At 32.6% G+C, this 70,315-nt stretch overlaps 9 protein-coding genes across 13 annotated transcripts in view; 4 read left to right on the top strand and 5 right to left on the bottom strand.

Annotated features, from left to right (window-relative positions):
- The window catches only part of LOC108456775 (alcohol dehydrogenase class-3), a 3,024-nt gene extending 2,037 nt beyond the window's left edge, over positions 1 to 987 (top strand). Inside the window, exons 7-9 of the mRNA XM_017755437.2 lie at positions 151 to 308; positions 389 to 550; positions 631 to 987. Of these exons, the coding sequence (XP_017610926.1) occupies positions 151 to 308; positions 389 to 550; positions 631 to 747 (437 nt within the window). The 3' untranslated portion in view covers positions 748 to 987. The remainder of the gene's footprint in view (positions 1 to 150; positions 309 to 388; positions 551 to 630) is intronic.
- A 3,773-nt stretch (positions 988 to 4,760) lies between these two features.
- Positions 4,761 to 5,607, bottom strand: LOC128295630 (uncharacterized). Its single transcript, XM_053031354.1, has 2 exons — positions 5,117 to 5,607; positions 4,761 to 5,012 (listed from the first exon to the last, which is right to left on the bottom strand). The coding sequence occupies exons 1-2, from the start codon at positions 5,425 to 5,427 to the stop codon at positions 4,943 to 4,945; spliced, it is 381 nt and encodes a 126-aa protein (XP_052887314.1). The 5' UTR covers positions 5,428 to 5,607; the 3' UTR covers positions 4,761 to 4,942.
- Positions 5,608 to 6,862: 1,255 nt separating this feature from the next.
- LOC128295591 (uncharacterized) lies at positions 6,863 to 7,757 on the bottom strand. Its single transcript, XM_053031276.1, has 2 exons — positions 7,257 to 7,757; positions 6,863 to 7,140 (listed from the first exon to the last, which is right to left on the bottom strand). The coding sequence occupies exons 1-2, from the start codon at positions 7,535 to 7,537 to the stop codon at positions 7,086 to 7,088; spliced, it is 336 nt and encodes a 111-aa protein (XP_052887236.1). The 5' UTR covers positions 7,538 to 7,757; the 3' UTR covers positions 6,863 to 7,085.
- A 22,441-nt stretch (positions 7,758 to 30,198) lies between these two features.
- Positions 30,199 to 31,115, bottom strand: LOC128295570 (uncharacterized). The gene is made up of 2 exons (XM_053031248.1): positions 30,610 to 31,115; positions 30,199 to 30,504 (listed from the first exon to the last, which is right to left on the bottom strand). Exons 1-2 carry the CDS (start codon positions 30,918 to 30,920, stop codon positions 30,450 to 30,452), a joined length of 366 nt encoding a protein of 121 aa, XP_052887208.1. The 5' UTR covers positions 30,921 to 31,115; the 3' UTR covers positions 30,199 to 30,449.
- Positions 31,116 to 38,892: 7,777 nt separating this feature from the next.
- LOC128295085 (uncharacterized) lies at positions 38,893 to 39,774 on the bottom strand. Its single transcript, XM_053030302.1, has 2 exons — positions 39,297 to 39,774; positions 38,893 to 39,209 (listed from the first exon to the last, which is right to left on the bottom strand). The coding sequence occupies exons 1-2, from the start codon at positions 39,701 to 39,703 to the stop codon at positions 39,143 to 39,145; spliced, it is 474 nt and encodes a 157-aa protein (XP_052886262.1). The 5' UTR covers positions 39,704 to 39,774; the 3' UTR covers positions 38,893 to 39,142.
- A 3,022-nt stretch (positions 39,775 to 42,796) lies between these two features.
- Positions 42,797 to 50,514, top strand: LOC108452528 (uncharacterized). Of its 2 annotated transcripts, XM_017750344.2 has the most exons (20): positions 42,934 to 43,264; positions 43,788 to 44,451; positions 44,987 to 45,187; positions 45,372 to 45,455; positions 46,060 to 46,119; positions 46,270 to 46,314; positions 46,466 to 46,665; positions 46,786 to 47,277; positions 47,438 to 47,540; positions 47,731 to 47,910; positions 47,996 to 48,085; positions 48,182 to 48,244; positions 48,348 to 48,422; positions 48,564 to 48,614; positions 48,767 to 48,847; positions 48,959 to 49,093; positions 49,297 to 49,404; positions 49,527 to 49,592; positions 49,766 to 49,857; positions 50,032 to 50,514. In XM_017750344.2, the coding sequence occupies exons 2-19, from the start codon at positions 44,083 to 44,085 to the stop codon at positions 49,835 to 49,837; spliced, it is 2,475 nt and encodes an 824-aa protein (XP_017605833.1). In that variant the 5' UTR covers positions 42,934 to 43,264; positions 43,788 to 44,082; the 3' UTR covers positions 49,838 to 49,857; positions 50,032 to 50,514. The 2 variants fall into 2 exon arrangements, with proteins under 2 accessions (XP_052886527.1, XP_017605833.1); XM_053030567.1 differs by lacking the exons at positions 42,934 to 43,264; positions 49,766 to 49,857; positions 50,032 to 50,514 and adding an exon at positions 42,797 to 42,920 and having other exon boundaries at positions 49,297 to 49,573.
- On the bottom strand, positions 49,559 to 54,255 carry LOC108452552 (uncharacterized). 3 transcript variants are annotated; one of them, XM_053030568.1, is made up of 11 exons: positions 53,473 to 54,255; positions 53,164 to 53,376; positions 52,869 to 53,069; positions 52,679 to 52,786; positions 52,418 to 52,555; positions 52,054 to 52,305; positions 51,611 to 51,931; positions 51,323 to 51,500; positions 51,118 to 51,195; positions 50,453 to 50,529; positions 49,559 to 49,905 (listed from the first exon to the last, which is right to left on the bottom strand). In XM_053030568.1, the coding sequence occupies exons 1-8, from the start codon at positions 53,962 to 53,964 to the stop codon at positions 51,333 to 51,335; spliced, it is 1,893 nt and encodes a 630-aa protein (XP_052886528.1). In that variant the 5' UTR covers positions 53,965 to 54,255; the 3' UTR covers positions 49,559 to 49,905; positions 50,453 to 50,529; positions 51,118 to 51,195; positions 51,323 to 51,332. The 3 variants fall into 3 exon arrangements, with proteins under 3 accessions (XP_052886528.1, XP_052886529.1, XP_017605841.1); XM_053030569.1 differs by having other exon boundaries at positions 49,559 to 49,882; XM_017750352.2 differs by lacking the exon at positions 49,559 to 49,905 and having other exon boundaries at positions 50,254 to 50,529.
- A 1,219-nt stretch (positions 54,256 to 55,474) lies between these two features.
- On the top strand, positions 55,475 to 56,075 carry LOC128295541 (uncharacterized). The gene has a single exon (XM_053031219.1). It carries the CDS (start codon positions 55,626 to 55,628, stop codon positions 56,010 to 56,012), a length of 387 nt encoding a protein of 128 aa, XP_052887179.1. The 5' UTR covers positions 55,475 to 55,625; the 3' UTR covers positions 56,013 to 56,075.
- A 4,761-nt stretch (positions 56,076 to 60,836) lies between these two features.
- LOC108471891 (MDIS1-interacting receptor like kinase 1-like) lies at positions 60,837 to 64,545 on the top strand. 2 transcript variants are annotated; one of them, XM_053031060.1, is made up of 3 exons: positions 60,843 to 61,977; positions 62,122 to 63,786; positions 63,878 to 64,545. In XM_053031060.1, exons 1-3 carry the CDS (start codon positions 61,107 to 61,109, stop codon positions 64,282 to 64,284), a joined length of 2,943 nt encoding a protein of 980 aa, XP_052887020.1. In that variant the 5' UTR covers positions 60,843 to 61,106; the 3' UTR covers positions 64,285 to 64,545. The 2 variants fall into 2 exon arrangements, with proteins under 2 accessions (XP_017628927.1, XP_052887020.1); XM_017773438.2 differs by having other exon boundaries at positions 60,837 to 63,786.
- Positions 64,546 to 70,315: the final 5,770 nt, after the last annotated feature.

Genomic DNA, 70,315 nt, shown 5'->3' with positions numbered 1-70,315 from the left:
GTAATGTGAATAATGAAATAAATTGTAAGAAAATGGGTGGATATTGTTTTTCTTTTCTTATTTTTTGTAATAAATCTAAACCATTCATTATTTCTATTTCTATATTCTGATTTCTTTCTTTCTTTCTTTTTGGTGAAATGCAACTTGCAGCAAAGAATTTTGGAGTTACAGAGTTTGTGAATCCAAAGGACTATGATAAACCAATTCAGCAGGTCCTTGTTGATCTCACAGATGGTGGTGTTGATTACAGTTTCGAGTGTATCGGAAATGTCTCTGTCATGAGGGCTGCTTTGGAATGCTGTCACAAGGTATGTGGTGCCTGAATTTGATGAGCACTAATGACTGCATAACCGGAAGACCACTGCTAAAGTGCCCGAGAAATTTTCAGGGCTGGGGAACATCAGTTATCATAGGTGTTGCCGCATCAGGTCAGGAGATATCTACACGACCTTTCCAATTGGTGACTGGCCGTGTTTGGAAAGGGACAGCTTTTGGTGGTTTCAAGAGTCGTTCACAAGTGCCTTGGCTTGTGGAAAAATACATGAAGAAGGTAAATGTAGTTTGTAGGCGAATCTATATTTAAGCCTGTAGAATGATCAGGATATTATTATACTCTACTTATCATTGCAGGAAATCAAAATAGATGAGTACATCACCCACAATTTGACCCTTGGAGATATTAACAAGGCATTTGATCTGATGCATGAAGGGGGTTGCCTCCGATGTGTGCTTAAGATGAATGAATGAGGCTAATATGGGTGAACTAAAGGGGTGATCTGTGAAGAACTACGTGCCTATCTTCTACAACCGGGTTTGTACTTCCACTGCCAACTTATGAGTATAAAGTAGTCTGTTGGAACAAACTTTTTCTATGAAGCCTAGTAGTTTAACCTTGTGAAAAATGTTTGATTTATGATGTTAAAAGAGAACCAACGATGGAGGTGTGTGCATGAATGAATAAAATAATTAAGCTCCAAATTATCTGAATTATGGAGATGATGAGTATTGGACATATTTTGGTTGTTCCCTCGTGCAAGAATTTCTGGTGTCTATTCCTTTTTTCTCCTTTGAAAGAATTGCATAATTTCCATTTCCATCAAATTCCAGTTGCTGTTTTCGGGAAATATGGACTGATTGTGTCCTTTCGGTGGAGAGAGTGAATGAGATCAGTCTCAGATCAACGCTCTCTTGTTCGTGGTTAAAATTTCTGTTGTTGGTTTTGCTTGATCCGATTCCTCTCAACTAGAAAGAATAGCACTTTGGAATTCTAATTTCCTGCGAATCTTGACTGTCTAGGGGGACCTTGCAGATAATTTTACATTTTCAATAGTCTTAAAATTTGGTACAATTAATCTCATTGCATCATTTTAGGTAATCGTAAAATTCTTAAGGTAATGTTGATTTTATGATAATTTTACCCTTTGGTTTTATAATTTTGGTCCATTGCAATTTATTCTCCCAACTTTTTATTTTTACTTTATTTTTCTATCATTTGTGACAATTAACTATTTCTAAACTAGATGAAATTAAGGAGCCAGCTTAATTAAATTAAAGAATACCTTTTTTTCCCCAAAAGGACATAAATTATACGAAACGTCATCAAGACTTTACATTTTAATAGGTTTATTTTACGCTTGAATTAAGAATAAGTATATTTATCATTTAAAAAAAATCAAATGTATAATTAATTATTTAAAACAAATAAAATTTTAATTACATTTCAAGAGATATATGAAATTTAAAAAGATAGGTAATATTTAAAATCATTTCAACTTTAATTAAATTTTTTTCAAATAATATTTCGTTCTGTCAATCAAATAGCCAAATAAACTAAACAAGGTAATATAATTACTCAATAAATTTTATATTCTAAGTTTTATGTTTGAAGAAAAATTTTAAATTATTAAAGTGAATTTTAATGGTAAAATAAACTTAATGTTACATTTGGTATACTTGATGTAAAAGTAGTTTCAAAATGATGGATAAAAGATAAATGTTACTACGTCAATATGTTTAGTTGTTGAAGATTATGATATATGTTACTTTTCTTAAGTGTTATTTGTTAATGTACTGTTGTTCTCTTAAAATCTTTATATGTTTATGTTTATAATTTTTAAAAATAAAATAAAATATTAAAATAGGATGAATATTACTATTTAAAAATATTTATATTAAAATAAAAAATATTACAGTATTTAATTTTATATTAATATTAAAACAATCAAATAAATATATTGTTTAATAATATATTTATATTATTACTTTTAGAATTATAAAATAATAAAAATATTTATATATAAATATAAAATAACAAAATATGAAATTGTATAATATTAATATTAATATAAATTTATTTTATATCAATATATATTGTAATTAAATTTAAATAAAAATATCTTAGAAAATTATTGGATTTAAGTTCAAGTTAGGCTGGGTTGACCAGAAGACAAGGAATCCTTGTTTAAGTCTAATCGAAGATAGGCTGGGCGGCCCACCGACTCTACTTGTAATATGTGATTATTGAGTGAAGTTAAAAAATTTAAGTGTGAGTGTATAAAAATGATATTTATTATATATATATATATATATATCATTTTATGCAATTATTATTTATATTATTTAATATATTTATAGTGAAAATTTTAAATATTAATTTTATTATCTAATAGTGTAAATACTTTTAATTTTACAGTTAAAATTTTACAATTAATATATCAAATAAATTGTCTTTTTTTTCATTTTAATTCCAAAGAATTTTTTTTCGAAAATATTTTTATATCTATTTCAATAAAATCGATATTATATATATATAATTTTAGTACAGAATCTATCTTCTCAAATCTCACTGCAATAATTATTTTTAAAAATTAAAAGATTTAAATATTATTTAAAATATAAAATATAAAATTATTTTGAAATTATAAAAATATATAATTATTAAAAAATCACTTTCAAAATGACCCTAAATAAATGAATGTCTAAATTCAAACATATTGTGACATATGTTTGTCTAGGTTGATTATTAACCTCATCTTTCAGTAATTTTAATATTTCTTTTACAAATTTCTATATTTTTATAATTTTTATCATATATATTTTGAATTATTTAGATTCTATCATATGCATTTTAGAAAATAGTGTTAAAAATAGTTAATTCAGAGATTAATGTGGATAAAAAAATACAAAAATTAAATTACAAAATATATTAAATTCAAGGATTAAATTATTATCTCAAATGATATACACATAAGATTATTTATCAAAATAACAAGTTTGCAATAATTACCATAGGCAGTGCCACCACCGCTTTTTTCCTTTCACAATCATCCTTCCATCATGAGGCTATAACAGGGTTTAAAAAAAATAATTTTTAATAGGCTATAATTGGTGGTGCCTAGTATATGCCAAAATATGGGTTTGAATCGGGTTGGAGGGGTGGAGGGTGTCTATCAAGTGACATCTGTTTTTTTTTTTTACTCTTTTCATTTTTTTATCTCAAATAACAAAATTTTTATTACCATATATATATATATATATATATATATATATATGCATTTACATAACAAATATTCAACATATATAGATTGTAAAAATTGGTAAAGCTAAATAAGTTCAATTAATCAGTATTCAATCAATTAATTTAGTGTATACTTACGGGGTCATACACAACTTCTTTTCTAATGCATTCAGTCAAATAAATAATAATTACAAAAAATTAAATATATAGGAACACATCAACTATTATAAAATCTAATGTCAACTCAACAGCTACATCCAACTAATAAATAACACGACTTGAAGCTTAAACCCGCAGGTACAAGCTTGAAATACGTAAATAAAGTGGTAGACAATGCTGTGGGTATAACACCAAAACCCAGGGGCGAAGCCAAAACAATTTTTTAGGGGGGTCGGATGAAATTTTAATTTTTTATACCCTATATCTTTATAATTTTTAAAGGATTAAATTAAATTTTTATAATTTTAGGGGACCAAAGTGTAATTTTACCTTTACTAATTTAAAATATTTAAAAAATCTCAAGGGCCTAAATAGAAATTTTACATTTTAGGGGGGCCGGGGCCCCTGCCAGCCCCCCTAGATTCGCCACTGCCAAAACCTACGGCTTTCTTTCATTGTCTAGGCTCCGACTACACCCTCCAATGAACACGTTGTTTAAAAAAAAGTTAAAAATTAAATCGTTTTATTTTTGTAAGTTAGAAATTTTCAATCCGATAGTTAAGTTAGAAATTGTTAGTATTTTTTATTAAAATTTATTAATTAAGTATGTTAAATAGATTACCTAATTACAAACATGTTTAGTTAATGAATTTTAATAGAAATTACAAATAATGATAATTATTGAATTAAAATTTTAAATTGAAAAGATAAAGGATTGAAATTTTAATTTTTAAAGTACATAGATTAAATTTTAAATTCTGAATAAATATAGGGACTAATAACTATTTTAACCTAGATTAATCTCAGCAGGTTAAGACAACTTGGTTACCAACAAGGAAGCTCTCTCAAGCTTTTATGTAATATGAATTTTCATCTCCCTCATTTTGCCTCCTTTGAACGGCTCTTTTCTCAAGTTTTCGCAACACAATCTGATGTAGCTTAATGGTATCGATATTATTATCAGTGTAAGAAAATGTGAGTTCGAGTGTGTTAAAGTGTATCATCCTCTTATTTAAAGGTTAGAAAATAGTTATAAATAATTTTAAATATTGTATAAAAAATAAACACAATTAATAGAACAATATTTAATTTATAAATCACGTACATGTTTGAAATATTATTGAAAGTGACAACTACGTAGTAATACTCAAAATTTTATTATAATTATTTATATTAGCCACTAAGACATATCAATAAAAATGCGATTTATACATGCAGTGTGTACATTCAATTTTATTTTTGGCTCCCTTGTGATTGGGGTGTTGTCTATGGTTCATCTTCTTCATCTTTGACTTGAGCCAAGATTGCATTTGCTTTCTCCATGGCAACAATTTCTCTGCAAATTAAATACACAAGTCAAGGCATGCATCTTAATTAATCAAATGATAATAAGTATTTTTATAAGATGATAAGAAAGTTTGAATTGCAGGATCAAATTACCGAAGGAAACGAGTCAGGTTAGCAGCTTGAACCAAATCTCCTCCCTCACGAGCTTTCAAGATTCCCAACATGAGTTCCAGCTTGAGTCGAGTCATGGCTGATTGCTTGGCCATCATTTGAGCTTCTTGTTTCAGCTCATTGCATTGCCTCTCAATCTCTCCGAACCTTGTCACTAATTTTGACTGCTCCTCTATTAAGCATAGTTGATCTTCCCTTACCTTTCCCATCTCGGTTTTCAGTCGTTTGGCTTTGGTCCGCACTTTCAAATGCTTCTTCGCCATGTCTGGGTTATCAGTCCTGCTGGGTGCCATGGATGTTTATAAGTGTTGTAGGCTTGTAGTAGCTGATCAAGTTCTGAAGTAAACCGATTGAGATATGATGTTGATGACTGAAACTGTGCCCAGACATGGTTTAAAATAGCTGAAAAATTCGGTAAGCTCCTAGGAACAACAGCGAACTTAGATGGAAATGATTGAACAGAAGGACGACAGAAACTTACAATCAGAGTATATATAGTTGTCAGCGTCGTCTTGGAGTAGAGACTGTGCCTTTAGGTATCGCGCGCTCCTTCGACAGTAATCACGCGATATCTGCATCTTCTTCCTGAAAGTGATACGTACGCTTTTTATAATATTTAAAAACTTTAGAATATGCTTTCTACTCTTTGTAATTTTGTTTAAAGAAATTTCATCCTTCTATTTTCCAAATTTAGAAATTTTATTAAATTAAGATTTATTACAACGATACGTCTTATTGTATTAAAATAATATTTATATCAATCGAGTTAAGACTCAATCGAAATCTATTTAAAAATCTATTTTTATATTTATATTCAAATAATTTTTTATTATCAATATGAATTTACATCAAAACAGGGTCTAAAACTTATATATGAACCCTAAAAATAACTAGAAGTGAATGTGAAGTAATAGAAGTCTCTGTATTATATCTTAAACTGTATTTTGGTTTTTATTGAAAATTGAGTAAATTAATTATTATATGTTAAATAAAGAAGTATAGTAGTCCCTTCTTTAAAATTGTGTTATATTATTGTTATATAAATATAAGGTATAATATGAAATTTGACCCTTGACTTTTATACATTTATTTTAATTTGACTTCTACTCTTTTATTTAAGAGCAAATTGACCCTTGACTTGGTATTATTTTATCTTATATATATTATGCTAGCAAATAATTTCTAAATTATAAAAAATTAAAAAAGTTCATAAATAAAAGTTATAATTCCAAAATTATGAAAATGGCTCTTCAAAATTGAGAAAAAAATAAAAATTTCAAATACAATTTAAAAGATTATAAAATAATTTCAAATTTTCTATAAAATAAAAAATAAAAATAATTTTAAAAATTTTAAAAGATTATGAAAAATTTAAAAAAAACCTTCAAAAATGCAAATATTTTTCTTTTTATAATTGAGAGAGTTAATTACATCCAAATATACATACTTCTTTTTCCTTCTAAAAGAGTGATCATCCAGAACAATCATCTCTCTTAACGCTGAATAAAAGAATAAATTTAATTTAATTGTATTTTTTAAAAAATAATTTTTATTTTTACTTTAAAGAGTTTTTTAATAATTTTTGGAATTATATTTTTATTTATGATCTTTTTGAACCTTTAATTTTTTTTGAAAATTTTAAATTATTTGTTGAGGTGAAATGTAAAATAAAATAAAATTTAATTAGCATTGAAATGTTGAAGGGTATTTAAAAGAGTAAAGATTAAATTGAATAAATGTATAAAAGAAAAGGATTAAATTTATTATTATATTTTATATAACATCAAAATAAATATTCAAACGACATAGTTTACACGTAAAAAACAAAGCACCCTTCAAACTTCTGGGTAAGCACCACAACAGTACTGCAGCATGCATTAGATTCCATAAAAAAAATCACCAAAATTCTGCTCCAACGATCTCCGTTGCAATTGCTTTCTATGTATCTTCTTCATCTTTGTGCGTCAGCTAAGATTGCTTTTGCTTTTTCCACGGAAACAATTTCACTGCAAATTAAATGCAGAATCATAGTTAAAATAAACCCATGCATCTTAAGTAATCAAATCATCATAACTACTTTTATAAGATGATAAGAAAGTTTTTAATTGCAGAAACAAATTACCCAAGGAAGCGAGTGAGATCAGCGGCTTGAACCAAATCTCCACCCTCACGAGCTTTCAGAATTCCCAACATCAGACTCAGCTTGATTCCAGTCATGGCTGATTGCTTGGCTATCATTTCAGCTTCTTGCTGCAGTTCATTGCATTGCCTCTCAATCTCTCCAAACCTTGTTATTAGTTTTGTCTGCTCCTCTCTTAAGCATAATTGGTCTTCCCGTACCTTTCCCATCTCGGCTTTCAGTCGTTTGGCTTCGATCCTCACTTTCAAATGCTTCTTCGCCATTTCTGGGTGATCAGTCCTTCTTCTGGGTGCCTTGGGATATTAATTTATAAGTGTTGTAGGCTTGTAGTAGCTCAAGTTCTGAACTAAAAAGCCGATTGAGAAATGATGTTGATGACTGAAAATAGCCATCATCAACACGGTTTTAAAGAGCTGAAATTCAGTATGAATAATCGGCGAAGAGGGATAGAACTTAGGAGGAAACCACTAGAGAGAAGAAAGTGCGAGAAAATTCCATTAAAGTGCAGTATATATAGTGCATCATCATGGAAGGGAGACTCCGTCGTAGTATCGCACGAAGAACTTTAACATATACTGTATTTTTCATATTTAAAATTAAATATTTTTTTTTATTATTAATACGAATTTAGATCAAAACTTGATCTTGGGAAAATTGATGGAAATTCAACGAAAGGCAGGGATATGGTAGAAGAAGAATTTTCACTGTTGTGGGGTAAATGTTTATGTCCCTTGTTGTGTTGTCTTTGTTATTTCCTTCAAGTGGACAAAGACTCGCTGATCAATATGAAATTCATCCTAAGATGCTTCGAGGTCTTTTTGGTCTCAACATATATTCTCAGAAGTCAAATTTGATTGCTATTGGACCAGATGAGGAGTTTGTCCCATGCCAAATCGATCTGATCCCCTTTTTCGTCATTATCGTCGTTGTTTTTCATCTGATGGTGGGGCTGCATTGGGAGAGACCAATTGATTTTCACTCTTTCATGTCTTATTGCTTTTCGAGGCCTCTATCTGCATCGGATGTAGTCACAACAATCTTGGCCATGAAGACTGCATTGAGCATTTTGTTTCGACGAAACGGTGGAAGAATGCCAGTCTGGTTGATTGAACCGGACTCAGTTATGCCTATTTGTTGGAGTCTCCTAAAGAGATCAATTGCAGGAAGTTGGAAATCGGCGATGTTGTATTTGTTTCATCGGGTGGGGGTTGTAGTCATTGCTGGTGCCAATGATGGAGGAAGCTGATGAACTTAAAATGTTGTCCATGCTGCAATTTTTTATAATGGCTGGTGTGTCATGGTGTCTAGGCATCTTTGGTTCGTTTAAGGTGTGCGGTTGTGTGTTGGTAGCATTGTAGTTGGTACTTCTAAAGGTGTATGTTTTGTATCTCTTCGGAACCTTTCGGTTTGCAACAACTCAGGAATTATTTTATGGATTCTTCCCATCACATCATTTATTATATCTTCTCAATTATATAATGACATTTCAATAATTTTTTCCATATTATTGATACATAATTTTGATAAATTTTTTTTACCATGAACCATATAATCCTAAACTTCGAACTCCGAATATAGAACCCTAAACTCCAAACCATGAACAACAAACCTTGAACCCGAATCCTGAACTTGAAACCATAAACCTTGAACACCAAACACTAGATCTAAATCTTGAACTTGAAACCCTAAACCTCAAATCGAGAATCTTGAACCCTGAACATGTTTGAGGTTCAAGTTCAAGTTTAGGGTTTAAAGTTCGAGATTTAGGGTTTGAGTTTGGGGTTTAAGGTTTATTGTTTTGGATTCGGGGTAAAATAATTACGAAAATTATGTGTCAATGATATGAAAAAATTATTGAGATGTCATGTAATTAAAAAGAGACCATGGATGATGTGGTGGAAAGAGTCCATCAAATAATTTCTCGCACCAAACAAACTCATTCCGATTAGATTACATATCCACATAATATAAATGGCATATCTAGTTTATACACAATCAGACAATTTGACTATTCTTCGCAAACATTAAAATAATGAAACAGTTACATATTTACCAATAATAATTTACAAGTTATATATTTATTATATTTAACAAACTTAAATATCTATAAATATAAAATAATTTCAAAAAAATTGATTAAATCTTGCAAACTTGAAAAATCAAAACCCTAATATTCTTTCGACTAAAAAAAAAAGTTTGAGCAACGCATGAGTGAAAAGCATAAGAATTACTTGTTTTTTTCTTTCTAAGATGGTGTTTGGTATGGTAAAAAGTAATCATTTTCTTGATCATTTAATTGGTGGGAGAATAACTCTAGTGTTTGATTTATTAAAAATGATTAACTTTATTGAGAATGTAATATTCCTTTGAGAATTATTTTCCAACAATCATGAGAATATGATTCCAAAATAATGGTGGGAATGTAACTTCCCCGTATACTTGGAAAGTTAATTTTTATCTTTGAGTCGAAAATACAAGAAAATGACTCAAATAATATAAATAAGATAATCATTAACTAGAATGATATGGGTGTAAAATTAATTGCTGAAATAATATGTTTTCTACAGTAAAAGAATGCCTTGACGGGCTCAAATCAAAATTGGCGGTGTTGATTTGGGCCTTAAATTTCAGGTGTTTCACTCATGAGAAGATTAATTCATGTCAGGGTTAGGCATAGGGGAGGCCCAAATCAGAATTGGTGGTGTAGATCTGGGCATCATGAGAAAATATAGTGCCGAATTAGGCCTCCCTTAGGCCTATCCCTTGACACGAATTAGACTTCTCATGAGTCAATAGTTTCATAAAAAATCTTAGCACAGGTTGGAAAAATTATTTTCGACTTGGTTAGGAATCTCTGCCAAATTGGCACTATAATTTTTGATTTGGACAAAGATTCTCTGCTCAACATGACAACTTAAGCATGGGTGAAAAATTAAATACCTGATCCCCACTATATAAACCCCCCGAAAACAATTCACAACACAGTTGAAAAAAAATTTGAGCACATCCTGTTGACCAAAACACGTTAGCAAACAAATATAAATATAAATAATTGTATATATAAATAAAAAAATTAATATAAGCAAATATTTATATAAAAAAATTATATTTATGTAAAAAAAAACTAGATTTAAATAAAAAATAAATAAATATTTAACATTAGATCTAAAAACAATTAAATAAACAAAATTTTAGAAAACCAAAAATCGAATAAAGGGAATCGAGTTTTACTAGATGTCGAAGTCTGTTTTCACAGTTTCCTTAAGACTGATTCGACCGCTCCTATGGTACTTTGAGAAACTTTGGTCGACTGCCTCTCAAGATACAACAAAAAATGATTTCGACAGTAGTACCTTTGCAGTGATCAACGAACAAACCTTGCCTTCTTCAATTACTGAAATGTTTGAAAATTTGGAGAGGAAAACGAAAAGAATTTTTTAGAGTGAAAAAAAATTGTTATTTCTCTGTGTCTATGACTAAAGAATTCTGCAGTCTTCTTTAGGCTTTTATAGGCAATCAATATGGAGGAATTTTAGAAATTTCCATGAATAAATAAGCAAATTTTTTTATTAAATGAGCCTTTAAATCAATTTGAATAAAACCAAATCAAATTGAAAATCAATCTAATTGGAATAAAATGAAATCAAGATATTTTTCCTTTTAATACAAATTCTGTATAATATCTGCTAAGAAAAAATAAAATACGTATTGGGCTAAAATATCTACATGGCCTTTTTGGGCCCGACCGATTTGGACATTTCATGTCACCCACATCGTGTGGGTGCGCCCCCAACCTCAGCGGATTTGGACCTGCACCCCCTCGCGCGCGAGGCAGGGTTTCAAGCTTAGTCATTCAATAATACCTCAAGTGGGTTCTCAAATATATACATATCTCACACTTGGCATTTAACCAATATGAGATCTAAGCTTTTCTTTTCCTCAACAAATATTCACAAGTGGCTTACTTTGAGCATCAATTTCTCATTCATCACTCAACCATTTTGAGCATAAGATCTACCGTTGTAAAGGTCTCATGGAGTAGAATATAAAACCATAATTTATGATTTAACTCTCCATCTTTACCAATCGAGAATATGCCTTAAAGTTTTTTTTAAAAGAATTACATATTTTCCAATAATCCCCCACATGAATGACAATTGATAGTTTTAACAAAAAACATTGACTCGATGTGGTGATAGAATCTATGATCGATAGTTGCATAGGATAGGTAGGCATCCACCCTTGAACCTTCCCTTGTGAAAGTATATTTACTTTACTAACTGACTAGTCGACGTGATGTCCTTGAACTATTCTGCCTTCTGTGTAAAAGATGATATACCTTACACAACTACCTTATTGGCAAGGTTTTAGTTCATATGGGTATGTTCATATAGCCATAAAAATCTCTTGGTTTTACAGGAGTTTGAGAGAACTATGCTCCAATATTCTCCTTGAAGCAACCCCACTTCATTCTCACATTGGTGACTTATGTTGCTCGACTCACTGAAACACATAATGATCATTAAAAGCATTGCTTAACCTATCTCATATTTAGTCACAATTTACATCATAGGAATGGACTTGGGATAATAACCCCCATAGTGACCTCACAGGTCTATGCAAGTAGGTTGTCCCTTTGAACCTAGATATTGAGATCTCTAGTCAGTTAGGTAGGCTTTTCCTTGACATAGTGCATTTTATATTCATGGGCTTTAGTTTCATTCCTTTCGATGTTTTATCAACATGATCTCGATTTAAGCTTTTAGTTAGCGGATCCACAATATTATCTTTTAATTTTACAAAATCAATAGAGATAACCCTATTTGAGATCAATTGTTTAACGGTATTATGTCGACGATGCATATGTCTCAACTTACTATTATACATTACGTTAGCAAGACACCCCTACATTTTCAAGTGGTTGTAGGATGGTTTTTTACCTTTCCATAACTCATATACTGTCTTGTCTCTTTTCTTGCGATGCACCTTATTTAAAAGGTAATTAGTTTAAAGAAAATCTTACCCCACATTTCCTATGATAACTTAGAGCTTTCTAGCAAGGTTTTCATCATTTCCTTTAGAGTTCATTTTATTTATATTCGTTCGACTACTCCATTTGATTGAGGAGATAATGGTGGTGTTACTTCATGAATAATGTTATGTTGTGTATAGTATTCAAATGGTTCAACATATTCACCACCATGATTACTTCTCACCATCTTAATCTTTTTATTAAGTTGGTTTTCAACTCCTACTTATAGGGAATATATTTCTCTATAGCTTCGTCTTTGCTCTTAAGCAAATATACGTAGCAATATTTTGTGCTATCATCAATGAAGGTAATAAAATATTTTTTCCCTCTTCTTGTTTGAACAAATTTTAAATCACAACCATTGCTATGTATTAGGTCAAGTGGTTTTGTGCTTCTTTGAATAGTTTGAAATGAAGACCTTGTTAATTTTGCCTTAACACATATTTCAAATTTATGATTATAATTAATGTGAAACGAAGGAATGTGCTCTAAGTTAATTTATGTTCGTAAAGTATCTTAATTAACATGTCTGAGCCTACCATGCCATAAATTAAATGACTTAAGCATATAAATAGAAGAAGAAACAACATTTTTATTAATAGTTTTACTTTTATAGAGATTGCATTAAGTTTCCACATGTCATTTAATACATATTCCCTTCCCACAAACATTCCCTCCTTAAAAAAATTTAGCTTTTGGGATTCAAACACCATCCTAAAACTATGTACACTTAGGAGTGTTAAAGAAAAATGGTTCTTGCGTATGTTAGGCACATAAGTCCATATCAGATACTTCCTTGGAAATTTCTTCCACAGCATTGGCCTCGTTAGCTTTAACCTTATTTGGAATCCTACAACCAGATGACATGTGCCCCATCTTGTTGCAATTGAAGCATTTCCCTTGAAATTTTTGCTTCTTGGAAACACCACCTTTTGGTCCCAGTTTAGACCCATTCTGAGGTTGTTTTCCTTTCTTGAAGTCCTTCTTGACTTCTATGACATTTTCCCTAGCACTATTTACTACTTTGTTGAGCCTTTTTCTTCGTACCTCTATTGTCTTCTTTAATCCGAAGTCTGACAATTAAATTTTCCACTGACATTTCCTTTGTTTTATGTTTTAGGTAATTCTTGAAGTCATTCCAAGTAGGAGACAACTTCTCAATAATGGTTGCCACTTGAAAGGATTCACTTATCACCATCCCTTCAGCAAGAATTCCATGAATGATCAGCTGAAGTTCCTACACTTGATTCACAACTAATTTAGAATCAATCATTACAAAATTCAAGAATTTAACAACTAAAAGCTTTTTAGCTCCAACATCTTCGATTTTGTATTTATAGTCCAATGATGTCTATAATTCCTTAGTTGTTTTCTTAACATTATACACTTCGTACAGTGCATCCGAAAATTCATTCAGAATGTAGTTTCGGTATAGGAAATCAGAATTAAAATACATAGTCTGAAAAAGAGGTGGTGCACTTGGCATGCTTAAATACAAAGTCTTTCAAAGAACCAATCCTAGACATGCACTCTTATATTGTCTTTTTAATTCACCGTTGATAAATTTCTTTTTTCTTTGATGTCACAACTTGAAGATACAATTTAAGCTTTCACAATTTAAAGCCATAATTAAGGCTACAATAAATAGAAATTTAATTTCTTATTTATATTACCCTTTGATTTTGTTAAACGACAAAATTAAAATTCTGAAACAAAATCAAAATCAATTCTGTTGACCGTCAGGATTAAATCCTGAAAATTATTTAATTAAATTTTGTTTGGAAACAAAATCAAAATCGAATAAAATCTATTAAATAGAGAGAATAAATCTCGAAATAGATTATTCAATTTTAATTTTTATTCTCAAACAGATTACATTATTATTTTTTTCTTTTCTTCGCCTTGGTGTCTCGTTCGACTCAGATTAGAGAATTATAAAATAATAAATGTCTTAACGAAATTCTTCAGCTTTACATGCTCGCTCAACGAGCACTACTATTTCTTTAATTTCCAAAATTCCAACTAACAGACGGATATCCTCGTTTAATCCATCTTCAAACCTTTTGCACATTATTGCTTCATTTGATACATATTCCCGAGCATACTGGCTTAATCTCACAAATTCCCGCTCGTATTCAGTAACGGACATACGACCCTGTTTAAGCTCAAGAAACTCTTTACGTTTCTGATCAATAAATTTCTGACTAATGTATTTCTTCCGAAATTCAGCTTGGAAGATATTTCAAGTAACCCGTTCGCTCGGAACCACAGATATTAAAGTTTTCCACCAATGATATGTCGTATCTCTCAGAAGTGAAACGACACATTTAACACATTCTTCTGGATTTAGAGACATTTCATCAAATACCTGTATTGTATTTTCTAACCAGAATTCGGCTCTTTCAGTATCATCATTCGTTGTAGCTCGGAATTCTTCAGCCCCATACTTTCTAATCTTATCAACCGGTGGTCTAATTAGCTGAACTGGATTCACAGAAGTCACAACAGGAATTTGAGAAGGATTAACCGGGGGTGGAGGTTGTTGTACAGTCGGATCGGTTCTAATGTATTGGGTGAACCATTCATTCATCATCTGATAGAAGGCTTGCTTAGCCTCACTATCACGGCTACTCATTGCTGGTCGTGAATCATCTTGCACTGCCCCTTGCGTGGGAGCAGGCGCATTGCTTTCAACATCGTCAGCTACAGCTCTGTCGGGATCCATTTGCTATATAAAAGCACATCTCAAAGTCAGGAGTCATCACACTATCACAGATTCAAATATATGGCATGTATAGCTAGACTCATATACACTATGGTAGTCCTAGAACCGACTAAACTATAGCTCTGATACCAATAAAATGTAACACCACTATCCTGAAACCGTCGCCGAAATAGGAAATGGGAGTCACCGGATAGACAGAGCATTTCAGAGTAACACAGATTCACCGATATCATATAATATCAATACATAAATATTCATCCATAATTCATCCATTAATATGGTCTATGAGACCTAAAACGTACATTTAAGGAAGGTCGGAACTAAACCGAACCCATTCAGAAATTTCAGAACTTAATCAATATTTTCAAAATTGACCAAGTCACACGCCCATGTGACTAGGCCGTGTGACTCACACGGGCACAAGACACGCCCATGTGGTCCAACCGTGCCAAAAAGAGGCCCTATACTGACTTTTTAACACGGCCAACAGACATGGTTGTGCTCCATGACCATGTAAAATTTAGCTAGCTACTAACTTTCTCACACGGCACAAGGCACGCCCGTGTTCCCTGGCTGTATGGCACAATACAGGCTTGTTTTAAGCCAATTTGCCACCCTTTAAGGGTCCAATCCTACCAGCATTAATAAGCAACATTTCTAACCAATTCCATGCTTAAAGATGACCATTTCATATTAGGGTATAACACATTTCAAAACATGCATCAAAACTATGCACAAAACTTAACATTTTCTAGCCAATTGACATGGCACAACATATATATACAATTCAAAACTTAATATATAGACATTCAAGCCTATACATGCCATACTTAGCAATATTTACACTTTTAAAGGTACCAAAAAGAACTTGATAGTGTGGTGACAATCCTCGACTATCCCGAGCCTTCAGTAGCTACGATAACTGTAAAACAAACAGAAATCACAGAGAGTAAGCTACGAAGGGCTTAGTAAGTCAAATACAAATTTCCAACTATTATAGCATAAAAATAATAGTAAATGGCCAGATTTTACAATCGTCTCATAGAATATTTCCTTACTTCACAGAAACATAGTCCTTTTCTATTCAGAAATCTAGTACGTTACAAACGTACCTGTATGAATTATACATTTCATATATCATACTTTATCATCGAACAATCCAGAAACGGAATAAATATTCACAGACAAATACAATGCCGACGTCCCAGACGTGGTCTTACATGTAATTCAGTATCGATGCCTCTGTCCCAGACAGGGTCTTATACGAAAACAGATACGATGCCAATGTCCCAAACATGGTTTTACACGTAAATTTCAAATTGATACCTGTGTCCCAGACACGGTCTGACACGATAATTCAGGTCAATACCAACGTTCTTTTATCAGGCTCTCAAGGCCGTCCAATGCAGATAACAGTTTATAAACACAGAATTTAATCAACTTAACACATAAGTGTAGTTTGACTTACCTCGTTAGGATTTCAAACGAAAATGAGTCGACTATTCGACTACTTTGGACTTCCCTCGATCTAAATCCGATTTTCTTTGTTCTTGATCTAATTAAATCCAAATTCAACCATTCAATCATTTATTTCATTAAAAAATAATCCATGAACACGTATTTAGAGTATTTTGCATTTTATCCCTTTAATTTCAAACTTTGACAATTTAGTCCATTTTTTACCAAATCACAAATATGCAAAAAATCACCAAAACTATAGCTTGGCCAAATATACATGGCTTCTATACAAGCCCAATTAACACATTTAATTCACAATTTAGTCCTTCAAAACCTAATTTTCACAATTTAGCTTAAATAGCTCATTTCATTAAAAATTCAAGAACAAAACATATAACTCATCTAACAAACCTTCATAATTCATCCAAAAACATCACAAAACTCATGATATCAACAATGACATGTCATGAAATTTTTAACAGAAACAGAAATTCAGACATGGGCTTTGAAGAACACAAAGCAACGATCACAAAAACGTAGAAATTATCAAAAACGGAACAAAACGAACCTTGAATCAAGCTTGAATCATGGACGAATGCTTCAAACACCCAAAACCTCTCTTTTCTTTTTATTTTTGGTGGAAAATGGATGAAATAAATGGATTTTAACCTTTGTTTTATTTAATATAACATAAATTCACCTTTTACCATTTTGCCCTTCATTAATATACCTTAAAACTTACCTGTAATATCCCGAATTAGGGCCTAATCGGAATAGTGGTTTCGTGACCACAAATCCGAGATAGAAATAATTATTTTATAATTATTTTGATGATTATGATATGATTGCATGATTGTGTGAAAATTTCGTGATGAAATTCTATGCCTAAAGTGCTTAAATTGAAAGTAGGGACTAAATCGAATAAGTTGCAAAACTTGCATTCTAGAATTTTTTAGTATGAAATTGTTTTGGAATATTAATGAGGAGGTCTTAAATAGCAATTTGACCAATTTTAAGTTCATGGACAAAATTAGGACATGGAAGGAATTTTTGGAAAGTTTAGTAGTAAGGGTATTTTGGTCATTTAGTTATTAAAACGAATTAAAAACAAAATTAAAAGCCAATTTTTGTCCATCTTCTTCATTAGGCCGAAATTTCAAGGGTTCTCCATAGCTAGGGTTTGTTTCAAGCTTCCAAGCTCCATAATCAAGAAAGATGTGGAATCGACCTCAATCGAGGAAAAGAAAAGATTGTGGACTAAATTGCAAAATCTTTGTATTTTGGTACCAAGATAAGTTCGTGTGTAAATAATGTAGCATAATTGTTATTTTTAAGTTATTGATATTAATTATGTGTTATGCTGAATTTCATTATGAAATGTATGCTTTGTGGTTAATTTCAAATAATATGTAAATTATGTGAGCTACTTGTTAAATATAATTATTACCGAGTATTGATTTCGGCATTCTACGGAAGACGGCAAGGATAAGTGTTCGAGAAAAATCCCGTTTGAACCTTAGGAATAGATTAGGATACAAGTGACATGTCACTAGGATGGTTGAGCATCCGAACTCGTTGAGTTGAGTCCGAGTTCACTTATGGATGCGAATGTCCGAACTCGTTGAGTTGAGTCCGAGTTCACTTATGGATGCGAATGTCCGAACTCGTTGAGTTGAGTCCGAGTTCGTGAGATGTAACTAGGCATCCGAACTCGTTGAGTTGAGTCCGAGTTCACTTATGGATGCGAACGCCTGAGCTCGTTGAGTTGAGTCCGAGTTCGCTTATGGGCGGGTTACATGATTGCTTGATTGAATATGTGGCACTTATATGCAAATTATCCATGTATCCAATTATATTCCGATGTGTTCAACGGGTAAAGTTTTACTCAAATGGAGGAATACTCGAGATGAAAAGAGACGTATTGGTAAGTGATGAGAAATGGATATTTTGGACGGTATGTATTTAACCCTCGGGTTGAGTGTTGATTACAACCACGATAAGGTAATAAGATGATGAAAATGATTAAAAATGTGATAAGTGTGTTGATGATATATGCTAATGTTGATTAGTTTGATTGTTTGTTATGTTATTTATTATTTACATATGAACTTACTAAGCATTTATGCTTACTCCTCCTTATTACTCATTGTAGTTTTGGACAAGCCGGTTAGAGTCGGGATAGGTCAAGGCTCACCACACTATCGGGAAGATTTTTGGTAAATGGCTTGTAAATTTAAGTATGGCATGTATAGCAATATACTTATTTTGTGTAAATGATTTTATGATATGGTGACAGAATGGTTGAGAAAATATTTGATAATGATAAATTATGAAAATGGTAAGTTTAGATTATGTTTGATGTTAAGGAAAATTATTAAGATACTTAGTGCATAAAAACTCATAAGAGGGATGAAATTTGCCATAAACAGAATACTGCAGCAACATTAACGTAAGTTTGAAAATTTACTAAAAATCATAGCAATTGAATTTGGTGATGGACTACATATAAAATTGAAGCTTATTATGTCTAGTTTCACATGAAACAAATGAAACAGGTAAAGGAATTATATGTTAGAAGATATTTGAATTTTAGTGAAACAGGTTCATAGCAGTTTCTGAATCCCCTGTTCCTACTTTAGAAATTCACCATAAATTGTAAAGATATAATTATGTAGTGTATTTTATATCCTCAGAATTCTTATTGAGTCTAGTTTTAGGAGAAACAAACCTCATAGTCATATGAATTTTGTACAGAGAGAAATGTGGTTCGTAGTAAACAGAGGTCAGACCAGCCAAGTCCTGAAACAGGGGTAACTTTAACTAATAAACTGTACTAATTGGCACAACCAAAAATTTTATAAAAAATTATTAGATAGGTATATGAGTCTAGATTCAGGGAAAATTTATGGATCTTGATTTCGATTTTCGTAACTCGAGATATGATTTTTCTTGTGACTGTGATGCAAGTAGCTTAAAAGCTGTGAATGTAGAAACAAATAATCCAAAGTTCTAAAAATGTTAAACTAAGCTTAGTAACACCTCATACTCGACTCCGGTGATAGTCTCGGGCGTGGGGGCGTTACATTTAGTGGTATCAGAGTAGGTTTAGTCGGTTCTCGGACTACGTGTTGTATGTACGGATTTTGCTATACATGCCATATGTATAAATTGTGATAGTGTGACGACTTCTGACCTTTTTAAATGATTTTTTTTATAGTAAATGGATCCCGATCCAGCTGTGGCAGATGAAGTAGAGAGTAATGCGCCAGCTCCGGCTGAAGGAGCAGCGCCGATTGAAAATCCACCTCCTACTGTTGGTCAGGGAGGAGGAGAAAGGGGTCGGGATGCCTTTCTCCAAATAATGAGTGCATGGTACACTGAGTTCGTTCGTACGAACCCAAATGTACAACCTCCCCCACCTCCCCCAATTCCTCAACCTGTACCCCCGATGCCTCAAGGTATGGATCTGATGAAATTTTACAGAACTCCAGTTGATAGAATTCGCAAGCAAGGGGCCGAAGAATTTAAAGCAAATATTGATGATGATGCCGAGAGAACAGAGTTCTGGCTTGAAAATTCAATCCGGGTATTTGACGAATTATCTTGTACGCCTGAAGAATGTTTGAAATGCGCTATATCTTTGTTGAGGGATTCAGCTTATAATTGGTGGAAGACTTTGATTTCGGTGGTACCGAAAGAGAAAATAACTTGGGAATTCTTTCAAGAAGAGTTTGGAAGAAATATATTAGTGAAAGATTTATTGATCGAACCAGTAAAGAATTTCTTGAGCTGAAGCAAGGTAATATGACGGTTACAGAATATGAAAGAGAGTTTGTTCGATTAAGTAAGTATGCTAGAGAGTATGTTCCTACAGAGGCCAAGATGTGCCGATGATTTGAAGACGGGCTCAACGAAGACATCAAGGTATTTGTTGGAATTCTTGAATTAAAAGAAATGGTAGTATTGGTTGATCGAGCTTGTAAGGCCGAAGAATTACTTAAAGAAAAGAAAAAGGTAGAGGCTGAGACTAGAAATTGGAAGAGAAGACCGATGAGCGGTTCATTTTCACAGCAACCTGGAAAGTCAAGGAATATGAATCCTCGTTCCCAAGCTTCAGCTGGGCAATCATATGGGAATTATAAGAAGCAAAATGTGGGTCCTAAATCCCAGACTACTTCAGCAGCCAGTGTAGGGAACTCGAGATTTGTTAAACCTGAGTGCCAGCGGTGTGGTAGAAATCATTTTGGTCCATGTAGAGCAAATGAATGTTTTCGATGTGGTTCTTGAATCATTTTATTAGAGGCCCTTGAGAGAGTGAAAAGAAAAATTTCAAAATACAAAAACAAGTGGGGCGGATTCGAGAGGAAGATATCCAAGAAAAGTGGAGCGAAGCAAGCAAGAAGAATGAAGCCGAGGATGCACCAGTTAGACTGAAGGAAGGGCTCGGCTAGAACTTATGCTATTAAAAAGCGTGAAGATGCTTCCTCACCGATGTGATTACTGGTACATTTTCCTCTATAATGTTAATGTTATTGCTTTGATTGATCCGGTTCTACTCATTCATATGTGTGCATGAAATTGGTGTCTAGTATGAATATACTGTTGAGAACACATAATTTATGATTAGAGTGTCGAATTCGTTAGGCAAATGCGTAACTGTCGATAAAGTATGTAAGAAATGTCCTTTAATGATTCGGGATCATTACTTTTCGGCCGACTTGATGTTGTTGCCGTTTGATGAGTTTGATGTTATTTTGGGTATGGATTGGTTGACATTGCATGATGCTAAAATAAATTGCAAAGAAAAGATTATAGAATTAAAGTGTGGAAATGGTGAAACTCTGCGGGTTGAATCAGATAAATCAGAGGCATTGCCTAGTGTGATTTCTTCAATATCGGCTCAAAGATATCGAGAAAGGGTTATGAAGCTTATTTGGCGTATGTAATTAATACAAAAGAAGTTGAAAAGAAAGTTGAATCAAGTCTTGGGTTGTGTGTGAATTTGCGGACGTATTTCGGAAGAATTGCGGGTTTGCCTCGGTCGTGGAAGTAGAATTTGGTATTGATTTGATAAGGAACAACTCCGATTTTGATTGCTCCGTATAGAATGGCACCAGCAGAGTTGAAGGAATTAAAGTCGCAGCTTGCAAGAGTTGGTGATAAAGGTTTTGTGAGACCGAAGTTTTTCACCTTGGGGTGCTCCGTGTTATTTGTGAAAAGAAGGATGGTTCTATGAGGTTGTGTGTTAATTATCGGCAGTTAAACAAGGTGACAATCAAAAACAAGTATCCGTTGCCAAGAATTGATGATTTTTTGATAAGCTAAAAGGAGCGACATGGTTTTCAAAGATTGACTTGAGATCCGGTATTACCAACTGCGGGTAAAAAGTCGGATGTGCCTAAAAGCGCTTTTAGAACAAGGTATGGTCATTATGAATTTTAGTTATGCCATTCGGATTGACAAATACTCTGCTGTGTTTATGGATTTAATGAATCGCATATTTCGCCATACTTGGACAAATTTGTTGTGGTGTTTATAGATGATATTTTAATTTATTCAAAAGATGATCTGAGCATGTTGAGCATTTGAGGATAGTTTTGCAAACTTTGAGAAATAAGCAGCTGTATGCTAAGTTTAGTAAAAGTGAATTTTGGCTTTGAGAAGTTGGATTTTTGGGTCATATTGTTTCAGGTGATGGTATTCGGGTTGATCCTAGTAAAATTTCAGCCATTGTTGATTGGAAACCACCGAAAAACGTAACCGAAGTTAGAAGTTTCTTGGGGCTAGTTGGGTATTATCGGTGGTTTGTAAATGGATTTTCTATAATTGCTGCTCCTATAACTAGATTTCTCGAAAGGATGTTAAATTTGAATGGACGGAAGAATGTCAATGAGTTTTGAAGAATTGAAAAGTTATTAACAGAGGCACCGGTGTTAGTACAACCCGAATCGTAAAGAATTTGTGGTGTATAGTGATGCTTCTCTAAATGGTTTGGGGTGTGTGCTCATGCAAGAAGGAAAAGTGGTGGCATATGCTTGAGGCGATTAAAACCTCATGAGAGGAATTATCCTACTCACGATTTGGAATTGGCTGCGATGGTGTTTGCTTTGAAAATTTGGCGACATTATTTGTATGGTGAAAAGTGCCGGGTATATACCGACCATAAAAGTCTTAAGTACTTGATGTCACAAAAAGACTTGAATTTAAGACAGCGAAGATGGTTGGAATTATTGAAAGATTATGAGCTTGTTATTGATTATCATCCGAGAAAAGCGAATGTGGTTGCTGATGCTTTGAGCAAAAAGTTATTGTTTGCTTTGAGAGTTATGAACACTCAGTTGAAAGTGTCAGATGATGGTTCGATTCTAGCGAGTTAAGAGCAAAACCAATGTTTTTGCAAGAGATTTCAAGCTCGGAAAGATGATCAAGATTTGCAAGCCAAGAGAAAACAAATTGTGAAGTTGATACTGAGTCGATTTCAAAATTGGTTCGATGGGTGCTTAATGTTTAAAGATCGGATTTGTGTACGAAGAATGAGGAATTGATTCAAAAGATCCTACAGGAAGCACATAGTGGTTATTTCTCGATTCATCCGGTAGTACGAAAATGTATAATGACTTGAAGAAAATGTATTGGTGGAATGGAATAAAAGAGATATATCGAGTTTGTGTCCAAATGCTTAATTTGTCAACAGTGAAAGTTGAACACAAAGTGCCTTCGGGATTACTTCACCTATTATGGTTCCCGAATGGAAATGGGATCGGATTACTATGGATTTTGTTTCGAGATTGCCATTGACTCCAGGAAAGAAAGATGCCATCTGGGTAATAGTTGACAAATTAACTAAGTCAGCTCATTTTATCCCGGTACGTACGGATTATTCTCTTAACAAGTTGGCTGAACTGTATATTAGAGAAATTGTTAGATTACACAGAATACCATTGTTGATTATTTCAGATAGAGATCCAAGGTTTACCTCGCGGTTTTGGCAAAAGTAGCAAGACGCGTTAGGTACAAAGTTAAATTTCAGTACTGCTTTTCATCCACAAACTGATGGAAAATCAGAGAGAGTAATTCAGATCCTTGAAGATATGCTTAGATGTTGTGTATTGGAATTTCAAGGAAGTTGGGAAAGATATTTGCCGCTGGTAGAATTTGCTTACAACAATAGTTATCAGACGAGCTTGAAAATGGCACCTTATGAAGCATTATATGGTCGTAAGTGTAGAACGCCATTGTATTGGACTGAACTCAAGGAAAATCAGATTTATGGAGTTGATCTAATAAAAGAAACTGAAGAAAAAGTGAAAGTAATTTGAGATTGTTTGAAAGCTGCTTCAGATAGACAAAAATCTTATGCAGATCTAAAACGAAAGGACATTGAATTTCAAGTTGGTGATAAAGTATTTTTAAAGGTGTCTCCGTGGAAGAAAGTCCTTAGATTTGGACGGAAGGGCAAATTAAGCCCGCATTTTATTGGGTAGTATGAAGTAATTGAAAAAGTTGGACCCAGTAGCATATCGGCTAGCATTACCACGAATTAGAGAAGATTCATGATGTGTTCCACGTATCTATGTTACGTCGGTATCGTTTGGATCCTTCACATGTAGTTTCACCGACAGAAATTGAACTACAACCAGATATGACCTACGAAGAAGAACCGATTAAGATTTTAGCTCGAGAGGTCAAACAACTAAGGAATAAAAATGTTGCACTTGTGAAGGTGTTGTGGGAAAGGCATGGAGTAGAAGAAGCTACATGGGAATTCGAAGAAACTATGAGAAATCGATACCCACATCTGTTTACAGGTAAGATTTTCGAGGACGAAAATCCTTAAAGGGGGGGAGAGTTGTAATATCCCGAATTAGGGCCTAATCGGAATAGTGGTTTCGTGACCACAAATCTGAGATAGAAATAATTATTTTATAATTATTTTGATGATTATGATATGATTGCATGATTGTGTGAAAATTTCGTGATGAAATTCTATGCCTAAAGTGCTTAAATTGAAAATAGGGACTAAATCGAATAAGTTGCAAAACTTGCATTCTAGAAGTTTTTAGTATGAAATTGTTTTGGAATATTAATGAGGAGGTCTTAAATAGCAATTTGACCAATTTTAAGTTCATGGACAAAATTAGGACATGGAAGGAATTTTTGGAAAGTTTAGTAGTAAGGGTATTTTGGTCATTTAGTTATTAAAACGAATTAAAACAAAATTAAAAGCCAATTTTGTCCATCTTCTTCATTAGGCCGAAATTTCAAGGGTTCTCCATAGCTAGGGTTTGTTTCAAGCTTCCAAGCTCCATAATCAAGAAAGATGTGGAATCGACCTCAATCGAGGAAAAGAAAAGATTGTGGACTAAATTGCAAAATCTTTGTATTTTGGTACCAAGATAAGTTCATGTGTAAATAATGTAGCATAATTGTTATTTTTAAGTTATTGATATTAATTATGTGTTATGCTGAATTTCATTATGAAATGTATGCTTTGTGGTTAATTTCAAATAATATGTAAATTATGTGAGCTACTTGTTAAATATAATTATTACCGAGTATTGATTTCGGCATTCTACGGAAGACGGCAAGGATCAGTGTTCGAGAAAAATCCCGTTTGAACCTTAGGAATAGATTAGGATACAAGTGACATGTCACTAGGATGGTTGAGCATCCGAACTCGTTGAGTTGAGTCCGAGTTCACTTATGGATGCGAATGTCCGAACTCGTTGAGTTGAGTCCGAGTTCACTTATGGATGCGAATGTCCGAACTCGTTGAGTTGAGTCCGAGTTCGTGAGATGTAACTAGGCATCCGAACTCGTTGAGTTGAGTCCGAGTTCACTTATGGATCGAACGCCTGAGCTCGTTGAGTTGAGTCCGAGTTCGCTTATGGGCGGGTTACATGATTGCTTGATTGAATATGTGGCACTTATATGCAAATTATCCATGTATCCGAATTATATTCCGATGTGTTCAACGGGTAAAGTTTTACTCAAATGGAGGAATACTCGAGATGAAAAGAGAAGTATTGGTAAGTGATGAGAAATGGATATTTTGGACGGTATGTATTTAACCCTCGGGTTGAGTGTTGATTACAACCACGATAAGGTAATAAGATGATGAAAATGATTAAAAATGTGATAAGTGTGTTGATGATATATGCTAATGTTGATTAGTTTGATTGTTTGTTATGTTATTTATTATTTACATATGAACTTACTAAGCATTTATGCTTACTCCTCCTTATTACTCATTGTAGTTTTGGACAAGCCAGTTCAGAGTCGGGATAGGTCGAAGGCTCACCACACTATCGTGAAGATTTTTGGTAAATGGCTTGTAAATTTAAGTATGGCATGTATAGCAATATACTTATTTTGTGTAAATGATTTTATGATATGGTGACAGAATGGTTGAGAAAATATTTGATAATGATAAATTATGAAAATGGTAAGTTTAGATTATGTTTGATGTTAAGGAAAATTATTAAGATACTTAGCGATAAAAACTCATAAGAGGGATGAAATTTGCCATAAATGTAATCTGCAGCAACATTAACGTGAGTTTGAAAATTTACTAAAAATCATAGCAATTGAATTTGGTGATGGACTACATATAAAATTGAAGCTTATTCTGTCTAGTTTCACATGAAACAAATGAAACAGGTAAAGGAATTATATGTTAGAAGATATTTGAATTTTAGTGAAACAGGTTCATAGCAGTTTCTGAATCCCCTGTTCCTACTTTAGAAATTCACCATAAATTGTAAAGATATAATTATTGAATCATAAATTTACGGATCTTGATTTCGAGTTTCGTAACACGAGATATGATTTTTCTTGTGACTGTGATGCAAGTAGCTTAAAAGCTGTGAATGTAGAAACAAATAATCCAAAGTTCTAAAAATGTTAAACTAAGCTTAGTAACACCTCATACTCGACTCCGGTGACAGTCTCGGGCGTGGGGGCGTTACATTACCAACTACATGTCCATAATTGTCCACCATTTAAAAAAATGGTACAATTGACATGCAAGGACCTTTATTATAAAAGCCAAGCCAAATAGGTGCTTTATCATCTACCACTCAAGTTTTACACTTACCGCGATTTAATCCTTTTTCATAATTAAGCACAGAAACAGACAAATTAAATCACAGAAATTTCACAGATATAAATTCACATATTACAGACACAGAAAATAATATTAAAATATTTTTTAAACTTAGATTTGTGGTCCCAAAACTACTATTCCGACTAGGGTAATAACCGGACTGTTACAATAGAGGTCTATCGCACCTCTTGTGGTGATTTGTTTCTTTCTCAGAAGAAGTATTTTTTAAATTTACTTTCTAGGAAAAAAATGACTGTAGCCACTATTACTCTAACTCCTATGGCAGACACTCCCAAGTTGACTGTTGCAAATGGTAGTCCACTTGTTGATGTTCGTGAATATTGGAGTATTATTGGCAAACTACAGTATGTGTGCATTACAATACTAGAAATTGCATTCTGTGTCAACAAGCTTAGTCAATACATGAATGCACTTTGTGATACTCATTGGAAGGCTGTAAAAAGAGTGTTAAGGTATTTGAATAACACTTTGAATCATGCTTTGTATTTCACAAAAGGACAATTTGACCTAGTTGGGTACTCTGATGCTGATTGGGCCTCTATTGTTGAAGATAGAAAGATTAACTACAGGCTATTGCATTTATCTTGGTTCTAATCCAATTGCATGGTGCTTCAAGAAACAAGCTGTTATGTCCTGATCCTCATCAGAACCAGAATATCGCAGTCTAGCAAACTGTGTGTCTGAGTTGTTATGGATAAAGTAACTTTTAACTGAGATTGGTGCGACTGTTAAACAACCACTAGTTGTATGGTGTGATAACACATCAACAATTGTCATGACTGCAAACTCTACTCATCATGCTAAGGTGAAGCATGTGGAAATTGATTATCATTTTGTGCGTGAAAAAGTTCTTGCTGGCATACTACAGGTCAATTTTGTTCCATCAGAGAGATAGGTGGCTAATGTGCTTACAACACCCATTACACCAAAACAGTTTTCTAATTTTAGAAAAGCATTGCGAGTGTTGTCGAATGAAGATCAGTACAACAAAAGTTAGAAAACCAGGAGAATGTTAAGATAAATGTTGTTTGTTAATTCTGTTGCAATTTAGTTACTAGCAGTTAATAGGTCAATGCTATTATTATTGTTGACAGCAAGAATATCTTTTGTTATATAAATACCCTTGCTCAAGTATTTTCAATAGATGAAAAAGTATTTTCCATAAGCTTGAGGATTAGGGCTCAAGAAAGGAGTAGCTGTTGAAGCACTTCCAGGCTACGGTGATGCACAAAATGGGTTGAACCATGCATTTGTAGGAGTTGAAGAATGTGAGACAACCCAATTTCCATATGAAGCCATTGCTAGAGAAGACATTGGTAAACCAAATGGAGGTACTCAAGATGACATTGATGACCCATTACCAAACATACATACATTTTTCTGTGGAGGCCGATAACCAGTACTCTTGTAAGTAACATCAAACCTATGATAGCAATGATCAACAAGATACCCTGTTTTTCCATAAAGTTGGCACTGAATATGAGAGCCAGACATGCGACCATGTCCATGGCCATGTGAGGAACCTAAAGCAGGACAATAAGCAGGAGTTGAATCATTATTTACCACTGAAGCATTTTGTTGATGAGTAACCATGTTTGCTGAATTAGGAATCTCAACTACAGTAGATTGTATTTGTACTTCAGCAGCAAGAAGCATAGTAGTAATGTTTTGAACATTAGAAGGTAGTTGACTTGCGGTTATGATAGTTATAACTGACTCATACTCAGAAGAGAGACCATTGAGAATGGAAGTAACATGCTCATGCTAATTGATGACCTCACCACAACTAGCAAGACTATCACAGTAGCCTTTAACTTTTATCAAGAAATCCTTCATCGACAAATCTCCCTTGCGTTGAGAATGAAGAGCACTTCTATAGAACATTAACCTAGATGTGGTCTTACTACCATATATTGTAGCAAGAGTATTCCATATCTGTGCACTAAAATCCATGCCAATAAGTTGGAGTAAGACACTTTAGCTAACAGAAGAAAGAAGCCAAGATGCAAGTGCACTGTCCTGTTGTTCATATAGCACAAAAATAGTATTTTCTTGAAGCACACCATTTTTATCAGAAATCAGTGATGGAGGAACAACAGTTTGAGGAATAAGAAAATTTTGTAGCTTATAAGTTTTGATTGCAAGAAGCACTTGTTGATGCCAGAGCAAATAATTGGAGTCATCAAAAAGGATATTAATATTTTTGGTAGAGAAGAAGTGGCTATCAAAGACTGAATCAGAAATCATTGTTGGTGTAGCTGGATGAACCATGAATGCTCTATAAGACCGCAGAAATTCGTAAAGAGATAGACGTCTGATTCCATGTTAAAGTTTGCTTTCATTCAAACTTTTTCATCTATTGAAAATACTTGAGCAAGAGTATTTATACAACAAAGGATATTCTTGCTGTCAACAATAATACCCATTAACTGCTAGTAACTAAATTGCAACAAAATTAACAAAACAACATTTATCTTAACAATTTGAGTTCTTTATTTCAAACATTCATTCAAAATTTGGGATTCTTTATTCTAATATATACTTCTTCTACATTAATTATCAAATTGGTACACTTTTTTCAAATAGAGAGAAGTTGGTTTATATCAAATAAAGAAGTCAGGGCCTACCAATCGGACCTAAGATTTTTGGTCGGGCCCAGCTTGGCCCATGGATACCTCTAGTCACTGGGTTGTTAAAATTGATACTATATGGTTTTCTCTATTCACATTGCTTGTAACAACCAAAAGTTGTCTTTCCTTTTCCCTTCTACAATTCAGTTTTTTGCATAAAACAACTTTGGACGTCACAAACCTACGAATCAAAATTCAAACAACTTTTTTCTTCGATCTTCAACACTACTTGTAAGACTACTTGGACCTAAGGTATGTTCTTCTACTTGCCGATAGATACTGATCCATCGCATTGATCATCAAATTGTCGCTTGGATATCACTGGCAAAACCTTTAAAAAAAACTTAACAACTCATTGACTTAAATAAAAGCTTTTGAATAGTTCAGTGACTTAAATGAAAACTTCCGAATAGTTAAATGATCAAATTGTAGATTTTTTTAATTAAGTAACCAAAACAAAAACTTACTCATAATTTAGTGCCTAATGATACAATTTACCCTAAAATTTAAATTGTTTAAAACCTATTTAATTTGGCTAGTGGTATTGGAAGCATCAAAACCGATTGAAAATTTGACTCATGAGCAAGCTTGTTCTTAACATTTTTGGGCCCTAGGCAAAACAATAAAATGCGGTTTTAGGTTCCTTAAAAGTTGGAGAAAAATTTTTGTAAGTCCTTTAAAAATTGGTAAAAAAAAATTTGTGCCCTTAAAGCTAAAAAAAAAATTTTGGGGCCCCATAAAATTGATAATTTTTTTTTTTTACTTTTAAAAGTTAACAAAAAATTTGAATCCCTTTTAACCTTAGGTCCTGGGTGGCCACACCTCCAGATGGTCCTAAGGCCGAGCCTACTCATGAGGAGTCTTATCCTCCCACATGGAATAGGCTCCTCATGACAATATTTCTTTTCTGGGATTCTACCAAAATAAAAACTTATTATAATTTATATTCGAAATTCATAACAATTCCTTTTAATAATATTATTTTTAAAATTTTAACCACATTTTCCTTTGAAGAATACAATATGAGTTACCTAATCAAAATGATGACACATTTACTACAAATTAACACCTAAAACCAATGCAACCTCGAAACTGCCGTAGGCAGCAAAAAACTGCAGGTAGTATTAGACTCCATAAAATCACCCAAGTTCTGCTCCAAGTTCTGCTCCATAAAATCACCAAATATGTCTATGTTTCATCTTCTTCATCTTTGACTTAGAGCCAAGTTTGCATTTACTTTCTCCATGGCAACAATTTGTCTGCAAATTAAATACACAAGTCAAGGCATGTATCTTAATTAATCAAACGATAGTAAGTACTGTTATAATATGATAAGAAAGTTTTTAATTGCATAAACAAATTACCCAAGGAAGCGAGTGAGAGTAGCAGCTTGAACCAAATCTCCTCCCTCACGAGCTTTCAAGATTCCCAACATGACACCCATCTTGAGTCGAGTAATAGCTGATTGTTTGGCGATCATTCGAACTTCTTGTTTCAGCTCATGACATTGCCTCTCCATCTCTTCGAACCTTGTCGTTAATTTTATCTGCTCCTCTCTTATGCATCGTTGATCTTCCCTTATCTTTCTCATCTCGGCTTTCAGTTGTTTGACTTTGGCCCTCACTTTCAAATGCTTCTTCTCCATTTCTAGGTTATCAGTCCTTCTGGGTGCCATGGGATATTAGAGTACTTGTAGTAGCTGATAAAGTTCTGAAGGAAAAAGCCGATTGAGATATGATGTTGATGACTGAAAATGTGGGCGGACATGGTTTAAAATAGCTGAATGCAGTAAGCTCCTAGGAACAACGGCGAACTTAGATGGAAATGACTGAACAGAAGGATAGGCGAAATTTCCAGTAAGAGGTATATATAGTGGTCAGCATCCTCTCGGAGTCTTAGGTATCGCGCGCTCCTTCGACTGTAATCGCGCGATATCAAAAGTGATTCGTTCGCTTTTTATAATATTTAAAAACTTTAAAATATGTTTTAAGATTGTAACCTTCATAAATTTAATATTTAATTCTTTAATATTGCATTTACCATATGACACTATTTTACCTTATATCTAAACAATTTAAAATTTATAAAATAATTTGAAATTTTTATAAAATTAAAAATAGAAATAGAAAAATATATTAAAAAATTTTCCAAGATTATGAAAAATAAAAATACTACAGGACTGGGATATCAAATTTCCTATTTTTGTGACTAGATTTTTAAGTCTAGGCAACTATCGTACCCTTGACTTATGCTTGCAGTGCTGTAAAATAAATGAAATGGGGGGATTTAGTTGATAGAGAAAATAAAATAAGTAAAAATGTAATATAATAAAATAGAAATAGATTTGAGATTGCAAAATAAAATTAAGTGAATAAATTTTAATTGGGGAACTGAATATATTTAAACTTAGCCTCAGTCTTAGTATGCTCCAAACTTGAACCGATTCTTGAAAAATGGTTTTTCCCTTCCAATCGATAAGTTGGTTATAGCGACTAAGGATGTCTCAACTGCCAACTTTCCCTCTCGTAGTCGGTTTCGGTACAACCTACAAACCGACCATTGCCGAATTTCTAACCACGTGGCGTGTTCATAATTTAAGATTTCGACAGCTTTGTGATCTAGAAAGCCCAACTCGAATTAACGACCTCAATCGCGTGGGTTGTTTAAATCCGATCACTATCTCCCTTGACGGAATCTAACTAGCTTTTTCGAATTAAATATATCAATTTGTATCATCCCATATATCAGAGAGATAGTAAATACCGTATTGTAAAGTTTTTAGTATGAGTTCATATTTCATGGTTATCTTATCGGAGTGATAACCGGACTAAAGCTAAAAGGGACTTAGCTAAGCATGAAGTTAATCATGTTGATTGGTGTATGGAAATAATATTTAATGGAATCACTACAGCAAAACTGACTTTTAGCGGCGTTTTTTTAGGCCTTTAGCGGCGCTTTTAAGCGCCACTAAAACTATTTACGGCGTTTTTACAAGCGCCGCAAAAAACGCCGCTATAGATGGCGCCGCTAAAGGTCATAGCCATTAGCGGCGCTTTTCCCACAAACGCCGCTATAGGCCATGGCCTTTAGCGGCACTTTTCCCACAAACGCCGCTAAAGGTCATAAAATTTTAAAATAAAATAAAATATTAAAAGATCATGAAAATATAAAAAAATTAAAATTCATTATCAAAATATTGAGAAGAATAATGTCCATAATTTAAATATAAAAATTTTCTATTAAAATTCATTATCAAATTAAAATAAAAATAAAAATATAGAATCAAAACTAAAATAAATAATAAAAATTAGATTAAATATAAATATAGAATCAAAATAATAAAACACCAAACTTGTATACGCTTAACCGTTATAAGTCACTAAAAGCAAGAAAAACAAAATGACTTAATTCATGGAATTCAAGAATGTTAACATCAGACATGAGTTTAAAACTTTGCCTTAATTCGAAAGGATGTTCAAAACCAGAATCCACAATAGATTGAAGTAGCTCCGGTTTCAGCAGAAAGTTTCTGAATCCCGAACTGTGAATTCCAACATACCCCCTACACCACATAAAAAAGAACATTGCTTTACACTAAAATTAGCAGATTATATTAGAACATTGTTTACCTTAAAAATATGTATAAATTAAAATCAACTAAGGCTAAAATACGAGGAAGTGCTTCGACACAATTGCGATAAGTATAAAGCATCGATGCCATCTCCTTCCCATCTCGGATAAGTGTGTTCGCTATGTCATCAAATACAAGATCGAGACTAAAAGCAGAACACTAAAAGTTTATCAACTCTCCGGAAGAAAGATCGTCCAAGGATATTTTACTTGCTTTGCTCGAACAATTCTCGTAATCTTGCAAGTACATGATATAAATGCCTAGAAATTTAATGGCTCAAATGATCACACAAAGTTATAAGACAGATGCACAAACCACAAACAAAATATTATGAACAAATAAATAAGATTATAACAAAGAGTTGAAGCTTAGGATGACAAATCCACAGTGTTAAAACACAAATAAATGATTTACTAGCAACTCTCTCAAGCATCCTAATGGTAATAGGCCGAAATGCTGAAGTTCAAGATAAGATTTCGAATTTCCAATCAATTGCAAGCATGTGTTTTACAATGATGTTTTCCTTCATTCACAGGAGATATGACATATCCACCACCGCAAATAAGCATCAAACAATAACGTTGTAGATTAAGTTTTGATTTTGCTGCTTTTAAAAATACATCTCCACATCGCTCCTTAACACACACACACACACATAAAAAAAAATAGTGCATCATGTGTGCAACAACCCACAAATTTCTATGTGGAATACAAGAAAAAATGGCGAAATTGATCAAACCAAACTAAAGCAATAGAATATGAACCAATGAGCAGTATCCAAATTGATAAGCCAAAGATGCTTCAAACACAAACCAGTAAATTGCATGTGATCATGCACACATGAGATACTAAGGAGACAAGGCTCTTGTATGCTAAATTTAAACCAAAACCAGCTCATGCGACTTATAATGTATTTACTTATGTATAATGAATAATATGGTGAACTCAGAAAATGTAGAAAAGTTATCTTTTCTTATTATATATTCGAGCATACATTACTTTTAAAGCGAGCACGAACATAGCTTTTCTCGGGGACAAGTCTTGTGAAACACCGAGTGATAGAGGATAACTGTCATAATATCAACCAAAATAAGTTAGTTTGCGTTTAACTTGATCTGTTCCAACTTTCAATACAAATGTTAAGAGTTCCCTCGAACAATTAGTACCATATGTTCCATCATCTTCTCTTCTCCAATAGCGCCGCAACAAGAGATCCCTCCTTTTCATTGCCCGCAAGTATAATGAGTTAGAAGACATATATACGTAAATCTCCGACTTGCAAGATATAATGACTAAATCGAAGTTTGGATCGACCAAGGTAACCAATCACTATAGAGTTGCTTGTGAACAATATCAAGATGACCATCAAGATGTTCAACCACACAACCCTTGTAGAAAGAAGTCCCATCTCGCAACATAATTTGCAAAATTACCCTCGGTTTTAGAAAAAGAAAGAAAGCATGCCGATAAGACAAAAAAATTGCTAGATGAATATTACTCTAATTTTGTACAACTTTAGGACATACAAGAGAGCATCAGAAGCAAAAACAAATAAATATATATGCATTAAAACAGGCACCAAATCGATGTTAAATCCTTGCATAGAGTCATCTTGAATATAGATTTCTTCTTATGGTTTTGTGTAGCTAATAAACGTTTGTGGATTAAGAGTTTCTAAAGAGATTGGATTCATATTAACAAGGAAATAATTACTTGGTTTCTATTTCTATCATCCATCAAACTTAAGTTGACATTTCTTCTCTATTACAACAGAAGTGACACATGAGCTCTAATGACTCATTTAAATATGGCCGAGAAGAATAGCAATCACAAGTGCGATCTGTTCCAACAAATCACAATGCTAGATCTACTATGATTGCTAATATGCATAGATCTAAAGTACCACTTGATATTGAATTTAAACCATGCCTCTTGCAAAAGAATATAAGAGCTTTATTTTAAGAAACTAAAGAGTAATTGGAAGCTTATCGTGATCTTGAGGTCCAAGAGACATAAGTGTTTGAAAATGGCTTCCAAAGTTTCATCTACAACGCCTACGACCATGATTGCGAACGGTCATCCCACGCCAATGGAGGAAGGAGAGAAAAAGTCAAATGCAATTTCACGAATATCCTTGACTTGTGAATCAAAAGCTACCAACCTTTCTATGAGAATCCCTTTCTTTAGCTTCTTTAAATGATCGAGACTGCATTGCCTCATGGTTTTAGACAAATAACTCAATCTAAAAAATCACAAATATTTGATTTGTACTTACCATTTTGGCATCCAAAGATTGTCCAAGGTGATGGTGCTACAACATCAGATGTCACTCTGTCCATCTTCGTGGATGAATAAAGAGTCCAGTCAAGAGAATTATTGTGATGTTTATTATTTGAACCACTTGACCTGCATGCACAGAATCCTTATAAGAAACTGATATATGGTTATAGGGAACAAATATGAGAGAATACTTGATAAAAAAGAGCATCATGTCCTATCACACTCATCAATACTTGATAGTGAATAATCATGTAGCCAGTGCGGTTATGACCATGAGTACAATGGATAAGAATATATTTATTCGATTTCTGACGTAGGAGAAATTGTGACACCTGATAAACAAGTTACATGGAAGTTTCAGTAAATTGGTCACAACACATTAGGAGCAAGTAGCTCACATCATACCACATGTAGATCAACAACTGTACTACATGAATGAGAAGAAGTGGGGATGCATTACCGATTATGACATAAGTTCTAATTTATGTTTGTGATTACAGCATAGTAGTTTCTTGTTTTTAGCATAACATGGAAACATATAACCCAGTGACCAGCCACAAATTTGGTTGTCAATTGATAAATGCATCATGGGAGTTGGGACTAAATTTATCACAGAAATTACATTTTAAGAAGAGATGAAGGCAGTGATTCTAGTAGATTCTGGAAATAACGGAAAAATATCATAGCAAAAAGTACCTCACAAACAAAGGTATTTACAGACGCATTCTCAGGTACAGCATCCCTTCCCCTAAATTGTATCTAGAACACAAAAATAAAAAATTAAGCCATGGCTGAAAGAAGTAAGAGAAGCATTAAACCATACTCTGAAACATCCACAAAAGAAGTAGTTTTTGGACGTTTGGGCTGGTTGATTTTTCTTTTTATCAACTCAATCCTAATTTTGTCTTTAACAATCTCATCTATTTCTTCATTGATTTCCTTTATTTTGGTAGCAATATTATAACGCTTGACAACTTAAGAACTTGAAGAAAAGCATGAAACAGAGGGCATACCTTCCGATTCTAATGTAAGCGAGCTGAAGGATCTGTTTGCAAGCTCGCGAACTGCAGTTTCCCACTCATGTAATACATCTTCCATGTCATAATAAACATATCTGAACTTGTCTAACCAAATTTTAACCTGTTTGTCCACGTATTCTTTCTCCTCTGCATCTTCAAGCTCCAACCGGTGTGCTTTAAAGTTGGTTTCAAGCCTTTTCACCTCTTTCTCAAAGACCTTGCACCGGACTCGTGCTTCGATTGCTTTATCAATTGTGATTGCGTCATCCGCTCCAAGATCACCGAAGCGATCACTTCCGCCATATCTTCAAACACAGATCGATATATTGGAAATACAAAATAGAGAGTTGCGATCGGCGTTCATGGGTAACTAAAACACTGCGTAGAATTGATTTTGAGATGGGTACTGCAAAATCAGTGAGAATCAGTGGATGCGAGTGATGGAGTGTACTGTGAAAATGAAAATGAAAAAAAAAAAGAGAATCAAAGGGACTTCGGTGAAAATCAAAGGTATTTTGATTTGGGGATTTTGGGAAACCGATTTGAGGATATTGAATTGGGGGAAGTTTTATGCGATTTGGAGATTCAAGGTTTGGGGAACCAGAAAAACGACGTCGTTTTCAATCTATTAAGAGATATTTGTGGCGTTTTTACAAAACGACGGTAAATCATCTCTTTTATGCTTTTTAAAAACGCCACTAAGTGTGCTTGACCTAATAATTTTTTTTTTTTTATTATTATTATTATTATTATTATTATTATTATTATTATTATTATTATTATTATTATTTACTAAAATGGGTAAATTTTAATTTGGTCTCTAATATATTTAAATTTCAATTTTTTTGCATATACTTTAATTTTTAAAATTTAACTAATATTTAAAAGAATTACATAAAATTTTAAATTTTAAATTTTTTTAAATTTTAATTCTTTAAAATTTGAAATTATTTAATATATAGATTAAAAAACAATCAGTTATATACCCAAAAAACTTTAAAATTATTTTAAATAATAGTATTTCAAATTTTAACATATAATTTTCACACTAATTATCTTAAACCCTAAACCCCTAACCCTTAACCTATGTCCTTTTAACCCTAAATCTTAAACCCTAAACCACATAACTCGTAAAACCCCAATTCTTAACCCCTAAACTTTAAACCATAAAACATAAACCCTAAACTTCTACCCCTTAACCTCTAACCCTTACCCCCTATCATCTAAACTTTAAATGATTAAAGTTTAACATATATTTTTATAATTTTGAAATGATTAAATCAAAAATTTTCCACTATTCAAATGGATGAAGTGCAATTTTACCTTTAAAATTTTTAAAAATTTTTCATTTTTAGAGGAGCACAGACCCTTTCAACCCCCTACTTATGCCCCTAAATATATATTAATTATATGGTTTAGGATTTAATTATTCAATATGATTCACTTGAGATTAACATACTATACACCCATGGCCATTAAACCTTAAACCATAAAACCCTAAACCATAGACCTTAAATATTAAACCTTAAACCCCAAAATAAATTTAATCAATATTAAGTATTGCTTCCATAATATATTATGAACATAAGCTTTTACATTAATATCTATGTATATACACATCAACATCCATATGATTTTTTTTAGGGTTTAAGGTTTTAGGGGTTATAGTTTAGTGTTTATGGTTTTTAGGGTTTAGGGTTTTAGGGGTTATATGACCTTTAGCGGCGTTTTGACCATAAACGCCACTATTGCTCTGTTTTTAACGGCGTTTTTGGTAAAAACGCCGCTATTGCTCTATTTTTAGCGGCGTTTTTGCTAAAACGCAATGTACAATTTTTACTGCGTTTTTTGATAAAACGTCGCTAAAAACGCCGCTAAAGACCTATTTTCCTGTAGTGAATTGGTGGAAAGGAAAAGGGGCTTAGGAAACAAATTACCCAAAATGTTAGAAATGGAAAATAAAATGGAAGAATGCCAATACTTCCCTCTTATGCAAGAATGAAAAAAAAAAAGAAAAAAGAAAGGAATTATTTCATTCCAAAACCAAGTGTAATCAAGTGTCACTAATACTAGGGATTTATACACATTACTCTGCTAAATTTAGCATGTTTATCCTACAAATATCAATTTAAATTTAAATTTTAAAAATCAAAATTTAAACTAAAGATTAAATTCAAACTATTTATACGATTTCGATAATTTAAAAAATAATCTGATTTGAACCAATCAACCACTAATTCTTTTAATTCTTCAATTTGGATTTCCTTTTTGCTTTCCATTCCAATTTAGTTCATTTTGTTTGATTTTAAACTTTAGCACACTAATTTCATCCATGATAAGAAAAATACAAGTTTAGTAGCATATTATTCGAAAATTAGTCAAAAATAAATACATTAAAAGCACAAATTTAACTTGCTATCAAATTCTCACCTACTTAGTCGATGCTTGTCCTCAAGCATGATGTTTACCTTAATCAATAGATAATTTTTTTTGAAATCAAACCCCCTTCCTTAGTCAAGAGGTAAATCAAAAATAAATAATTGCTAGGTTGAATTAATAATCACTTTACAAAATGTCGAACAATATATATATATCAAATTCAATTATTTTACTAAATTTAGGTTTAATCAAATTTGCGAAATAATCGTACACAACATATACTTATTATTTATTATTATTTTAAAACAATTTATTTATATACATGGAAAAAAAAGAAATAATAATCGCAATGCATTATATTAATAAACAATGTAAAATAAATATGTTATTACAATATTTCATGATTAGTCTTTGGCCATTCTTTAACACAACCAACACATTACTTGTCGGAAGGAAGGGCACACACAGTCAAGGTGAAAATAAAATACAGTAAGAAAACAAAGCACTCTTCAAACTCCTCCCCTGACCACCAAAACACTGCGCAGGTAGCATTAGACTCCAAGAATTGTTATTCATTGCATTTGATGTCTATGAATCTTCTTCATCTTTGACTTGAGCCAAGATTTCATTTGCTTTTTCCATGGCAACAACTTCACTGCAGAAATCAAAGTTAAAATAAAATACCTGTGCATCTTAATTAATCAAATGATAATAAGTAATTTTCATTTCAGAGACAAATTACCGAAGGAAGCGAGTGAGATTAGCAGCTTGAACCAAATCTCCACCCTCATGAGCTTTTAAGATTCCCAACATGACAACCAGCTTGATTCCAGTCATGGTTGATTGTTTGGCGATCATTTGAACTTCTTGTTTCAGCTCATGACATTGCCTCTCAATCTCTCCGAACTTTGTTATTGATTTTATCTGCTCCTCTTTGAAACCTAGTTGGTCGTCCCTTACCTTTCCAACCATCTCGGCTTTCAGTCGTTTGGCTTTTTCCCTCACTTTCAAATGCTTCTTCGTCATTTCTGGTTTCGACGCCACATGATCAGTCCTTCTTCTGGGTGCCATTGTAAGCTTGTAATAGCTCAAGTTCTGAACTGAAGCAGCTTGAGTTATGATCTTCCTTACTAAAAAGGCTGCAAACATGGTTTAAATAACGAAATTTAGTGAGCATGCATCTTCGCAGATAAAGTCTAGCAGCTTCGCACACAACCGCTAGTAATGAAGAGGGAAGTGAAAATGTGGAAATATAAATTCAGTGACTCAGTGGTCAGCTTTGACTAGGTATCGCATGGTCGTTCAACTGTAATCGCGCGCGATTGAAGAAATGATAATAAAAGCTTTGATTTGATAACGTCAAATTCTATACAAAGCCAACGTGTTATGAGTTTGTTTGGATTTATTCTTGTTGATTTTTTCCCCAAAATGTATATTTCACACTAAACTCATTTTTCAAATCTTATCAATTTAAACAAAAAATGTCAATTCAGTATAGAATGATCTGAGTTCAAATCGTTAAAAGCGCATTACGCTCTTATTTAGTAAATTAATTTAACATTTTAAAAATTTTGATAAATTTTATAAAAAATGGTATAAAAATATGAATATGTATATATCACATTATCTCATATTTTAGAAAATAAACGTGCCAAATAATTTAATTGATGTAACGAAAAAAATTGATCTTAAAAATGAAAATATTATTTTTAAAAAATAGAGATTAAAATAATTAAATTATAATAAAGAGACTAAATTAATACATAATGTACAGACCTTTTGTAAAAAATCATCATTTGATAATGAAAAGTTTGATGCATGTGTTTAGACAAATTTGGGTTTTACAAAAATAATAATATAATAAATTTTAAGTCGACAATTCAATCTTAGAACAAACATGAAAAATATCAATATCTATATATAACATAATTAATTAAATTGATATTATGAGTCGATAATAATTTGATAAAAAATTTACTCAAAAACCATTTAGAAAATAATAAATATAAAACAACTAAAATCAAATTGTTTATGCTTAAATTATTGAATAATATTTTATAAATACATTTTAATATTAATTCTTTTCCATGCAATATAATATAGTAATATTTAAAGGGTTATGTATATATATATCTATATTATTTTAATAAATAATAACATGATACAAATTTATTAAATTAAATAAATAAATATTAATACTTTTATTTAAATATAATTAAACATTAAACGTAAATTACAATAAATAAATACTATTTTACTTATTGACAAGGTGACTTAATGTGATTCATTGATGGTACATAAGATTTATGTACGAATGTGCATCAAATATTATCCTATAAAATATTAATTTTTAACATAATTTGATGACCCAAGTGAAGTGATATCAACACAATCGATGAAAATATTAAAAAACCTATGCATGAAAGTAAAATATAAGAATGATTATCATTTTTTTTAGGATCGAATTGGTGGTTAAATTGGTCAGGTCATAAACTTGCTGATCTGATTAAAAGAGTATAAAAAAAAATTTAGTTCAATAAGTTAAACAAGTTTTTTAATCAGTTCAATCAGTCTTTATTGGTTCACAATTCAATGATCCAATCCATTTTCAAATTGATGTTCATTCTTAATCCAACCGGTTCCATCGATTGGTTCAATTAGTTTGATTCAAACATCATTGGTATGAAATTACACTTGTGAAGAAATCAAGTAAATTAATTATTTTCAAAATTGGACCAAATCGAACTAATTTTTTTTTATATTTTTAATAATTTATTTAATAAACTACAATGAAATTTTGTGAAAACCTTCGTGTAAGATAGACGGCAATGAGAATGTGCGATTTTCGAGGGTTTATTCAAACTTTTTCAAGCTTTCATGCTCTTTTACATCATGTCAATAGGCGTTCAAACCACGCGCCTTCCGGTTACGAGAATGTGCGATTTTCAAGGGTTTATTCAAACTTTTTCAAGCTTCCATGCTCATTTACATTGTGTCAATAGGCGTTCAAACCACGCGCCTTCCGGTTTTAGCCCACTTCATACTCTTTTAACAGTGAAAATAATAGATGATTAACTTTACCTAAATAGGTAGGGATAAATTTTAAATTTATACATGAATTATGGTTTAATATGTAATTGTATATATGAATTTTGATTTTGTGTAATTTTATACATGAAATTTTGATTTGATCCAATTCTTGTAATTTATTAACACAATTATTGGTGTAATACGTAAATAATTATATTTATCCAATATAAAAAATTTATTTATTTATTTAAATTTATATGACTAAATCAAAATTAAAATTTCATGTGTATAATTGCATCAAATTAAAATTCATGTATATAATTGCACATTAAATTAAAGTTTATGCATAATTTTGAAATTTATCCCTAAATAAATTAGTCTAAATTTTATACCAATAAAGAGAACCAAATAAAATTAAATTGTAGAAAAGTTAATATTTGTAATTTAAAATTTTGGTATGAAAATTAATTTTCAATTCAGAGCTTAACTCTAAAGAAAATATTTTGGAACTTAAAAAGTTTTTAAAATACAATTTTATTAAATAATAAATAAATTTTTAAACAGTAAATATTAATTTTATTAAAATTATATTATTAATTTTTAATGCAATAAAATTAAATTAATTCATTTAATAAAAAACTAATCTAATCCTGTTCTTATAATAAAGGGATTTATCTGGTAAATTTACCTATTTTTAATTCAACAATATAGTAAGTGAGAAGAAAGGACAAACGAAAATGAAAAAGTCGATGATAGTACGTGAGAAGGACGCTCTTAAAGGAGAAAGTGAGATTCGTGTGGCATTGTATAGCATAAATGCATAATCACTTAAATCACCGGTGCTATAAATTTCGTGTTTTCATGCAAATTAAGTCTCGCTCGAATATTATGATCATTGCAAGAAGATTTAAGTTTAAGTGCGTTAAAAAAAAATTTTATCTAATTTTAAGTATTATATAAAAAATATATAATAAAATATTGTTAAAAAAATCGTGTTCTCATCTCTAAACCGAGAAAATATAAAGAAAGACCAGGAGCGAAACAATAGGATAGAATATGCCTTAAATTCATTTAATTTTTTTAAATTTAAAATTTAGTCTTTATTTTATTTATTTAAATATAATAAATTTAACAGTATTAACAATTAAATCTGAGTTTTGTTTATGAGAATTACAGTTACTTATAAGGTATTTTAACTAAAACGATAACCCTGAAGCCCAGCGAGGCCACTGATCATGAGTGCATTTAAAAGGGTAAAAACTTAGGTAGTCACCCTTTTTCCCATTGCATGAACGCCACACGTTGAATCAATCTCCATTATACTTTCTCGTTTTAAGTAAGTTGATGTATTATTTCTCTTTTGTTTTTAGACAATTAATATATAAAAGAACTACCAAAAACCCATGCCATTTCCATGATTTCAGTACCTTTATATCTCCTCCATTTTCCTTCATTATGACCAGGATTGAATTACATTTTTCTCTGGAAAAAAAGGGTTTCTGTTTTTTTTTTAGTTGAAGAGAGAGTATATAATCATGGTACGATGATGATTATTTGTTTTAGACCTGAATATTATTATATAGTTAAGCATTTCAATGAAATAGCCATAGCAATAGGATGATAACACAAAGCTTGAACCCAACCAACCAAAAGGGGAAAAAGCTCTCAGCAAAAAATGAAGTAAGCTAGCATTTGATTTGGATATTTACTTCCCACTATATATATTGTCATGTTTACAATTTAGCTGTATTTTTTTTCATTTAATTTTAATTTTTTTGTTAATTTTCAAGAAAAGAAAAGCCTAGAGATGGCTTAATCTCCTTTTCTTTTGTGTAACCTCTCCTTCTCTTTGTATTTATAACATATTCTATTTTTAGCATTTTTCTTTTTCTCTCTCTTGCTTGAAGGAACAAAAAGTTTGCTAAACAGATCAAAAAGGGAAAAAAAAAAGAAAAAGAAAAACTCAGGAAAGGAAGAATCTCTCATGTTGCTCTTCCAATTAAATTTGCTGTTTTTCATCCCATGTTATAATATCAAATTTCTTTTACAATAAAGTTGTGTGTTGATTTTTTTTTTTTTTGAAGAATATAAAGCTGTTGGGAATTTATTTATAAGTTATTGGTTTGGCATTTTCATATTTTGTTGTCAAAGTTTTGCAATAATTTTTACCAATTTCAGTTTCTTTTTTCTTCTTTGTAAACAGGGTGTTATAGTGTTTGAATCATACAGCCCAGGAATTGGCATTGGAATTGTAAATTTATGTAAAAAGAGGCAATTTTTGTATTGGATTTTAGAAGAATATATATTGGAAAAGTTACAGATTTTGAGGATCAAGAGGAAATAAAAGGGGAATTCCATTTCATATCTTGGTATAATTTTAGAGGAATAAGGAATGAACTTGTTTCATGTTAGACATGAATGACAAACTAATGGAGGAGAGATTTGTATGTATTTGGTGAAAAGAGCAAATGTAAGATGAGATAAGAGAGTGTTTAGAGATGGAAACCAAGGAAGAAGCTGAAGGAAATGAAGATCATCCACCATCACCCTCTTGGGAATTAAACCATCTTTTTGAGGTGGAGGAGGAGGAGGATGTAAAAGGGGATATTGGAGTAGCACATAATCCTGAGCCCTCAGGGAGTTCGAATTATTCACGGTTGCCGCCGTTGGGGCATAGGCGCACTCAGAGCGATGTTCTAAATGCAGCACATCGCCGTAACAATAGTTTCCAGAGATTGAAAACATCCATGCAGAAAGCTTTGCGATGGGGTGGCAATTCGAGGGACGACAGGTTCCGTTCAAGCTTCAATCCTGAGGTACTGGCAAACCAGAAACGCCAGTGGTATCAACTCCACTCCAAAACTATGGTATTTGAACCGAGCCCTTCCCTCTTCTTTCTTTTCTTTTCATTTAGTTTTTCCTTGGTTTTCTACAACCAGTTAGTGTTTGCATTATATGCAGCTTTAAATTTGTTTGATTGAATATAAGTTGTTCTTGAAGAGCATCAGTACTTACACTGAACTTGTTTCCTCCCTTTTAGATACATTTTGTTGCACTTTGTAACCTTAATCCTACCTTGATTTTCATTTGATTTATACATCAAACATTGATGATATATAGGAAGTCATAATACATGGCTAATTGATTTTAGGTTGAATAGCCATGGAACTGGATAAACATTTTGCTCTTTCCCTTGCTTGAAATACCATTCTATAATAATCTAGTATACCTTAATGTAGGAAGTCAAGGGCATACCTTAAGTTAGTGATTCTGACAAAAATCTGCTATTGCTTGAAAGAATTTAGATGTAGAGATAAAATGGCTTGTGTAAGTTACTTTGATAGGATACTGATACATATTTGTATTAGAAGTTTGGAATCCAATTGGAGAATGTTGTTGCAGGATAAGTTTAGATATGAGCAGCCAACTTCAATCTTTGAGCACTTCATTATTGCTGGCGTTCATCCAGATACTGATCTTGGGACTGTGGAGGAAGCCTTTGCTAAGAGGAAGAAGTGGGAAACAGATATGAAAAGATCTGGGATGATAGATGTTAAAATGCTGCAGAATCATGGACCTCCACTTCCAATATTTGAACCGCAGGTTTAGTACATAATTAAATACGACAAAACTCTTCTATATTTTTGACAACAATTACATGACCTTATGGGGATTAGTTTCTCCTTGCAAATTATTATAAAAGCAAGAATTTACTTTGTGTTTATTTTCTTTTCATATATGCTGACATCATTATTCTGCCACTCACTTTGTTTTCCCTGATTATCAGATACTTTTTAGATACCCTCCTGGGAAGAGGTTAGCTATGCGTTTGAAGGACTTAGCCACCTTTTGTTTTCCTGGAGGTGTTAAGGTTTGATCTCACTATTTTACTGTGATACTCTTGTCTACTGCAATATCAATTCTTTAACGTGGTGTGAACCGTCTTGAATGAGAACAGTCATTGGGTTAATTTGTCTGAAATTCCTTCTGTTGGTTCACACACAGCATTTGAAAATTCACTTTATCATTCTGATATTTAACCTGTTTGAGGGGAGAAAATGGTTATGATTCACTGAAGTTTAGCCTTTCTATGACATTGTAATTTGTAACTTGGTGAACAAGTGAGCAAATTGCTTGTGATGATCTAATTGAAAATTATCATCTGTTAGCCTTACATATAGGAGTAGCTAATGACATTTACCAGGAATGTGGAAGAATTTGCAGGATATGTTCCATAGCCTTACATAAATCATTTATAGTGATTGCATATAACTTTTGTACACATATTACAAGAAGCACCTTTCCCTTTTTCATATATATTGTATCTATAGTTTAGTTTTTAAGTTGTAGTCTTCAGCCCGAAATAGGATTTTGATGGCTTCTTGTATCTTTGTTCATTGTACTGGATTTTTTTTCCTTTTCTGGGTATTAATATATATGGACCTAATCCGAACATTTATTTTTCAATGAATTAGGCACGATTGCTGGAAAGAACTCCGTCATTTAGCGAGCTAAATGAGGTTCTTTATGGACAGGTATGCCAAATTAATGCATCTCTAATTGTCCCGTGTTTGAACTGTTAAAGGATTCTTGTAATGCATCTCTGTTTTATAAGTTTACTTGCTTCATCTACCATTGGCCAAAGTCCAAAACGTAACATTTTCACTATTCTATATTCTCCACAGGAGCATTTAAGCAGAGATGATTTCGCATTTATTTTTTCACTCAAGGTACATTTCGTATGTTCTCTCATGTCAGTACTGCTGACTCCCACAACAACATAAGAAGTTGCCTGTTCTGTATCTCAGTTTTTTTCACTTGTTTGTTAGAGGAAGAGGACCTTATATTAGGTTGTGAAACATTTTATGCTCCCTTGGTTAGGTGGCAGGCAATGCTACGGTTTATGGCGTTTGCTTGCATGTACCAGAACTTGTACAAAGACAGCCTGGTAATTTAGGTGGTTCATCACGCCTTTCTTCAATTGCAGGATCAAGCAGACAGTATATGGTTTCTGCACCTCGATGCTATTGTTTGCTAACTAGAGTGCCTTTCTTTGAGTTGCATTATGAGATGTTGAACAGGTTAAAGTTTAATCCCTTTTCCCCCATCACCTGTGAGAATTGTTTATCACCGAAATTTGAACAATATATAGCTATAATATTTGCTGATAACTGAATTCTCAAGATCTTACTTGCATGCAGTATCATTGCACAGGAGCGCCTGAATCGAATAACCGAAGTTGTTAGTGAAATGAATCCATCTCTTGATGATCTTGCGCCGTCTTCCTCGAAACAAGATAATCAAATAAATGATAACACCTTCACCAGCACTCCCAACAGCGAGTATGTTAACGAGTGGATGGCTTCTGCATTACCTGTTAACAGCACTGTAGTTCTTAGTAGTGACACTGCTGCCAATGATGAGGTTTCATCTGCTTCTTTAAAGATAAGTTCACCATTGTCATCTGGAAGTGTAGCTGCGAGTGATGCTTCGGATTGGGGTCATGTTAGGGAAATAGAGAAGGATGTTAGGAAGGGTGTGCTATATATTGATGATAATGCATCCGAAGCCTCAGAAATTCGTTGCAGTGCTTTGGAAAGAATAAATGGCACCCATGAAAATGGACAAATTTCTCCAGATATTGGATCAGTTTTCAGCTTGCGGAGTCGTACTTCTTCTCAATCACTATTCAGGTGGTGAATTATGATTAACTAAACTGCTTTGTTTACGTTTACATTACAATATTCCTCAACAAAAGAAGTTTCCATTTAGATTACTTCTCTTAGTTTCTTGTGGTTCTTTTCCAGTTTTTTCCGATCACAATTTTCAGTAATATATTGTTATCTTTGGCAGTCCAGCTAGAAGCCTGACATCAGAGGATGATGAAGAGGAGGATGACCTTTTCTGGAATAATGAAAAAGAATATGGAGATGACTTGATAATGGAATGGGCTAAGGTTAGTTTTTCTCTTGTTTCTGATTTTTTGCATATCATTGAGGCCTATGTTAGTCGGGTGACTCAGGTGTTGGTATCAGAGCATATACGGGTATAGAACTCATGTACTTCAAGAAATGAAGAATCAGAGTAGCATAGATTTTGGTTATTGAATTTCCATTTGATCTTTGTGTATCTGATCTCTTTGATAGGAAAACAAAAATGATCTGCTACAGATAGTTTGCAGTTATCATGCTTTAGCTCTTCCACAACGAGGAAGTGAAATAGTTTTTCAGCCTCTTGAGCATTTACAGGCTATCGAGTATGTGAGACCTCCGATATCAGCCCTTGCCATGGATGAAAGCTTTTTTTATTCAATGGAACCTTCTGAGGTATTTCTTTGTTAACAGTATTTTCAGTCAGGTATTTCCTTCATAACTTATATATTTACTTAGATGTCACTCAACTTGGTGAAAGATCAATGCGAAGTTCGCAGCAGCTGAGGAAGCTCTTGCACTTTCAGTATGGACAACTGCAACGATTTGCCGAGTTCTCTCTCTTGATGGTGTAATGTTCTTTGATGCATACCTTTTCTTTAGCTGTTTCTATAACCATCAACATTTGAATTGCAAATGAAAATGAACCTTATGATTGTTCTTTCAGATTTTGGCAGTGATTGCAGGAGTGTTACTGGAAAAACAGATTGTAGTCGTTTGCCCGAACCTGGTAAGTTAAATCAGTTAGAAGAGATTGTATTTTTTATTCCTATGTCAGCTATAAAACGTAGTATTGGGGTGGCGACAGTAATTTTCATCTATCATCTATGCAGGGTGTTCTATCGGCCGTGGTGTTATCCCTTATTCCTATCATTCGTCCGTTTCAGTGGCAGAGCTTATTGCTTCCAGTAATCTTCCATAACCTTCATATCCCTGCTGCTCTTTCTTTGAAAGTTGACAGATATCTTTGTGGATGTAGCTTTGTTTCAATTAAGACTAATTCATGTGATCCACTATTTCTCATTTTTGTGAAATTCTCTTGCACTCAGGTACTGCCTATGAGAATGCTTGATTTTCTTGATGCACCTGTTCCATTTCTTGTGAGTTTTAGTGTTTTATTTTTGGGTGTCAAAAAAAAAAGAATAGTACCCTTTTTGGTATTTGTCAAGCAGGTCAAAGCTTTTACTTTATATTACGCATGAATGAAGTTAAAAACACAGACGCTTGGTATCACATTTCTTTCATTTTGTAGGTTGGCGTACAAGATAAACCAGCTGATTTGAAAATGAAATCAACATCCAATCTTGTTCAAGTTAATTTGCCCAAGAAACAGGTATTTTTGTGGTTTTTGAACATAGTTTTGCACTTTATTGGTTAGTATCGCAGGAAGTGTTTTGCCCTTTACTCCCAAGCATTGTTGTTGGTTGTTTCGACTGTTCTTCAGGTGAAAACATGTTACGTGCCGCAACTTCCTCAACGGAAAGAGCTTGTATCAGAACTAGGACCGATACATTCCACACTTGCATTTGAAGGTTCAATTGCTAAGAAGCATCCTACATATAGGTGCAATGAAGTGCAGGTGTATACTCATCACCACTACCATAATATGCTGTTTCTACTTGCATGCCAACATGAATTCTGTTTTAACAGTAGATTTAACCATCCAAGTTGTTTTCTGTTCCTTTAGCTTACACAACCATCTTTTTTTTTCTGTACTATTTACATTCATTTTCCAACAGCAACTAACTTCCGACCAAATATTTTACCTTTTTACGCACTCAGGCTGAAGCTGCAATCCAATTTTTGGCAATCATGAGGGACTACCTAGAGTCACTCTGTGCAAATCTGAGGTCTCATACAATTACTAGCGTACAATCAGACCAGGACAGGGTTGGGCACTTCCTATGCTTCTACTATTATGCTGTTGGTTCTTCCAGTTTGTTTCCTAATGATTACAGCAGAAATGCTACATGTTTCTCAGCTTCCTTTTTTAATCTTTGATTAACTAACAGGTTTCCTTGTTACTTAAAGATAGCTTTATCGATTCTTTTCCGATTAAGGACCGGCCATTTATTAAGGTATTTTATGCAGTTTTGGTTTTAATGATACTTACAAAGCATACAACTCTCCATACTAATGCTGAAGTGTGTGAATGATTTAAAATTAAATCTCAAATGTTCAGAATGACTGCTTAGACTTGGTAACTGAACAGCTTCAACTACTTCACATATTCCTGTTTTGTTGTTTGCAGCTATTTGTAGACACACAACTATTCACCGTTCTATCAGATTCTCGTTTGTCAAGATATGAGAATGAGAACTAACTTAAACCCCCCACTAACAGGTATGTTGGCATCAGGTGAAATTTCCTAGATGCAAAAAGCTCCATCAGCTATAAAAAAAAGAAGAATAAGAAAAAAAAGAAATGCACTTTATATAGCCTGAAAGGGATAGTATCTGAAACTATATTGGTACGGTACTGACACAAAGCCATATCAAATGACAATGGCTGCTGCAGAGGAAGAGCCATAAAATGCGAACTCACTTGCAGCAAACGATTGGGAAAAAATGAATTTTGTAACATATAATGATAATAATAATAATTGGGAAATGCCATAGAGAAGGTTGCAAACAACTGTTATCATCCCTAATATTTTATGGGATGTGATGCTTAGAAGATCAGAGATTTGTTATTACTCGTGAATCCTTGTAAATGTCAATAGTTTAATCGCACAGTCTATAGAGCAACTCATATTCTTGGTCATTGTATTTAGCTATAAATATTACTGGATCATCTGTTCTTCAATCAGCTTACACATCAAAGCTTCGCAAACTAACCTACCCTCTTTGACCACGAAGGACAAACCAACCATCATTAATAAAATTTATCACTATCCCTTACAGCTAAAAGTAGATTTCATTAAAGATACTATTCTCACCATGAAAGTCTAACAGGGCTGTAGTAGCCTAATCTTTTACAATGATTCACCATGGGCAGTAAGTTCAAGGATCCATCCTGCATAAAATAAGTAAAATATTCAGTGAAGAGCCCAATAACTAATCGGTATTAATCATGCCGGGTATTAATCATTCCAGTTTCGAACCGGCATATGAAAAAGAGAATTATCTGAATATCTATGATTAAAGGGTAAAACAAGCAATGGGTAAATCTTTGAGTGATTGTAAGGTTACTATCTATTTATGGCAGCTTGAAGTAAGGTTTAACAAAAAAGAATGAATCAAACAATCCCAATTAGAAGAAGATAGGTATAACCCAGCTAAGCTTCAACCATGAGCAGTTGACCACTCCAAGATATACAAAAGAAAACATTTAAACAAGAATTAATTGCTTATGCAATCAATTTCTATGATTCACATTGGACAAATCTTTAGCTTGATTGTGCATATTTCTATTTAGCATGTAATACGATATACCCATTGATATTATTGTGTATTATGATAAAAGTACAAACTAATTTTGACATGAACCCTACAATTGGTAGGACAAATGAATCAATCATTTTTTGAGGATGACATGCAAATAATAAATTACAGACCAGTCGAACAAGACAAGAATGTCAGCAAAAAACATCAATAATTGCACCTTCCAGATAGCCAGTTCAATTCAATGAGTTCCGTAGGAGCCATATTAACTTGGTAACATAGAGATCATACATATCAGCTGCCAAAAAAAGGGTCAAGAGTCAGAACCTTAACAGTAAGAAAGTAACCTATGTATAACTATCAAGCATTGGATAATCATCATTTAGAAAGGGAAAAAAACTAAAAAGTAGAGAATGAAATGCCACCACAATCAGATCATTTCTCTTCATCCTCAGAATCTGACTTTGCAAAAACAGGTTCTGGCTGGGTTTCAGCATATGCAGGAGCAATGAACTTTGGGTCTTTTGCTGCAACATCAGCGTACTTAAGTATAGCTTCTCTAGGATCTTCTTCCATCCATGTTTCTTTGATCATTCCCCCTTGCTGCAATGACAGGCAACAGGTAAGTCTCTTCCACCAGCTTTAGTTATACAACATTAAAATTTTAACAAACCCAAGACAGGCAAGTTCTTAGAAAGGAAAAACACCATTACCTTAAGAAGGTACTGGGTCAACAAACTTCCCTTGGTTGAACCGACCCTACCACCATGTCCTGGTCCTGTTATTGGAAGTTCAGGTTTATGTGACTTGACAGGATCCTTCAGTATCTTCTCCCGTTGACGCTTACGGCTTGGTTGGTCTCTAAATAATGGTAGTGCATGAGGATTGTGAATCACAAGCGGTGCCTCAAAATCATCAACAGATTTCTTCCTAGGTGCACGTGCAACACAAACAAGAGCTCCTCTCTCACTAAGTGTTGGATCATATAGGACATGAGTCCCTCCTTGGCTTTTGTCTCCTGATGTAGCAAATATCTAGAAACAGAAACAAATAAATTAGTGTATTATTTTATTGTTATAAGTTAGTGCTTTCTTACCATGCATGCATATGAATCTGCGCTTAGGATAATGCAGAGAGAGACAACACTATGACATACCTGATTTAATCTTGGGTGCCAAGCACACTGCACCACACTGCAACAAGGAGATATCCCAACTCTTTGAACAAGTTCAAGTTTTGAACAATCATAAAAACACAGCAAACCTCCAACGGTACTTTCCTTCTCAACGGATGTTCCAGTTAGAAAGAGTTGCTCATCGGGACTAAATGCAATATTTGTTTGGGCATAGTTATTTGGGAGATCATCAAACACCTTGAGAGGGGCTTTAATTTGGCGTAAATCCCAAATCTGACATTTATTCACAATTCATGACAAATATCAAGATTCTAGAATGTATTTTTTTGGTTTTGGGGTTTGGGGAAGAGGGGATTTCATCACCGTCTGAAACTCTGAAAATTACCTTGAGTGAACCATCAAAGCTTCTGGACAACAAAGTTCTCCCATCACTAGAAAACTTAAGCCCAGTGATATCATCAGAATGACTTTTTTCAATGTATATATCTGGTCTGCTTCCCCATCCAGGCTTAAGGGTCCATATCTACAAAATAGTTCAAGCAATCAATACATCTGATTACTGAGAAAGCAGAAGCAGCAACACAACACCAAGCCATTTTGCAATCAATCAACATAAAAGAAGTGTTTAGATATCAGAAACAAGTACCTGTATAGAACCATCACCAATTCCACCAGCAATACATTTCCCTTCACGATCCCATGCACATGTTGTAACAGGAATTCTTCCTGGCCTTGCAAGTTTTGGTTTGATAACCTGGATAATAAACAAGTGAACCATTTTCTTACCTAATTCGCTTCCAATAAAATCAGCAATGTAAACACACACACAAACACACCTGCTTTTGACTTTTGAAGTCATTCACATCCCATATACGAAGTGATCCATCTTCAGATGATGTCAAAATTGTCTCCTTGGTTTTTGGATGCCACTCTCCACAAGTCAGCCCCGATATATGTCCCTTAGTATTCTTCAGATCGCGAATATACATATCCCCTTTTACAAACTCGCCTAAAGTAAGTCCATCTCGATCATATATCTAAATTGAAAATCAGAATACAATCATGAGCAACTATTCAATCAATACTAGAACATCCCACAAAAACACACTAATTACTTATGTAAGAAGTAACCTTAGCTTGAGCAGAGCCAGTGACACATAAGAACCGGTCTGATGTGGGACTCCAGCTTAGATTACGAACTTGGTGGCCTTCAAATGGTTCAAGCTGTCTAAATGATTGTAAACGAGAATTCATTCCTTGAAAATCAAACATTCGAACCGTATAGTCAAAACTACCCGAAAGAACCCTAGAGCCAGAGTGATCAATCGCAAGAGCTGAAACAATCTGAAAGCATTAAACATAATTAGGATTAATTACTTTAGTAATAAGAGATAGAAAAAAGGAATTTTACCTTGGAGAAATTACGATTAAATGAATTACCTTAGTATGCCCTTTGAGAACAATCTCATTGCTTATTGGAATACGATAACGGTTCTCCTCCTCATCCTCCTCCGAGTCAGAACTCGGCCCAACTGGCGGGCGTGGCGGCCCAATCATGACATCGTTATCGTCATCCTCACCGGAACCTGGAGGAGGCGGAGGAGGTCCTACCATGACGTCTTCGTCATCCTCATCAGGAACTGGACCAGGTGGCGGACGAGGCGGGCCAATCACGGAGTCATTAGGGTTAGGGTTGGGAGACTTAGAATTGCTAAGGGAATCGAGCCAAGCTTTGGAAGAGGAGGAAAGAGACGGAAGGGCTTCATTGGTTTTATTAGTACTATTACTAGCGGCGGAGGCAGCGGCTCCGGCGGTGGAACGGCGAGTGGAGTTGTGAATGGCTTCAAGAGAGGTTTGGGATTTTTGCCGCTTACCAAAAGCAAGAGGGAACTGAGCTCTGATTCCGTCGTAAATTTCGGCTTCGTCTTCCATTTCGTTCTTTCCCCTCGCTGTTCGCTCGAATTCTAAAACGTAACTTTATTTTTGATTTACAGAGGATTATAGCTGTAGACTGTAGTAGGCTCCTGGTAATGGTATAGCCCTGGTACCTGAGCCACCCAAATCAAGCCAAGGGGTTTAGCGGCTTGAAAATGGAAACAAGCGGGCGGTACTTTCTTGGTCTTGCACTGTTGTTCAGCCTGGGCTGGGGCCACTTTTTCGATTCATTAATGGATTTTGTGCTTTTTCATTTTCGGCCCCATATAATTTAAGGCTGCCAACTTTTTGCCCGGATAGTGGAGACTTTGAGCCTTTGAATCGATCGGTTTATTTGGGTTAATTCACTAAACATCCCACCTAAATTTTAAAGTGTTATAATTAAATCCTAAAACTATCAAATCTCATTTCAATAAGGTCTTTCAATCAACCTAGCTATTACCTTGGGTGTTAAATAATAACTTAGATCTAACATAAATAATGTTTAAAATATATTTATCAAATTGTAAACACGTTGTATCTAGGGGCGAAATCAATTTTTTTTTTGAGGGGACTGAAATTAAATTGTATATTTTTACAATAATAAAAATTTAATTTTACCATTTTAATAGCATATATATTTATAATTTCTAAAGGGTTAAATCAAAATTTTATCATTTTTGAAGAGGTCAAAGAATAATTTTATCTTTAAAAATTTTTCATTTTAAAGGGGGTTGGGGTGCCTGTCGACCCCTGAGTTTGCCACTAGTTGTACTTATCGCATAAATGGTATCATGTTAGAAAAATAATCCCCTAATTTTAGTTACATTGTATTTTAAAAAATGTAATATCCAAGTTTCCCATATACAAGAATGAAGCCATAATTTTTTGTTATGGAAGGCTGAAATAAAATAAAATAAAATAATTAGAGGGTGAAAACATGAATTTTATATTAAAAACCTTAAATTGAATTTTATAAAATATTAAAATGACAAATAAATACAATTGAAGCCTTAAATAATATGTTTTAAAAATACTTCATCTCAAATTTTAGTTTGCATTTAATACCTAAATTTATATATATTTTTGGTTCAATAATACCTACATTGAGATTTGAGATAATGGAGACACATAATTGATATAATTAGTGCAATTAAACTTTTAAATTGTATTTTCAAATATCATACTTTAAATAATTTTGCATGAAAAAGTCAGTTCACGATGGCGGTCTTGAAGTTAAAAAGTTTTTAGGGAAGTCAACATTATAAATTGTATACTTTTATGATAGTAAAAATGAAATCTCATCATCTTAAATTTTTAAATCTTTATAATTTTTAAAGGATTAAATCAATTTTAAAAATGAACCAAAGTACAATTTTATCATATATTAATTTAAAATTTTTAATATTATAAAAGGACTGAAGATGAAATTTTCCATTTAGCCACTCTGACGGTAGGGTTTATTAGGTTTTTCCTCTAAGATGAGAAGAGATGAGAAAAGAGTGTAGTTGAAGTCATTCTAATAGAATATTTTGAACTTTTCTTGTTGTCGCGGACAACCAAGAACCAAATACAGACTCATATGCGCAAGCAAAGAAGCAAAACCCATTGAAATTAACTATGATATACTTTTTGACCCAACAATTACAAAACAAACCAACCCAAAAAAAACCCCAACAATGTCGGGAACCGATGGTACCCCAGAAATTGGCTTAGGCTCTTTCAATACCATTAACATAGAAGGAACCAATGCCGGAGCTACGATGATCATCCGTAACGGCACGTCTGGCGAGCACGAAGGCTGTTGCTGCATCAACATTTACACCAACAGCAACGTTCAAGGTTGTAACAGTTCTGTGTTGGTGGGGAGTAACATAAAAATGAAGAATCCAGGGGTGCATATCTACTTGGGAGATCTTAAGTTCGGCGGAGGAGGATGTTCAAAACCCAGATCATTTAGTAGAAGAAGAACAGGCGGTGGTGCTACAGTAGATTTTAGTAGCGTCTTTCTGTTTGTATTTGTTCCTGTTATTTTAAGTCTCTTGCTTTCTCATGTGCTGCTTTAGTGAGCGTTAATTGTATTTGTTCATAGTTTATTTATTGTTATGTTGAAGAATACTATGGTTTGTTGTTCATACTTCATTCTCCCAATTCCCCCTATTTTTGGGATTTATTCTGCATATAATTATAAATATAATGATCGGTTTGTTTATATGTAAAATATTTTACGGAAAATATTTTCTGTATTTTTTTATGTTTGTTTCTCAAAAAATAATTTAGTCAACGGAAAATGACTTACAGGTAAAATAAACCTTTTTTCATGGAAAATAACTTGCCCTTTTGAAAAGCGTAAGTCATTTTCCGGAAAAAGCTTATTTATAAATAATTTTATTTTTATATAAAACTTAACTTAAATCAACCTTAATATTATTATATTAATAATAAATTTTATTTTATTTTAAAATATTTAAAATATTATATTTTTAATATTATTAAACATAAATAATTATTTATTTATATTTAGTCATATAATAAATTATTAATATAATAAATATAAATTATTATTTTAATAAATTATTTAATATTTTAATTTTATTTTAATAATAAACTTTAAAATAATAAATTTAAATAATATTATTCACATATTATTGAAAATATTCAATATTAATATTTTAATAATAAATATTTATTACAATTATAAATATATTAATAATAACTGTTTTGTAGTATAAAGATTAAAATATGTCATAAGTCTATGTACACTTCACAAATTTGTAATTTAGTCTTTGTACTTTTATTTTCAAGAATTTAGTCCATTTACTTTTCAAATTTGAAAATCAAGTCTAATTGTTGACATCGTTAAATTTTTTGTCAATTTTGTTGATGTCACATTTTAAATAAAAATACTCATTTAGTAGTCATGTAATTAAAATACTCATTTAGTAGTCATGTAATTAAAAATGACGTTGTAATGAATCTAAATTTAACATAATATTATTAATATATGCAAAAACAATGTAAAATATAAAATTATAGATAAAAATAAATTCAATTAAACAATGAAAAAATAAGAAAATCTCAAATGTATGTTTGTTTAATTGAAAACAACTTTTATGAAATAGTCACTTTTGTTTGCCTCATATTACATTTTAGTCACTTACGTTATCATTTTGTTATGATGTAGTCACTTTGTCGTTAAGCTTCATTACCTCCCTAATGGCAATCCTATGTGACAGTCCAAATGGGTTTTAAATACTAACTTGGATGTCTAATTAGTATGAGAATAGTTTTTTCAGTCAAAATGGAAAACAAAACTAAAATAAAAAGAAGATGAATTGTTTTTCTTTTCCAATTCAAGGTGTAATTAATTTAAAATTTTCAATTAATTAAATTTATTCAATTAAAAATCTACTCTCATCCCAGTAAGTTGGCATTTAAATCCCATTTGGACTGCCACGTAGGATTGCCGTTAGGGAGGTCTCGGAGCTTAAGGAGAAAGTGACCACTTCGTAACAAAACAATAATGTAAGTGACTAAAATGTAACATTTAAAACATAAATGACTAAAATATAATCTGAGACATACAAAAGTAACTATTTTTGTAGTTTACCCATATATTTTTAATGCAATGTGATATAATTAACTTGCTCATGAGTTGGGTCATCCATCCAGGCTCGAAAGCCTGTTTGAAAAATAGAAAAGTTTAGACAAAATACGATACTCAAAAGATGGGCTTGAGTAAAACTTAAGACCAAATTTCTATATGAGCTGAGCCTTAGGCAAGATTTTATAGTCGAAGCTTAGCCCAACCCAAATATATTATATTATAGAAATTTCATATTAATTATATATATTATATTTATATTAAGTAACCAACTTAATAACAATTAAACCCATTACCCAAAACTTAAAAAAAATATACTCAACTAACTCAACTAAATAACCCAATCCAAAATATAAAATTTTAAAATTATATTTAATACAATAAAATATTCATTATATTTATTTGTGTTTTTTAATATAATAATACATTTATTATATTTAAGGTATTATTTTAATGTCTTAGAAAACTTTTATTTTAGCCTTTTTAGTGTTTTATATTTTTTTAAAATATTTTTAAATAAAACTAATCTAAAAAACCAAATATTGACGGATCGGATTGAGTTTATCTTTTTAAATTGAGTCAAATTTGAGCAAATAATAAATTTTTTTTCTAAAATGGGTCGAATTTAAATTTAAAAAATTAATCTAAACACATTGCATGGATCTAACCCGAACCCATTCCGAGCTAACTATGAGCAGCTCTAGATTTAACCTATTATTCCTATTAAAGTATGTTATATCATGTTAATTATGTGGAAATATAATTATTTGGTTCACATGTCATCCACGTCTACATTAGTAATCTTCAATAGGAAATGCACCGTTTCACCTTTTATGAAATAAATAAAAAAAAATCAGCCCACATGTTAGCATGTGGAAGATTAGTTTATTTATGTAAGTAATATTATGTGAAGAAAAAATGGCGGTGGGGTGGTGGAGCATGATTGATGATGGTGCATCATGGCTTTAACTTCCTAGTTTTGTTTTCTGTACTACATAACTGATGACCGAACATTCTTTTTCTTTAATATAGCAACTCGGTACTTCTTTCTTTCTAAAAAGGATAAGACAAATCTGTCCACATGCATCTTTCTCTCTATCAATTCTCTAAATATTAATATTCATATGTTTAATTAGGCTTTTATATAAAATTAGAGTAACAACAAATTAATTATGAAAATAGAGTGTTTGTTACAATAATTTTGGGTACTGTTAGTAGCGGAGTCAGAAATTTTTTGGGTTAGAATTAAATTGTATTATGATAGTAAAAATGTAATTTTATCATTTTAATAGTTTATATTTTATAATTTTTAAAGGATTAAATTAAAATTTTATCATTTTTGGACTAATATGTAATTTTACAATTATTAATTTAAAATTTTAAAATTATAAAGAACTTAAATGAATTTTTTTATTTTAATAGAACCGGATGCTGTCAACCCCTTAGCTCTTCGATAAATTAAAAAAAAAAAAGACTGAAAAGGTGAGAAAAAATATCTTTTGGGGTGTCGTCTAACCCATTAGTGACACTAGTAAAATAAAAAAATATGATAAGAAAAATAAAAGGTTGAAAAGAGAAAAATAAAATAAAATAAAAACCTAATTTGTGGTTCTACTAGACAATAATTTTTTATTACATTTAATCCTTAAAATCATTTTTTTTCTTTTTAATCAAGAGGATGCCGCTTGACATATTGGCGGCACCAATTAAAAAAATTATTTTTTTACTTTTTCAGTTTTTTGTTTGATTTTTATTTTTAAAGTTCATCATGCCACTAAAATGTCAAGCGGCATAAAATTTTCTGTAGCAAACACTCCATTTTCATAATTAATTTGATGTTTACTCTATTTTTATAATAATTAAAATTTTAATATTATTTTTATAAAAATGTTTAATTCAATTAGATGTTTTATTATTTTCATTTTGACTATGGAGGGTATTTTCTTTCATTACCATTATCTATAATAACATTGGGTCTTGAATGTGTTTAAAGAATGATATTTATAAGAGAAGAAAGGTTAATCAAATTGAGAAAATAATAGAAATTCTAACAATAAAAAAAAAACTCCAGTATTTCTAAATACTAAAACTATACATAAATTATGGTTTAATGTGCAATTATATATACTGAACTTTAATTTTGTGTAATTTTATATATGAAATTTTGATTTGATCCAATTATTATAAATTATTAACATAATTATTGATATAACATCGTTTTATTTATATATAAAATAAAAATTATATTTATCCAATATAAAAATAAATTGAAGTATTTATTTTTTAAATGTGTATGATTAAATCAAAATTAAAATTTCAAATATACATTTAAACCACAATTAGAATCTCACCTAATAGTTATACCAAATTAAAATTTATAAATACAAAATTACATATTAAATCAATATAATTTTAAGATTTATATCATTTACAAAATTTGTCTTTCTACCTTTCTCTCTATTTAGTTGGCCTATAACATGGAAAGATTCCTTCCAATTCAATCATATCAAATAAGTAAAGCCACCCTCACATAGATTATTAATTTATTAGGACATGATGGGACCAGGTTTTTGTGTCTTTACAATTATAAATTAGGTTTTTTTTCTTTAATTTGTATTTAATCACTGTTTGTTCTATTAAAAATAATGGAAGTAGAAGTTGCCAGTATTACTTTAGCTTTGATGTTGAGAAGGTCACATGTACATCAATAATTCCTAAATTCTTGTCATACTTTGAAGTTAACCTTACCCTTTTCTTCACCTTCACCTGGAAATGATTTCAACCATCTGCACCTTTTTCTTTTAAAAAACTTTTTAGTATGTTGAATCGAATAAAAAAATTTTGAGTTAATTGAGTTGAATAGTTTTATTATATCATTTTAACTCGATGTGAAATTTTCTCGAATCGAATAGAGTCGACTCGAATCAAATGAAATTGTTCGAGTTAAATTAAAAAAATTAAACATGTGAAATTAAAATCTTGTTATAATATAATTAATTCCATGTTAGAATGTGTATAATAAACTTATTTAGCTCCTAAATTATTATTTTAGAAAAATTTTGAATTTTTAATTTTTTTATATAATTTTAGAAGTTTTTAAAAAATTATAATTATAAAAAAATATAACTTTTATTGAGAAAGAGATCAATTTATTTATTTTAAAATTAATAGGATTAAATAGGTATTTACACCGTTTGTTAATCGCTTAGGTTGACTAAATGTGATTTCATATATGTAAATTTGTATTACTTATATGTTTAGGTTTATTCTCTTTTATCTATTCACCATGTTTAGTGTCGGAGAAACTTCCATTAAAGTCCAAAAGCTTCCCTGTATAACAGCTGTTGCAGAACCCAAGAACTCACGAGCTCTCCAATAATTAAACTAATCACCCATTTCTTTAATATTTATATACCAATACTTATGCATCAACCACTCTTCTTTTCTTCCAAAAACACTAATGTAACCATGCCACTTTGCTCATCTTTTCCCTGTTTCTAGTTCTTGAATATGAAAATGGGAATCCATTCATCATTGTTGTTCTTCTGCTACTGAGATGCCACTTAAGAAGATCAATATGAAAATGGGAATCCGTTTATCATTGTTGTTCTTCTGCTACTGTATTGGTTCTTGTTCTTTCGGTCTTGCTGAAAAAACCAACCTGAATGATGAAGTATCGGCTTTGTTATCGATAAAAGCCGGTCTTATCGATCCATTGAATAGCCTTCGAGATTGGAAATTGCCGGACAATGTGGCATTGAAGCATTCAGCTCACTGTAATTGGACTGGTGTATGGTGCAACTCTGATGGGGCAGTTGAAAAGCTTGATCTCTCGTTTATGAATCTCAGCGGACGAGTTTCTGACGATATCCAACAGCTGAAACGCCTTACTTCTCTCAACTTGTGTTGCAATCAACTGTCGTCGGCTTTACCGGAAACCATATCCAATCTCACATCACTTAACAGCATTGACGTGAGCTCTAATTCATTCACCGGCAGCTTCCTTGTGGGTTTTGCAAGAGCTGCAGGGCTAACTTTCCTGAATGGTTCAAGCAACAGTTTCACAGGAGTTCTCGCTGAGGAACTTGGCAATGTAACTTCATTGGAGACGCTAGACCTGAGAGGCAATTTCTTCCAGGGTTCAGTTCCAAAGTCTTTCAAGAGCTTGCACAAGTTAAAGTTTCTTGGCCTTTCAGGGAATAATCTCACTGGCCAGATACCAGGAGAATTGGGGCAGCTTTCATCACTGGAGACTATAATTATGGGGTACAACGAATTTGAAGGGGGAATACCAGTTGAGTTTGGGAACCTTTCTAGTCTAAAGTACCTTGATTTGGCAGTTGGTAATCTTAGTGGAGAGATTCCAGCTGAACTAGGGAGACTCAAGCTACTCGAAACAGTTTTCTTGTATAAGAACAGTTTTGAAGGTAAGATTCACCCATCAATTGGCAACATCACTTCGTTGCAGCTGCTGGATTTGTCTGATAATGAGTTATCTGGAGAAATTCCTGCTGAGATATCCGATCTTAAGAACTTACAGCTCTTGAACTTAATGTGCAATCGATTATCAGGCTCAGTTCCTACCGGAATTGGAGGTTTGACACAATTGCAGGTACTTGAGTTGTGGAACAATTCCTTGTCAGGCTCACTGCCGATCGATCTTGGCAAGAATTCACCGTTGCAGTGGTTGGACATATCGTCCAATTCATTCTCTGGTGAAATCCCGGAGACCTTGTGTGATGGAGGCAATCTCACCAAGCTCATTCTATTCAACAATGCTTTCTCAGGGGCATTGCCAGTCAGCTTATCAAATTGTCCGTCACTAGTTCGTGTTCGAGTGCAGAATAATCTTCTATCCGGGACAATTCCAGTTGGGCTTGGTAAACTTGGGAGGCTTCAGAGGTTAGAATTGGCAAATAACAGCCTCACCGGGACAATCCCGGATGATATAGCTTCTTCTACATCACTTTCTTTTATTGATCTTTCTAATAATGATCTTGAATCTTCTCTCCCTTCTACCATTCTTTCAATCTCGAGCCTGCAAACGTTCATTGCCTCAAACAATAACTTTGTTGGTGAAATCCCAGATCAGTTTCAGGATTGGCCATCACTTTCTGTGCTTGATCTGTCAACAAACCATTTCACAGGAAGTATTCCAGCTAGCATTGCTTCATGTGAGAAATTAGTCACTTTGAATCTAAGGAATAACCGATTGACCGGAGATATTCCGGAATCGATTGCTATGATGCCTACTTTGGCTGTTGTCGATTTGTCTAACAACTCTCTAACAGGTGGGATACCTGGTAATTTTGGAACCTCTCCAGCTTTAGAAATGTTCAATGTTTCGTATAACAAACTAGAGGGTCCAGTTCCTGCAAATGGTGTGCTAAGAACAATCAATCCGGATGATCTTGTCGGCAATGCTGGTCTCTGTGGTGGTGCTCTCCCTCAATGTAACCTACATTCACAAACTTCATCAAGGCAAAGAAGTTTGCGAGCAAAGCATATTGTTGCTGGATGGCTCACTGGGATTTCATCGGTTCTAGCAGCTGGAATCTTACTCATCAGTGGGCGATCGTTCTATAAAAAGTGGTACTCACATGGTAGTTGCTTTGAAGAAAGGTTTGAAGCAGGAAAGGGAGAATGGCCGTGGAGATTAATGGCATTCCAAAGACTTGGTTTCACAGCTGCTGACATCTTAGCCTGTATCAAAGAAACAAATGTGGTTGGGATGGGAGCCACCGGGGTCGTATACAAGGCTGAGATGCCGCAGTCAAATGCAGTCGTAGCAGTTAAAAAGCTGTGGAGATCAGGAACTGACATCGAAAACGGAAACAGTGGGGATTTTGTTGGAGAGGTGAATCTCTTAGGGAAACTTAGGCATCGAAACATAGTTCGGTTATTAGGATTCCTTCATAATGATACTAGCATGATGATAGTGTACGAGTTTATGCACAATGGTAGCTTAGCAGATGCCTTGTACGGCAAGCAAGCCGGTAGGCTGCTGGTAGATTGGGTTTCAAGGTACAACATAGCACTTGGTGTTGCACAAGGCCTTGCTTATCTTCATCATGATTGTCATCCACCTGTAATACATCGAGACATCAAGTCGAACAACATACTGCTCGATGCAAATCTCGAGGCAAGAATTGCAGATTTTGGTTTGGCAAGGATGATGGTTAGGAAGAATGAAACGGTCTCGATGGTTGCAGGGTCCTACGGCTACATAGCGCCCGGTAAGTCAGCAGTTTTAACATCTTACTTCCATGGATTTGATTCCATTTTTATATACTAATCCTAATGTATTGCTTAATGACCTTGTAACAGAGTACGGTTACACTTTGAAGGTCGATGAAAAGATTGACATTTACAGCTTCGGGGTGGTTTTACTGGAACTTTTAACCGGGAAACGGCCTTTAGATCCGGAGTTTGGAGAATCCATTAACATTGTTGAATGGATTAGGAGAAAGGTTGGAGACAACAGAGCTTTAGAAGAGGAATTAGATCCTAATTTAGGGAACTGTAAGCATATTCAAGAAGAGATGCTCTTAGTTGTTAGGATAGCACTTCTCTGCACTGCCAAGCTCCCAAAGGACAGACCATCGATGCGAGATGTGATTACAATGCTCGGTGAGGCAAAGCCTCGGAGGAAAAGCAGTAGCAGCAACAGCGGAAATGCATCGACCAAAGAGATGCCGGTGTTTAGCACATCGCCTGTTAATGGCCTATTCTAGGAACAGAATAACATTTCCCTTTCCAAAAACTGTATTCTATCTTGTATCTAGCATTGTATTTGTTAAGCCTTGTAATCACTCACTGGTTCAATTTGTTCAGAATATCAACAGGGATATCAAGCTGGCTTTCACCTGCAAATAAAGTCCCATTTTTCAGGGGCGAGCCATGCATGATGATAACCCCGTTGTAACTCAAATTTTTATTTCTCCTTGTCAAAGTATTTGTAATAGTGCAGATCTACAGATAAATTTCTTGTAAAATCCATCTTCTTATGCACCCAATTGCCATAGAAAAAAGAGTGTCGATTACAGTAAAATATAATCAGTTATGTATATTGGTATTCAAAAAGCAAGATTTCAAAAGAAAATATGCATACAATAATCATACAGCAACAGGAGGAGGGCACAACACAAAGGTTTAAACGTTACACAAAATACAGCAGCATTGGTCATCATCCTTTGCCTTCACCAAAATCGTTGCAGTAGGAACCATACATGAACCATGGTTGATTAGCCAGTAATAACGGTCGTTCATTAGCGATTGATTAGCAACTCTTGATTGGCGAGTCCAGATGGCTGCCAGATACCTGGTTTTGAAATTAACTCAATCTTAGTTAATTTGGTTACCAGGCTAAGGAGCTGAGTAAAATGATAGATATATTTAACTATACGGATATTTAAGGTGGGTTTGATAAATTGAAAATTGAAAATTAATTATTGAATTTTCAATATTAAATTTGATGAGTGAATTTATATTAAAATTTTGTTTGTTAAATTAATAAATATAATTATTGAATATAAATGTTGATCTTTAAAAATTATTCATTTCTTAGTTTTAATTTTATTAATATAATATTTTATATCATTTTAAATATTTTTATAAAAGAAAAATATGATAATTTGAATCTCAATTTTAAAAAAATTATTATTATTTTTAATAAAATAAAATCAGTTTAATATACACCTTATCATAATCAAGTTGTTTTAGTCCCGACTTTTAGTAACGACTCGATTTTTAGTGGTGTCCAAAACGCAGTTTCAAAACCTTATTTCCATAAACTAAGTTCATAGGGATAAAATATGAAGATTAAGGAAGTTAGTACGAAAATATATTGAAGTTAAGTTAAGTAATTTAATTGAGAAAATAGTTAATTAAAGCCTAGGGGCTAAATTGTAAAAATTCAATCACTATTAATTTTAATTTAAAAAATGCTTAAAGACCTAGATAGAAATTATTCAAAGACCAAAATGGTTATTAAATCATTGTTCTGATATCCATGAAACTAACTAAAATTTGACTAATGCAAGTATACCTATCAATTAATAGTATAGCTACGGTGAGTAAAGATATCGTTCCCACGAAGACTAAAAGTACTACTAATTATCGTCTTTCTATTATTTAACTGATAAATTTGAGAGATTGATTAAAAACTAAAATTAACTAAATTAATTAAATAACGAACATGGCAAAAAAACAAATCAAGAAAATAAACGATTAACAGCTAAAAAGCAAAACAATACCCAAGAAAGAATTCACCTTGATTTCATTTGTCACTATCAATTTAAATTACACAATTTCTTTACTTAGTATCTTGATCCGTAGAAATCCCTAAGTTATGCTAATATCTCTTTCGAGAGTAAAAACAACTGACTCTAGGTTGATTAATTGAAATTTATTTCTAATTAAAACTCATATTATTGTATTAACTCGATTTATAGATTCCCAATTAGATTTGACTATAATCCGGTAGATTTATGTCGTCCTATTTATAGGATTGCATGCAACTCCACTTAACTACACAATATTTACTCTTGAACAGGGTCTATTCCTCCTCTGATTTAAGCACATCAAACATGGATCAATAGTTTAGAACTATTAAACCGAGAAATTAAACACATATAATTGAAAACACACATAATTGAGAACAAGATCTAAGTCTTTATTGCATAAAATAAAAATCAAAAGACATAATTCATCATAGAGTTCATCTCCTTAGGTATTTAGAAAATTAGTTCATGCTTGAAAATAAAAAATCCAAGATATAGTATAACCGAAAGAAATAAAGAAACTCGTGATAATCTCCTAAGAAATCAACTAGGAATCTTCAATCTTGATGAAAATCTACTTTAGAATCGACTTCAATAGTGTTTTTCAAGCTATTTTCTTGAGTATTCTATGATGATTCCCTCTTATCTTCTTATGTTTGTCACATATACCTCTTAGAATGCCCAAAAAATTTAAAAATCGTGTTTTCTCGCAGTTCAGAGTGCCAATTCGCGAAATTGACATGGCCTTCCACATAGCTGTATGGCTCATAAGATCGTGTGGAAGGGGCTAGCCTGTGTGGCTCGTGTAGTTTTCTCTGATTTTTTTTATTTTTACTCGTTTTTCACTCATTTTGCTCCCAAATGGTCTCCTAAGTATAAACGCATGAATTTAAAGGATTAGGAGCATAAAATTTACCATTAACATCGAATAATCACCTAAAATCGCATTAAGAATTGGATTAAAACATGTTACTATTAGCACTTATCATGTTCTTTTAAAGTTAGATAAGAATGATGATAATGGTCATTTATTTAGTAAGATTATAATTAAAGAAATGTAAATAAGTAATCATAATTAATTAAGTTTAATTAACTATTTAATCTAACTATATATATAATTTATAAAAAAAGGAATTCACTAGTCTTCTTCCTCCACCATTTGCCATTAAAGAAACAAATAAAGAAAACTTAAGCATTTCTTCAACGTTCTACCATAAATTCAAGTCTTTAAGTTATTTTTCTTTAATTTTTATAGATTTATGATCATGGGAGCTTGATTTAACTAGCTCATGTATCAATTTGTTCAACTGTTAAATTTTTAGCAAGTTACCATTTAAAGAGATTGATGAATTAGGCTTGAATTTGATAGTTAATAAGCTTAGATCATGAAAATGACTAAATCATAAAGCTAATTAAGCTTACTAGATAACTTTGTAACATTAGAGACTAAATTGAATAAATTGAAAATTATCATGAAACTATGTTATAGATAGGATGAGTAAGGTCCCCAATGAAAGAATGTGAAATAGGATTTTGATCCGGTGTTAGATATTGAAAAATAAGAGTATCCCGAATATAGGGACTAAATTGAATAAAATGTAAAATATGTCTGACTATGTATGTTTCTATAATTGAATTATTGAATGTAGCTAAAGATGATGTCAAGCCGTCGCGAGAGAAAGGAAAAACGAGAGTCGTAGACAAGTGACAAGAATGCGGTTTGTACTTTTATGATTTGAGTTCAATATATATGTGCATACATGATTGTTGCATACTAACTATTGAGGTAAGATCATTACTTGTTTCATGAATCGAATTATGTTTGTCAGTATTCAATGCTAAAAATTAAATTGTTCTAAGCATCGTAGAAATGAGCATGATATGAATTGCTAAATGATATGTGATACGAATTGATGATGAAAATGGTATGAGACCATGTGTAACGACCAGATTTCTAATGGTGTCGAAAAATGAGGTTTTAGGATCTAGTTTCCTTAAACTGAGTTTGTAAATATTAAATAGAGATATTTACAAAGTTAGCATGTTGTTGAATTAAAATTTGGATAAGCAATTTAGTTTAAAATATGGTTAATTAAGGAATGGGGACTAAATTGTAAAAGTTTAATTGCTATAGATTTTTTATTAGGAGAAGTCTTGGGGACTTTATTAACGGTTATATAAAGGACTTAGATGACAAATAAACCTATTCTAAATGGATGATGGTGGGATGTGATGTTAAATTTCATTATTTTAAATTAATTAAAGATTAAATCTTAATTAAGCATAATTAAGTTAATTAAATAAGTCTAATTAAAATTAATCATATTATACATAGGAAAAGTTAGTGGAAAAAGATGATTAGTATCATCTTCTTCAACTTTTCTTACTGCCCGCCATTCAGGAAAGCTTGGAAAACCTAGTTTTAACATTCGATCATCTTTGCAAGTAAGTCCCTAACAATTTTTCTTTGATTTTTATAGAATTTTTTTATCATGGGAGCGTGCTTAAGCTAACCCATGGATCAATTTAATTAATTGGCTAAATTTTTGTAAGTTGACATTGTTGAGAAATGAATGAATTAAGTATGAAATTGCTAGAAACTAAGCTTAGATTAAGAAAAAGATTAAATTGTAAAGTTGAATTGTTAATTTCGTACATTAGGGACCAAATTGAATAAAATGTAAAATATTTATGAAATTTTGGTAGAAATAAAAGGTAGAGGGTCCCTAATGAATATATGTGAAATCAAATTTTAAGCCAAAGCTCTAGATTGAAAGTTGTGCTTATCTTGGTTTTAGGGACTAAATTGAATAAATTTTAAAATATGCATAAATTGATATTTGGCTATGAATTGGCTGGTAATTGATTTTGTGGTATGCTTTGTGACTATTCGTAGCTAACATCGACGCGGAATCTTCGAGAGGGAAAGGAAATGCGAGAGTTGTTGATGAGTGACGTGAGACCACAATTTGTACTTTTATGATTCTAGATAGATTAATTACTTGTCTATATTTGGTAATTAGATTATTGTATGTCAAGGTAAGTACATGGTGATGTTGTGAATGGTTTTGATTTGGTTTGATATAGAATATCGATATAGATGACTCAAATGAATAAAATGGAAAATGACATGAAATATTTGAATTGTGATATGTGGTTTATGACTTGAAATGAAATGTGTTATATAATATGAAATATATGTATTTGATGATGAAATGGGATTGTAGTTATGAAAATTATATGAGATATAATATGGATTAAATTGTAAAGTGAAATTGAATATTGGTATCCTATTAGCTGTTTGGGTTGTGTCGAATATAGTTGTTAAGTCATAGGATTGGTTTGTATACGAGATTATGGCTCTCTAGGATGTACTTCATGTATCGAATATGCACTACATGCACCAGGATACACTTCGTGTGCCAAGATGCACTACGTGTGCCAGTATGCACTTTGTGCGTCAATATGCGCTTTGTGTACCAATATGCACTTTACATGCCAGTTTACCCTACTTCGGTTTATCCGGTGATGCATTTCAATTCTAGTTGGTATGTTGATTGGATGATTCGTGCATCCATCCGAGTCCAAGTCCAAGTCACATTAGTAGATATTTATAATTGGTTAACTTGGCAAATGGCATATAAATGAAATGACATGATTATATGAGATGATTTGTGTACATATGTGAATTGTGATAGATAAAACAAATAATCTATTGTGTAAATCAGTTGAAAAAGAGCCTTGGGGGCCAAAACGATTGTGAATGAGTCAATCGACTCCAAAAAAGATATTGAAAGGTAGTTAGTAATGTAAATGTTGTTACTTGAACATGACATTAGTTAGCGTACCAATAAAGGTAAATAATTGTATTTGTTTGATTTATGAATGGCATTGAATTGGTATATATATTCATGGATTGATAATTGACAAGTAAATGGAGTTGGTCAATGATATGGAAATGTTGAATAAGTTGTTCTAACATGATCATAAATATGTTTTCATGCATTGTAAGATGATGAGAATGGTAGACATTTTGGACCATGACTTGGTTAGATATTGAGTGCATATATACATCTATTTGTCTTGAAATGCATTATCTATGTTTATGCTATAATATCTTGGATCACGAAATTACCATTGAGCCTTATCATTTAGCATGCGGTTTGTTTATTCCGTACATAGGTACAAGTATTCTCGAAGCCCCGAGAAAGTAAAGTCAGCATCCAAACGGCAAAAATCAACTAAACCTAAATTTTTATAGCCTATTTCATTATATCAATGACATGTACTTAGGAATTCTTGGTCTAACTTTTGAGATGGTCACCTAAACGTACCTAAGTTGTGGATATAACTATAATGGTTTTGGTCATGTATGTAATTGACATTTATGGCTTGAAAATGGTATATTATGCATGTTTATTGTGTTTATTGGATGATTTGAAGCCTTGTAGCAAAACCTTAATGTCATATGCTAGGTGAATAT

Source organism: Gossypium arboreum, chromosome 7 (assembly GCF_025698485.1).
Source record: "Gossypium arboreum isolate Shixiya-1 chromosome 7, ASM2569848v2, whole genome shotgun sequence".
NCBI lineage: Eukaryota > Viridiplantae > Streptophyta > Magnoliopsida > Malvales > Malvaceae > Gossypium > Gossypium arboreum.
The sequence above is the reverse complement of the archived record's forward strand: the minus strand, read 5'-3'. Positions and strand labels throughout refer to the sequence as shown.

Excerpts from the sequence above, each read along its gene's own strand:
- LOC108452528 (XM_017750344.2), top strand. The coding sequence starts at position 44,083 with ATGGAAACCAAGGAAGAAGCTGAAGGAAATGAAGATCATCCACCATCA. Across the intron at positions 47,541-47,730 it reads TGATAATGGAATGGGCTAAG|GAAAACAAAAATGATCTGCT; the intron begins GTTAGTTTTTCT and ends TCTCTTTGATAG. Across the intron at positions 49,593-49,765 it reads AGGACCGGCCATTTATTAAG|CTATTTGTAGACACACAACT; the intron begins GTATTTTATGCA and ends TGTTGTTTGCAG.
- LOC108452552 (XM_053030568.1), bottom strand. The coding sequence starts at position 53,964 with ATGGAAGACGAAGCCGAAATTTACGACGGAATCAGAGCTCAGTTCCCT. Across the intron at positions 52,306-52,417 it reads GCTTTGATGGTTCACTCAAG|ATTTGGGATTTACGCCAAAT; the intron begins GTAATTTTCAGA and ends AATAAATGTCAG. Across the intron at positions 51,501-51,610 it reads TGACCCAGTACCTTCTTAAG|CAAGGGGGAATGATCAAAGA; the intron begins GTAATGGTGTTT and ends CTGTCATTGCAG.
- LOC128295541 (XM_053031219.1), top strand. The coding sequence starts at position 55,626 with ATGTCGGGAACCGATGGTACCCCAGAAATTGGCTTAGGCTCTTTCAAT.
- LOC128295591 (XM_053031276.1), bottom strand. The coding sequence starts at position 7,537 with ATGGCGAAGAAGCATTTGAAAGTGAGGATCGAAGCCAAACGACTGAAA. Across the intron at positions 7,141-7,256 it reads GATCTCACTCGCTTCCTTGG|TGAAATTGTTTCCGTGGAAA; the intron begins GTAATTTGTTTC and ends TTTAATTTGCAG.
- LOC128295630 (XM_053031354.1), bottom strand. The coding sequence starts at position 5,427 with ATGGCACCCAGCAGGACTGATAACCCAGACATGGCGAAGAAGCATTTG. Across the intron at positions 5,013-5,116 it reads AACCTGACTCGTTTCCTTCG|AGAAATTGTTGCCATGGAGA; the intron begins GTAATTTGATCC and ends TTTAATTTGCAG.
- LOC128295570 (XM_053031248.1), bottom strand. The coding sequence starts at position 30,920 with ATGGCACCCAGAAGGACTGATAACCTAGAAATGGAGAAGAAGCATTTG. Across the intron at positions 30,505-30,609 it reads ACTCTCACTCGCTTCCTTGG|ACAAATTGTTGCCATGGAGA; the intron begins GTAATTTGTTTA and ends TTTAATTTGCAG.
- LOC108471891 (XM_017773438.2), top strand. The coding sequence starts at position 61,107 with ATGCCACTTAAGAAGATCAATATGAAAATGGGAATCCGTTTATCATTG. Across the intron at positions 63,787-63,877 it reads CTACGGCTACATAGCGCCCG|AGTACGGTTACACTTTGAAG; the intron begins GTAAGTCAGCAG and ends ACCTTGTAACAG.
- LOC128295085 (XM_053030302.1), bottom strand. The coding sequence starts at position 39,703 with ATGTTTGCAGCCTTTTTAGTAAGGAAGATCATAACTCAAGCTGCTTCA. Across the intron at positions 39,210-39,296 it reads AATCTCACTCGCTTCCTTCG|TGAAGTTGTTGCCATGGAAA; the intron begins GTAATTTGTCTC and ends TGATTTCTGCAG.